This window comes from Mytilus californianus, unplaced genomic scaffold, assembly GCF_021869535.1.
Source record: "Mytilus californianus isolate M0D057914Y unplaced genomic scaffold, xbMytCali1.0.p SCAF_11, whole genome shotgun sequence".
In the NCBI taxonomy this organism is placed as follows: Eukaryota; Metazoa; Mollusca; class Bivalvia; order Mytilida; family Mytilidae; genus Mytilus; species Mytilus californianus.
This window is the reverse complement of record NW_026262593.1, coordinates 20,358,005-20,420,492: the sequence shown is the minus strand read 5'-3', so window position 1 is coordinate 20,420,492 and position 62,488 is coordinate 20,358,005. Positions and strand designations below refer to the sequence as shown.

The 62,488-nt window shown below is 31.9% G+C and overlaps 2 protein-coding genes and 1 long non-coding RNA gene across 6 annotated transcripts in view; 2 read left to right on the top strand and 1 right to left on the bottom strand.

Moving 5' to 3' along the window:
- Positions 1–9,457: 9,457 nt before the first annotated feature.
- LOC127719709 (uncharacterized) lies at positions 9,458–29,161 on the bottom strand. 3 transcript variants are annotated; one of them, XM_052225946.1, is made up of 6 exons: positions 29,025–29,161; positions 22,398–22,778; positions 20,964–21,064; positions 19,886–20,002; positions 15,939–16,070; positions 9,458–15,193 (listed from the first exon to the last, which is right to left on the bottom strand). In XM_052225946.1, the coding sequence occupies exons 2-6, from the start codon at positions 22,696–22,698 to the stop codon at positions 14,885–14,887; spliced, it is 960 nt and encodes a 319-aa protein (XP_052081906.1). In that variant the 5' UTR covers positions 22,699–22,778; positions 29,025–29,161; the 3' UTR covers positions 9,458–14,884. The 3 variants fall into 3 exon arrangements, with proteins under 3 accessions (XP_052081906.1, XP_052081904.1, XP_052081905.1); XM_052225944.1 differs by lacking the exon at positions 29,025–29,161 and adding an exon at positions 25,655–25,781; XM_052225945.1 differs by lacking the exons at positions 20,964–21,064; positions 29,025–29,161 and adding exons at positions 21,481–21,581; positions 25,655–25,780.
- A 3,822-nt stretch (positions 29,162–32,983) lies between these two features.
- On the top strand, positions 32,984–40,343 carry LOC127719712 (uncharacterized). Of its 2 annotated transcripts, none has more exons than XM_052225950.1 (5): positions 32,984–33,140; positions 35,524–35,676; positions 36,984–37,072; positions 37,453–37,530; positions 40,076–40,343. In XM_052225950.1, the coding sequence occupies exons 1-5, from the start codon at positions 33,098–33,100 to the stop codon at positions 40,178–40,180; spliced, it is 468 nt and encodes a 155-aa protein (XP_052081910.1). In that variant the 5' UTR covers positions 32,984–33,097; the 3' UTR covers positions 40,181–40,343. The 2 variants fall into 2 exon arrangements, 1 of the variants encoding a protein (XP_052081910.1); XR_007990461.1 differs by lacking the exon at positions 32,984–33,140 and adding an exon at positions 33,267–33,290.
- Positions 40,344–62,434: 22,091 nt separating this feature from the next.
- The window catches only part of LOC127719714 (uncharacterized), a 2,240-nt gene continuing 2,186 nt past the window's right edge, over positions 62,435–62,488 (top strand). Inside the window, exon 1 of the long non-coding RNA XR_007990462.1 lies at positions 62,435–62,488. This exon is cut by the window's right edge and continues 324 nt beyond it. This is a non-coding gene — a long non-coding RNA (uncharacterized LOC127719714).

Here is a 62,488-nt window from a genome sequence, read left to right as displayed (position 1 = left end):
TTAATGGTAACATTGAGATTTAAATAGTTCGGGATATAGACAACATTTTTAAAACAGAAATATGGCAATTAAGAATATCCTAAAACAGTAGTAAAATATTCGTAAAGTATGTAAAGTAGCTAGGATCTTTCTCAAGACCATTTGATTTATAGCCACTATCACGAGTATTCTTACATGAACACAAACTGGTTTTACTCTGTTTAAAACCATAAAAATAACATTATATATGTACAGTGAATGGTTCACAACTATTTGAACAGTCGTGCAGGTATTAAATAACGAAGTTTGAAAATAATAACCTCTTTATCGCGCTTTAAAATGGTCTTTTGTTTGATGCTGTTGTATAGGGTAGATCAACGAATGGCTCGTTTCGTCGATAACCATTTAACCGCTCATTTGATATGGGGGTCTTGACATCAATTTTATAATACGTTATACAATAATTATGTCCTCATTTAATAGTTTGGTAATGAAGGCATACAGCGAAAAGTTATGACATAGGTGGTTATATCGTTAATTAATTTTCAATATATGAGTAATGCTTTACCACCTGCAATACATATCTCACGATATAATATGGTAGTATGGTAGATACAATAACAAAAGTTCCTTTTTCTAAGATAGGTTTTGTAAATAGAGTTGTACTAAAAACTACTCCAACAGAATTATAATAAAGAACGACTGAAATCAGTACTCAAAATCTACACTCGCTTCTATGAACTGGTTGACGCGTTTCGATGTCTTGAGTATCTCAACTCACTACGGAAATGTTTTTTTTAATATTTAATGAGATTTTACAACCGCAGGGTCGATGCCATTGCTGATGGACGTTTCGATCGCGAGAATGTCAGCAGTCAGCACTTTTGTGTTGACCTGAAATATCATTGATATGTTCATTTTCTGTAAATCGACTTTTTATAAAATGTTGAATTATTCGAAACTATAAGGGGTCCTCACCCAGGCACAGATTGCCTTAGACGTATATGGCACAACTTTTGGATTTTGATGCTCTTCAACTTTGTATTTGATTTGGTTTCCAACTGTTTCCTTCAAAACTCATTGATGAGTCTTATGTAGACTAAACGCTCGTATGGCGTAACAAAGTTTAAGCCTATCAAACATGTTCATTTTAACCCATTTAGACAATATGTCACAAGAGTAAAACACAGTGAAAGCATTCACAGTCCAGTTACTATCAGAATGATGTAGGTGGTGGTCACCCTATCGATATACATGAGCTCACTCTGTTTGAATTTCAGGTTATTTTCTTCTGTTTCGGTCCCATATTTTCTATAGCTGCACATTCGGTATTAGAATCCAATCCCTTCAATTTACTCTATACGTTTGAAATAACAATACTGTAGTTTTAAACATATATAACAAGTCAATTATACCACCAATCAACTGAGGAATATATTGATACATGTGTAGACTGTACCAATGCTAGTTTGGCCACATGTTCCTATAATGTAATGTTTGATGGCTCGCTGTCCTACTGAAAATTTCAACATATTTCCAATATTGAATTAGTGGTAACGTAACATTAAAAAATGACCACCTTTCCATATACTTATCTTTGTTTGTTACAAATGATCAGTCTATTGGAAATACAATAATGCATAAGTATTTACAGAAGCAGTAATACTAAAACCAGGAAAATCCCTGGACATTAAACAGCTGATTACCACGCATATATTCACGAAGAAAAGGGAAATCAAATATAATAATTGTGAAAATAATGTCGTTACATTTGTAGGTATAATCTTGTTAATCTGCATGTTGCTGTTATAAATATTACAATTTGTTTACCAAAATTTAAATGTTGTCATCGTTTAGATTTTGAAACCAAAATAACACAAAATTATATAAACACGCTACAGATACATATGACGAATGAGTAAAACGTCTCTATTCAAGTTAAGACCCTCTTAGAACTGAAGGTTGGTATTTGACTTAATGTATAAATGTGAATGGCACATAAAAACTCATTTGAAATCATAAACGTTCATTTGTTTATCCATATCAATGAATAGTATGATTCAGATGTTAAAGTACATTTTAAGTTTTTCAATGAAACTAAACGTGAACGAATAGTTAAATCAACTGAAAATATATAAATGATATGTCATATGTATAAATTGTTCCTGTTCTGAATAACAGTACGACGAAAACAATTTCTGGTCCTCAGAAAGAATTTAATAACAAACACGTACATTAAGTTTTACAACGTGTATGTAGTATATCCAAAAAATCATTTATTATCAAATTACATCGGTTTTAATTCAACTGAAAGTACTTCCGGTTTAATTTTGATTTCAAAATTATTATAAACATGCAATATACATATAACATTAATACACTTTGTGACTTGGATGGAGAGTTGTCTCATTGACACTCATACCACATCTTCTTATTTATATTAAAAAAATAAATTGTTTATTTCGTTTTTCTCGTTTGAATTGTTCCACATTTTTTAATGCTTGGGCCTTATATAGCTGGTGTTGGTTTTGCTTATTGTTGAGGGTCATATGGTGATATGTTAAGATAGGCTAAACATAATGATATATAATATTTCCTATTTTCACGCTACAAAGGGAAAGAATGTAAAGCTAAGTAACATTAAAAATTGAAAACAACAAGCGTTCCCGATGAAGGTATAAATTCAGAAAAGCTCTTCGGACGGACAAAATTTATAAACTGTTTCATGTTTACTTGTGAATATGCATTTTTGGAGATATGTATCAAAACAGATGAAATTGTCCAATATAATAAAAGAAATGTTTGGAAAAGGTTTTAAAAAGAGACACAAGGAATAAACGTTAAATTAGTTTGTAAAAAAGATACTTTATTCGACCTCCGGGGATCAGGGCTCATCGAAGGTTTATGAACAAAAAGTGATTATGTATGCGTAAACATATGTCTTAAACAAATGTAATTACCACAACTAAAATGAAAAATTGACAAATGGGATATAACATTTTTCCTAAATACGCGACATAGCCATTAATGAACAAATAAACAATTAAAAATCCGTGTTTATTGCAAAAATATCAATAATGACACAAAATATGAAAAATGGAAAAGCAAAAGCAAAAGAAAAAATCCATTGCATCAAATGTAAACAACTATTTTCCCTCATTGAATTAAATTTCAACCAATTGATAGCCGACAGGTTTTGTTGATGTGCTTGATATCGTTACATTTATAGACTGAAGGAGATGGTTCGACTCTCAATAAATGAAAATTGCAAAAGTCAAAAGTTTTTAAACACCCTGTATTTGTGAGCAGAAATCAGTCAGAAATCAGTTAATATCTATTTAAACTTAATGACATTCAGCAAACAGAGGGACAATTGAAATGTATATTTTAAAATCGACTTAGGGAGCGTTGGTTTTAGGAAAAAAAACTATTGACACAGAGATATGTCTCGCGTTATATAATTTTGATGGTATAATGCAAAATTTGAAAATAAAATGGCAATATCTTAAAATATAAAATATGCAAATCATTCAAAGTCAATGAACCATAGATTAAGGTGCAGAGCCAACAAGCTCCATGGAAATGTGAAATGGCTAAGCTTATAAAACTACATACCAAATACCATTGACTTATCATAAGTGGTTTTCCTTTAAACTAACATAAACACAAACTTTAACTTGGCAACTATGCAAAAGTTTCAAAGTTCATGAACCATGATAAGGGGTGAGGCCATATAATCTCCATGGAAATTAGACTTGCAAATGTCAATACAACTGCATACCAAATATCATTAACTTAACTTCAAGTGTGTTTACTGTTTGGTCTTACATGATCTTGTCTTATATTACATTATTTCATTTTTATTTTCTATATGTATGTAAAAGTTAAGATAAAAAATCTTCTATTTCATTTTTATCAATTTAAGTTTAAAGCAACTATATGCACAGAATGTTTTTGTTTATACACCGTTTTGCTTTAGAAGAAAAACCGACAGGGTTAGAAAATACAAATAATTACACCATTACAAACACAATTCCATTTTTATATTCTTGTCATGGTTAGAAAATACATAGAATAAACACCATTTCAAACTCAAACCCAATTTAATATTCTTGTACGTGTAAATAAAACAAATCTATTTCATTTTTAGAAATTTACCTGTGATAATATTAACGTCACAAAAATACGTCACTTTTTGTGGTGTTGATCCATTCATGTGACGCGCAGTGTATACTTCGTTTGTGGTATCCTGGTGTGCTGCCGTAAATTCATGGGAGGTGTCCGTTGTTATTCTGCGGTTTACATGTTGTTATGTACTATTATTATCTATTTATGTATTTCTCTGAGCTGAGTGTTCTTGCGTTTGTTTGTACTGTATTTCTATCACGTACTGTTGTCATTTTAGCGGTATTTGTAACATTACCATATAAGTGGGAGGTTTGGCTAGCCATAAAACCAAGTTCAACCCACCATTTATTCTTAAAATGTTCTGTACCAAATCAGGAATATGACAGTTGTTATCAAATAGTCCGTTTCTATGTATGTTGGCGTTTGTTTATGTTGCAGTTCAGTGTTTCTGTTGTTCCATTGTTTTTCTCTCATAGTTGATGTGTTTCCCTCGGTTTTAGTTTGTAACCCGGATTTGTTTTCGCTTAACCGATTTATGACTATTGAACAGCGGTATACTACTGTTGCCTTCATTAAATGTAAGTTGTTCATCTTAAACTGGTCTAATCACAAACTTTAACATGTAAATAATGCAAAACATTCAAAGTCAACGAACCAATGATGGGGAGCCAAACAATCTCCATGGGAATGAGATTGGCCAATACTTATAATCTGCATACCAACAAAAATTGGCCTTCCACTAATAGTTCCCCTTAAACTGACCTTATAACAAACTAATACATGTAAACTAAGCAAAAGTTTCAAAGTCAATAGACCATGACCACGAAGGTGAAGTCAAATAATCGCCATAGAAATGAGATGTACTAATGCTAAAACAACTGCATACCTAATATCATTAACCTACCATTTGTGGTTCCCTATAAACTTGACCTAATCACAGATACATTTTTGACGCCGCCATCACCTCCGCTCGAAACAGCATTGCTTAGTCTCGCTTTTTCGACTTTGTCGATGAGAGACAAAAACGACGGTAAATAAATAAACTCATCACAGATACCACTCAGGCTTAAAATTTTGTACGACAAACGAGTTTTGTCTACAAAAGACCCACCAGTGACGCTCGAATAAAGCAAGTTAAAAAGGCCAATAGGATGACGTTAGTTTAAATGCATTTCGTTTTGATTCATTAACCAAACGAAAATTTGCAGTTTGCATTTAACATGTTTAATGAATAATTGTTTTTGTACATCTTTCATTCTAAATTTTATTTAATTTTATACAAATAAACATTAAGGTCCGTGATGCGTTTAATATAAACAATCCTTTTTTACAATCACAATACAGATCTTTTCTCTACGTGTCTTTTTGTTTTGAGTTTCAATGGTACACATCTTGTTTGTATGCAATTGTTTATTTCATGCATAAATAATGAAACTCTACAACGCCCAGCTTGACACACATGTCGCACTTTCTTTAATTTTATCAAACAACGTTGCAGTTTAATCCATTACACCAAAAAAGAGCATGTTTATATGTCAAAGAACAAAAAGTATAGTCCTTATTCCATAAAAAAGATTGGTATAAAAAGTTAATTTCAAACTAATTATTAACATTTTGAAATAAAACATTGTTTATGGAAGAAGAAACATGCGGTCGGTTGTCTTCATTAAGCCTCAACTACATTATAAATGAAAACACCTTTGATCATATCACTGGGGAAAGTGGTTTATGGTTTTTACATAATTGATCAAGACACTTACCCTTTGTAGAATTTTTAACGTAGCGTTCTCTGAACTTGTTTGTGTTTTCATCGTTTTTCTTTTCTGCCATACGGTTGTCAGTTTATCTCACTTCTTAGTTTTGATTGTCCCCTTGGTATCTTACGCCTTTTTTTTATTACCGATTCATAATATTTTAAATTAGGCAAGGCGTATACGACGTTAATTTGCTAGTATAGAATTGCAATGATTCCTAATATTGGTATTGTAGAGGGTTATATATGTCTGTTTTGTATGCCACCGCTAAAAAACCTCGGGAATATTGTCGCAGCGCTTTCCGATGCGGATCCAGGATTTTTAAAAAGGGGGAGCCCGCCCCTAAACTAAGGAACGTTTGAAGTGGGACATGTAAAAAGGTCTATGCATTAACCGGGCCCCCTCTACCCCCCCCCCCCCCTAATCCGCCTCTGCCTTTCTGTCTGTCCGTTCGCTAAAGGGCACATGGTTTGTTAAATCCAATTATCTTACATATTTGAAGGTTCGTAAAAAAGAAACATATACGCTGTTTGATACATATTTACAAATATAGATGTATTGTTTAGCAAGGAAAAGCAAGAGGGGCGAAAGATACCAGAGGGACATTCAAAATCATAAATCGAAAATAAACTGACAAGGCCATGGCTAAAAAAGAAAAAGACACACAGACAAACAACAGTACACAAAACACAAGATAGAAAACTAAAGAGTAAGCAACACGAACCCAACCAAAAACTGGGGGTGATATCAGGTGCTCCGGAAGAGTAAGCAGATCCTGCTCCACATGTGGCACCCGTCGTATTGCTCATGTTAGTACAAACCCGGTAAACAGTCTTATTCGGTAGGTCACATGGTTAGCAACCATTCAGTATCGTATGTGGGATCTGTTAACACTGGCTTATCATTAAAGCTAGTTAAGGATTATAGCTTCAAGAGATGAGATCTAATTGAACCAAGAACCATGTCAAATCTTATTTTAATTGAGAAATCACAGCAGATTGCAAACAGTTTAGATTGGCTAAAACAAAACATTATCACTAAAATAAAACATTGATTTCGCGCGAGAGGAATAGTTATCTTTTATAAACAAAAATTTTTGACTGATATGCATAATATTTTCAGGCATTAACCAACAGACAATGCATTTTTATCTCCAAGTTGATACGATATTCCAGAGCTTGCATTTCCTATCATGATTACCTTGATAGAAGGTTGCTTCTTACAAGGAAGGTTTTAAATAAAAAGTTCCAAATGGTGAAGTTAAAAACATCCCTTCAAATATTTTACGGACACCATCACGAGTTTATTGATCGTTACGGGATATCTGTTTCACAGATGACAATAGATATGTTCCAATTGTCGTAGCCACAATCCCGTCTTCTTTTCCTCGAATATAAACAACCGAATTAGACTTGTCACCAAGTTTGTACTTACATGAGCAACACGACGGACAGCACGTGTGAAGCAGGATCTGCTTACCCTTCCTGAGCACCTGAAATCACCTCCGGTCTTTGGTTAGGTTCATATTGCTCAGTATTTTGTCTTCTATGTTATGTTTTGTATAATGTTGTTTTTCTTTTGGTCGTTTTTCTTTTTTGCCATGTCGTTGTCAGTTCGTTTTCGACTTATGAAGTTGATTATCCCTTTGGTAAATTTCGTCTCTCTTTTTCTATACATAAAATAAATCATTAAGACTTTTTTTAATATCTTATAACACCAAACATTTTAGGTAATAATCTATAAAATATAAACAAGCAATTTATTTATCATTACAATTGAGACTTGTTCTACACTTTATTCATTTAATTTTGATTTAAAAGGGTAAACATTTTGTTAATATTAAAGAAATTGTTTATTTGATGCATATATAATCATATTAAACCAACCCTAGCAGGACATACAATCCGCACTTTCTTTCATTTAATTACAAATGTGCAGTTTAATCAATAATTCTACAATAGAGTATGTTTACGTGTGTAAAAGAGCAAACATTTATAGTCTTTCTTCATTAAAACAAAGATTGTTTTCTAAGTCAAATTCAAGCCTATATTTACCTTTGGAAATATATTATTGTTTAGGGTAATAAGGAACATGTTTTTAGTTAAACAAGAGGCTCTCAAGAGCCTGAATCGCTCACCTGTATTTCAGAGAAAAGATTTTTAAATGTTAGCAAACTTGATGAACAAATTGTGTAAAATTGTCTTTAAAGGACAATAACTCCTTAAGGGGTCAATTGACAATTTTGATCATATAAACTTTTTTGTAGATCTTACTTTGCTGAACATTATTGCTGCTTACAGTTTATATATATCTATAATAATATTCAAAAATAATAACAAAAAACTGCAAAATTTTGTTAAAACTACCAATTCGGTGGCAGCAACCCAACAATGGGTTGTTCGATTCGTCTGACAATTTCAGGGCCGATAGATTTTGACCAATTAAACAATTTTACCCGATGTCACATTTGCTCTAAAAGATTTAGTTTTTGAGATATAAGCCAAAAACTGCATTTGACCCTTATGTATTTTTAGCCATGGCGGCCATGTTTGTCGATGGATCAAAACTACGGATACAATTTATAAACAAGATACCCTAAGGAACATTTAGTTAAAGTTTGAAGGTATCTGGCCCAGTAGTTTCAGAGGAGAAGATTTTTGAAACAGTTTGCGAAATAGTTTTTTGGAGGGACACCAAAGACAAACTCTGTTAAGTGTAAGTGCACTAAAGATGAAAAATTTTGTCCTGCATTTTTTTTTTAGTTGTAATCTCTGTCCTGCCTTTTTATTTTTCACTTTATTCGGTCCTGCCTTTTTTTTTTGTTAGTTTATCCTGACTTTTTTTACATAAATTGTCATCCTGCTTTTTTTTTTTGCCAATACCAAGTTTTTCATCCTGCCCCCCCCCCCCCCCCCCCCTTTCCCCTATAAAGTAGCTCCCTTATGTCTTGGCTTTAAAGTCAACAAGGATATAAACTAATATTCAAATATAATCATTTAGCCTTAATGTTATCTCGAGTAAGATAATCTTGGGATAAACCCTCTATTTACAAAGATCACACCTTTGAACAGTAAATGTCAAATCTACCAAAACAAATTAACATTCAAAAAATGTGTGTGTGTAAATTTTGATCAGAAGTCAAATTGTGACCAACAAGTGTGACAGAACAACAAAAATTTAACGTTCCTCTCACCTCCCTGATCTAATATATATACCATATGGCTGGTGATGCATACATAGCAGGAGGCCTACCTATCCCAGTCAACTCACCCACTTTCCTAAATCATGAGATTCCCTCAGTTTTTGTTTGTTACCTTGATTTGTATCATCTTAATTGATTTATGAGATATAAACATTGGTAAACTACTGTTGCTTAAATTATAAGAAAGGAGTAAAAGAGAGGCGAAGGATACCAAACGGATATTCAAACTCGTAGTCAAAAATAAACAGACGACATGGCTTAAAAAAAGAAAATGACAAACAGACAAACAACAGTACACAAAACACAACATAGAAAACCAAAGACTGAGCAACACGAACCCCACCAAAAACTGGGGGTGATCTCAGGTGCATGAATAAAAAAAATTAACATAATGTTATTTTTCAAAATATTTATTTAACATTTCATTAACAAACTTTTTTACAAACATATAACATTATCTAAATATACAGATAACTGGTTAAATTATTATAAATGGAAAACCATTTATTTTTAAATGGAAAAACAATATAATTTATTTTATCAACATTAGACCAGAAGACAAGGTATGCTTTTGGGCCAAATTGTCCCTGAAATCAAATATATTTCAAACAATATCCAATTTTTTCAAATTAATGTTGCATATATGTACCTTGATAAAATCATCATAAAAAGAAGATGTGGTATGATTGCCAATGAGACAACTCTCCACAAGAGACCTTTGGTTAAAAAGTATACCCTTTTCATTTGTTATACAGCCATGACAGGAAATTCAGTAAAATGAGGAAAGTAGACAAAATCTCAACTATTTGACTAGTACATGTTTAGAAATAATACAGAGCACAACATTCTCTCCAAAAGATATTTAAACAGTAAGTGTATTTCATTTTTATCTTTTGACATGCAACAAGTTATATTGGACTACGCTTGGCTCTATGTTAATTTAGCCAAATATTTCTAACAACTACCCTATTTTGCAAAGAAACTGACAAATCTCCCTTATGACTTCACTATAAAGACATCACAATCAAATAGTGCCATCCAGGTTTGGCTAATATTTAAATTTTATGCTTAAAAACTGGGATTGGTGATGACATCAGGCAGCATTTTACTTTTAGTGAATTAACCAAACTAAGTAACTCTGTTAGAAAAATATTGCAAAATCATATATTGACTATTACATTAGTTATCACTAAATTAAGTGTGTGCAACTTACCAATTAATTATTTTAAAATGCTAATTGTCAGTTTGATTTCTTTGTACAGAACTGATTCTTAATAATTAAAAAAATGCATTGATGTTCTTCCTGCGAAGTTACATAAAACATATATCATTTAAAAAAATCATCATGTATCCTCACTAAAAAGTTTCTAGCTGGAATGCAGAATGGCAAAAATAAATATTATACAAAAATAATATTATATTTAACAACAAACAAATAAAACAGCAAAAAAGTATGGAATTTTAAAATTTTAATCTCAGGACATTAAGGCATCTAAAATTTGGTCCGTCTTCAAATGGTATTTTTTATGCACAAAAAAAAAACTGAAAGTCAACCAGTGAACTATGAAAATGAGATATTATGGAAAGTCAGAGAGCTTTGCCATAGTTGCATGTATATTTTATAACAGGTACACAAAAATATAATTGATAAATGAAAATGTAGATATTTAGTCAGCCATGGCAATGAGGTCCAGGTAAAAGAGTTCAGCAGTATGGATGAAGGTTTTAAGTAAAGCTTTGGTTGACTTAATATGAAGTTAAAGGTAACCCAGTTTTAATGAACTTAGTTGAATAAATTAATGATATATGATTAAGATTTATAAATTGTTGAGTGGTGAAGTCTTTAAGAAATTTTAAAGCAAAATATAAAACATAGCGATAATCTGGATCTTCCAACTTCAAAGGGCTATAATTCTATGAAAAGTATATCACCAGAAATGAAATGTGAACACCTTCTGTAACTTTCTATTTCACTTAAAATGGCCCAATATCTACAAACATAACAGACAAGAGTGCACACGCTGAAATGTCTCGCCTTCTTTACTAATCACTGATATTATGTTGATAGTCCTTAATATAAAGCTTTATTACAACTGTCACATAAACTAAACATTAACCAAGAAAACTAAACATTGACCAATGAACCATGAAAATAAGGTCAAGGTCAGATGAACCATGCCAGGCAGGCATGTACAGCTAACAATTCTTCCATACAACAAATATAGTTGACCTTTTGCTTATAGTTTAAGACAAGAGTGCACACGCTGAAATGTCTCGCCTTCTTTACTAATCATTGATATTATGTTGATAGTCCTAAATATAAAGCTTTATTACAACTGTCACATAAACTTAACATTAACCAAGTAAACTAAACATTGACCAATGAACCATGAAAATAAGGTCAAGGTCAGATGAACCATGCTAGGCAGGCATGTACAGCTAACAATTCTTCCATACAACAAATATAGTTGACCTATTGCTTATAGTTTAAGAAAAACAGACAAAAACACAAAAACTTAACACTGAGCAATGAACCTTGAAAATGAGGTCAAGGTCAAATAAAACCTGCGTGACTGACATATAGATCATAAAATATTTCCATACACCAAATATAGTTGAACTATTGCATATAGTATTAGAAAAAAAGACCAAAACTCAAAAACTTAACTTTGACCACTGAACCATGAAAATGAGGTCAAGGTAAGATGACACCTGCCAGCTAGACATGTACACCTTACAATCATTCCATACACCAAATATAGCTGACCTATTGCATGCAGTATTAGAAAGAAAGACCAAAACTCAAAAACTTAACTTTGACCACTGAACCATGAAAATGAGGTCAAGGTCAGATGACACCTGCCAGCTAGACATGTACACCTTACAATCATTCCATACACCAAATATAGTAGACCTATTGCATACAGTATAAGAAAAACAGACCAAAACACAAAAACTTAACTATAACCACTGAACCATGAAAATGAGGTCAAGGTCAGATGACACCTGCCAGTTGGACATGTACACCTTACAGTCCTTCCATACACCGAATATACTAGACCTATTGCTTATAGTATCTGAGATATGGACTTGACCACGAAAACTTAACCTTGTTCACTGATCCATGAAATGAGGTCGAGGTCAAGTGAAAACTGTCTGACGGGCATGAGGACCTTGCAAGGTACGCACATACCAAATATAGTTATCCTAGTACTTATAATAAGAGAGAATTTAAAATTACAAAAAAAAATTTTTTTCAAGTAGTCACTGAACCATGAAAATGAGGTCAAGGACATTGGACATGTGACTGACGGAAACTTCGTAACATGAGGCATCCAGCATCCAGGTCTTCCACCTTCTAAAATATAAAGCTTTTAAGAAGTTAACTAACGCCGCCACCGCCGGATCACTATCCCTATGTCGAGCTTTCTGCGACAAAAGTCGCAGGCTCGACAAAAATGGACATCTTCAGACTTGTGAAACATGAATCACTGTACAACTTTTTGACTGCAGTACATATTTGCCTTAAATGCCGTTCTTCAGAGACATTACATATAGAAATATATTTTGAGCAGCTACCTAAGAAGAACTTTCAAAGATAGAAGACTTCTTCAAGCCATCAAATGGCCTAAATTCTTTATGATCTGTGAGCACCAAGGCAATAAGGGTTGCTTTCAATTTCATTGTGATCTTAAATCAAACACTGCATTGTAATTAGCAAATAACATATTTACCGTAATCTGGCATGTATAGTTCTAACTGGTACATAGTCCGCACCCCCTTCTCCCCACGAAATTTCAGGTAAAAAAACTTTTAGTAACTGTCAGAAAAGGTCTAATGAAACTCCGGTAATTTCAAATCGTGTGTGGTCGCTTGCGGTATTTTCTCGGAAAAACCTGTTTTCCATCATCAAACAGAAGCTGAAACTGCTTGCAAATGATTCTAGAACACTTCACGATTGTTAAAATAAGTCTAAATCACAGAAAAAAAATTTAGAAACTTGTTTATGTTTAAACCGGAAGTTTGAAAAGCACGTGTAAAAGTAGAAAAAAAAACGGTGAGAGTCGAAATCTGTACATAATAGATATCACTGTAATACGACTTTGAAAGTAAAACAGTTCCATCCTTATGTAAAACAGTGTTCAATATATCTATTATATTAATGTTTGAAGGGTCTTAAGCTAATACAAAACATATTTGTCAGTATGAAACACCAAAATGGAACGAATAATACCCAATTACGATTCATAATTTACACTTCGGAAGCTGGTTTACTGTTGTCTTTTATACTTTTTTTGTACCGTTTCATTCAAGAAGATACCAGTTTATTTTAAGCAATGCATTAAAAGAAACGAGAAAATTGTGATGAAGCATTTAATTTTTTAATTTATCAGTATTAATATGATATTGAATAAAAATAACTTATTAATATGGATTAGGTAAAATTATTAGTTTGAAAAATGATAAGAGCGCCCTCTACAATATCAAACAAACATGGCGGAACGTAAACAAACCACCTAGTGAAATTTAATTTTTTCTCTTATTTCTTGCTTATTGTACTCTATAGTCCGCACCCCTGTCTGGCAGGTTCAGTTTTGGAGAATAAAACCGCGGACTATACAAGCCTTTTAACGGTAGGCATGATTTTGAATTATTATTTCCTTTTGTCCACAAAATGCAGCGCATTGAAAATAATAATATAACAATTGTAGCCTTCAGTTGATATACTTCTTTCAGGTCGATATATCCTTGTATAGACCTCATACAAAGGCTAAAATTGTATAATAGCCGGATGTAATATGGATAATAATTGCACTTTGTGCATTATATACCCCAAAAAGGACTAAATCCCACTCTAGATGATATCTTAAGGCACTGGAATCAAGTGTGAAAAATTTTCCAAATGAAATTATGAACACTATTAAAGCAAGAAACATAAAAAAAATCTGCAGAGTGACAGCATGGACTAATATTCCTCTCTTTTGACATATGGCCAAATAGTTACACATCAGCAATAACAGAGTAACAAACTCTTTTTTTTTAATTTTCTTACAAAAAAATTATCATATAAAAATATATAGTTTTCATCACAAACAAAAGCTAAATCCATATAAAACATGTATGGTACAAAAATATTTGTCATTATCAATTTGAGGTCAAATGTTAAGTTAAATATGATACATATAAAATTCACATATGCAATCAATCAACATCTAGTGCTGTACTATAGCTGAGAATCCTAATTCTGTAGTAGTGCCAGACATAACACATTTAGGCATGTTTAAGTTTAATTTACTATTAAACAACCAATTTTCGAGACCAATTTAGTTATGGGACTATTGCGAGACAAAAATAACACAAATATAAATAGTAGTGAATATGTCAATCTTGGATCTCTTTTTTCATTAAAAAAATCATGAAAATCTATTAACACAAATAATTTTTATTTTGATATTGTGCATTCTTATACATTTGTTAATTGGTGTCTTATTTCACACATGCAAGATAGATTCAAGGCCAAATAGCCCTGAATCAATTCTACACAACCTGACCCTTAAGACAGATAACACAGATTGGCCCAGGATCCAAGGCTACCCTACACATTTCACTGTTTTTCCAATATATGAACTAATCAACATAACTCTATGCATGATAAATAATCTTATCATTCATTTGTATTGCTTATTCACTCACATCTTTCTTTCTTTCACTAACAATGAAGCGAGTTCAAAACACTTTTTGATTTTGATTAAAAGACATAGAGAATAATGCATTAATAAACATATTTCTACATTCTGTTCTCTAAAAAATCTAAACATGATCAAAAATTTAAAAGACCATTCTTTTTGACAAGTTTATACTGGTCTGGAATTTCCATTAAAGCATGAAGAGCAAATGCAGCTTGAGGGTTTCTAGCTGTGGACATTATTTTGTGAAATTCAACAAACTGAAAATTGTCAAACTTTCGTGCAGGAATTCTGTCATCAAACTGTTCCATAGTATCCCAGGGTCCATCTCCAACACCAACCATTACAATTGACAATGGCCATCTTGAGGCTTCCACAATTGCATCAATTGTCTCCCTTTCGTTGGTCACTTGTCCATCTGCAACAATCACAAGTATGTGATACTGGAAAAAAATAAATATAAAAATATTAATATTTATTGATGAGTTTTATGTATATCTAAGATTAATTGCTCCAATAAAATCAGATTGTTTTTCAAATATATTTTGTACAGTGTAAGCATTTTTATTAATATTTTTCTTTATGAGTTTTATAAAGGAAGCAGTAGTGTAAACACTTGTAAATTCATGAAAACATTTATTGATTTGTACTTTTAATTTTGACAATGTTAATTTTTTTACATTTTGACATCCCAGTGCCTTTATATCTACACATTCCATACGGATTTTGCTCATTGTTGAAGGCTGTTTTGTAACCAATGTGCTAATGGGGAAATTGTGAACAGAACATATTCATATTTGTCCAGACTTGAGAACTTAGTCAGTTTTCAGACAAATTTTTAAATGACAGTACCACTTTGTTTAATCAATGTTTCCTGCAGTTTTTCAACCCAGATCCTTGAAATATTACTGAATGTTTTCAAACCTATTAAGGGTCTGTACATTTCTTTATTGAGTTTATGGAACATATTTTCCCAAATTTTACATTTCATATTTTCATATATTAAAATATTCCTTATAATAAACTACATGTATTCTCCTTTGTTTAACAAATATTTTTTTTTCACAATTTGGTCAGTTGATTCTTTGGGTCCACATTTTCTAATAGATGTTTTGGTATGATCACCTATCCAAAAACTTGTCATTTAAACCTATATACATTTGTATAATAATGTATAAAAAAACTTACAGATTTAGTTTTTTTCACAGTATCTATTGCCTGACGTATCAATGGAGCAAAACTTGTTGGTCCACTCATCCTCACATTTGGTGTTAGTTGGTTATAAGCATCTAATACATCATGGAAACCATTACAGTACCCCTGAAAAAAGTAAAATTGATTAGTAAATGTATAAATGATTATTATCATACACCAAATTGTCTTTTTTAATAGGAAACACCTTAATTGTAATTTTGTTTCTCTTATTCTTCGTTAATTTATCCCTTTCTGCACCCATTGTATAAAAAAAATTTAATCAACGTGTGGTTCTTTTGATCTCAGTTCTTCATTGGTTAAAATCCGATTATGACGTCGAATTTTCTTGCTTTCCTCTGAATTTCCTATTGTGACGGCATGAAAAAAGGCGACCATGCCTGATGACGTCACATAGAAAGAACACATCTTTTTGCAGATCATTCGAAAAAAAGGAATAAATTTGCCTGCGTATTGTTTGAAAATCATTAGAGAAACAGATTCCACCACCAAATCTTGTGTAATACGATATTTATCCACTCTCGACAGTTAAATTTTATATATTTAAAACGCTCGGCAAGCCTCGCGTTTTAAATTTGAAAATTTAACTGTCTTGAGTGGATAAATATCGTATCACACTCGATGCAGTGGTAGAATCTATATTTATTCTTTATGTATCATTCATAAAGAATAAATACTGTAACAGTATTTATGTCATTTATATTCCAAGTAATTATTTTTTTCCTTTCAAACCTGGAAAGAAAGTCGAGTGACATAATTTTCAAGTAAAAAATGCTTTATTGCCATTGTTGTAACATGTAACATGACGGGTGCCACAAGGGGAGCAGGACCTGCTAACCCAGGGAATCTGAGACCACCTCACGTTTTTGGTAAGGGTTTGTGTTGCACAGTCTTTAGTTTTCTATGCAGTGTTTTGTAGACTAGCTTATTTTTTGTTGTTTTTTTCCCCCTTTTTGTCATGGCCTTGCCAGTTTGTCTTCCTTTTTACAAGTTTTATCTTGGCATCTTCCACCTCTCTTTTTGTAATATATCAATACATATAATCAGGGGTTGCAACTTGTAAATAAAGGTACAAGGTCCTATTTTTCAGGCTGTCCCTCAAAGTGTGTTTGACCTTATTTTTTGGTAACTGACTTAACTTCTATTATAATTTTGGCAGAAGGTAGAAAACATTAAAAATACTGTCGATTCATTTAATTTTGTTGTTTCTAATTATAAATGATTGAGGAAAAACTGTAATTTGTGGATTCTCACATGTTGTTTTATTACAACCAAGTTACATGTACAAAAAAAATGTATTTTGTTGAATATTCAAATTCATGGGTCACCTGTACCCAAAAAATACAAGAAGTACCCAATGAATAATAATTAAACTTGAGTTTTGTTAAAATGGGGCTACCAACTGCTAACTGTAGTCTATATGTGCTGCCCTCTTTCTTATTATGTAGAGTGGTAGCTTGCCCCATTTAAGGAAATTTAAAAAAAATAAAATGCTCCGCTGGGGCGCAGCTTGATACGACCGCAGAGGTCGTACCCTGAACAGTTGGGGCAAGTATGGACACAACATTCAAGCTTGATACAGCACTGAATTTGGATTGTAATTAAATATTTGACACAGCATAGGTTTCTGACACAGAATGAAAGTGGTCTAAGAACTTAAAAATTTTCAATTTACCTATTCATACATGTGATGGACTGTGAAACTCAGATCAGGAGATTGGGAAATTTTGGTCAGGAGATTAGGACTCAGATCAGGAGGTTTTTAATCGACATTAATTTTGTTGTAAATGTAACCGTGTGCTGTAAAAATGGTCTTTTAAAGTGTGTTTTCTTCAACTTTCCAACCAATTTATTATGTTTATAGTACCCTTGTACTTATAAAGTTTCTCCATCTTTATATTCTACATGTTCAATCTAACATTGGTTTTTTCCAGTATGTTCTTTAAATTTTTTACTTCATATTCTGTAAAACAATCATTGCAACCAGAACATTTGTTTAGCTGTCTGCAAATAGTTTTTATTTTTTTTTTTTTCTCTTGCAAATAGTTTTTATTTGCAAACTCAGAAATTCATTCTATCTGTAAAGTTAGGGTCATAGTTATTATATAAATTTCAATTTAAGCCTTAAAAGGAAGTATAGAATCCTCAAATAATTTTCAAATTATTATTTTTTTATTTGTCCTAAGACATTTAAAATCATTTAATAACCATCCTTTTATGATTATTTGTTCAATTTATATTTTATTTATATTCTTTTAAAAATTTTCATTATTAAAAGGAAAGTAACTTAAAACAGGATAAATCAAGGGAAGTAACCCAATAAATACACAGTTTTTGTTACACAACGGCAGTTAGCCTGAGGTAAAAATCGTTGCTTACCAGTATGTTTGACACCCAAGCTGACAAGTGAAGCCATATAATTATGCATGTTAATTGATTTACAGGTAAAATATAACTTCAGGTAATGTCAGTTACACCAGATGCCTGAGATGTTATGTTGGGCAGAAATTTTTCATTCATGAAAAATTTCATACACGGGATTTTTTCAACGGGAGGGGGGGAGGAGACCCCTGAAAACAGGATTATTGTACTCCCGTCGGGAGGTTCACATGTATGCCTATTCAAACCATATCATTATTATTTGCTTTTATATATAAATCAGAAATAACCAATTTAAAATGGAAAATGTTAAAGAAAAAAAAGGAAAAAAAAAATCCCCCCCCCCCAATTTTTTGAACCCCCTTATGATTCATCGCCCCCAAACTCAATCCCAGCTTTCCCTTTGTGGTATGGTACCTTGCAGTACAATTTCAGAGAGATTCATACACTTGAACACAAGTTATTGTCTGGAAACTAGAAAAATGCTTGTTTTTTGGCCCCTTTTTGGCCCCAAATTCCTAAACGTTTAGGGCAATTACCCCCAAACTCAATTCCAGCTTTCCCTTTGTGATATGGAACCTTGCAGTACAATTTCATAAAGATCCATACACTTACACACAAGTTATTGTCCTGAAACTAGAAAAATGCATGTTTTTTTGCCCTTTTATGGCCCCTAATTACTAAAATTTTGAGGGAAAACCCCCAAAATCAATCCCAGCCTTCCCTTTGTGATATGGAACCTTGTAGTACAATTTCATAAAGATCCATACACTTACAAACAAGTTATTGTCATGAAACTAGAAAAATGCTTGTTTTTTGCCCCTTTTTGGCCCCTAATTCCTAATATTTGGAGGAAATTACCCCAAAAATCAATCCCAGTATTCCCTTTGTGATATGGAACCTTGTAGTACAATTTCATAAAAATCCATACACTTACAAACAAGTTATTGTCATGAAACTAGAAAAATGCTTGTTTTTTGCCCCTTTTTGGCCCCTAATTCCTAAAATTTGGAGACAATTACCCCCAAAATCAATCCCAGCATTCCCTTTGTGATATGGAACCTTGTGGTACAATGTCAGAGAGATCCGTACACTTACACACAAGTTATGTCTGGAAGTTACAAAAATGCTTATTTTTGGCCCCTTTTGGCCCCTAATTCCTTAACTGTTAGTACCATAACCCCCAAAATCAATCCCCACCTTCCTTTTGTGGTATTGAACCTTATGGTAAAATTTCAATGAGATCCATTCACTTAAACTAAAGTTAGAGTGCGAAAACTAATGTGTATTCGGACGACGACGCCGGACGACGACGACGACGACGACGACGCCAACGTCATACCAATATACGACCACAAAAATTTTTTTGCAGTCGTATAAAAATCTGAAACACAAAAGTGGGGAGTCACTGCCACAAGCAACTTGGGCAACAAGAGCTAAAGAATGTGTTGTTTAAAACAGATTAGGAATATGATATGACAAAATTTCATAAGATATTTCATATCTATTAACTTTGAAGTTAATAATTTAATGATTATGCATACCTGAGACCTGAATGAAAAGACTGATCTATCTTTTGTAGATGCATCCCCAAATCCAAAGGCTGGAATGATACCATCATCATCAAATGGTTCTAATGTTTCTCCAAGGATACAGATCACCTATAAATGTATGCCATTAATTATTTACTGGTGTAAAAATTGGGATCAAAGTTCTGACAAATACTTGATATTTTTCTTTTTAAAAGTTTATAGCATACATGTATTTCTTTCAATCAACATGTAAGAATAAAAGGAGACGATTAGTGTCTGTCAATAAGACAACAATGAAACAACACAACACAAAAAAGACAGCTGGAGGTTAATGTACATGATTGGTCTTCAACAATAGCTAAACCTCAAACTCTAAGTCATCCAAGTAGTGAATAAATTTAACATCTAAACTATACAAAAATCCTGTAATCAACATCAAATTCATAAAGACAAAGGCAATCAATTGTACACTAAAGAGATATTTATATCATGAATATTGTCAACCAATGTCACATGAGAACATCTGATTTGTAGCTCAAAAGATAATGTCTGGAAAACAAAATGTTGACTTAATGAAGAATATTATTAACCATAATACATGGACATTTACAGCTGAATAAGACAGAGTACCAACTTCACTAAATATTCATATTTTATTATAATTCAAGATGTAGAAAATATATAATATTACGTATATAATGGAAGTATTATACTGCAAGACTTGAAAGAATTATTATTTTTTTAAATCTTCAATTCAAGCCTTAAATCTTGTGCACTTGTAGATATAATGTAGGTATATTAGAGGTAAAAATAACATATTAAAAGTGACATCATAGGGTAAAATTCAATTAAAAGTCAGTGAATCGTAATGATCATGTTAATGAAAATTCCATCAACTTTTATTTTTACAGAATCTACCAATCCAATTTGTCTGAAAGAAAATTTAAGATTTGAAACTAATGAAATTTTAAATTGTTTTTCAAGTTTTGATTGGCAACTTTTATTTCGGTTTGTTATTAACTGTCTAACAAACTGCACCAAGTTTCTGGAACAACCATACATGCAATAATGAAATTAAAATTTTGTTTACCTGTTGATAAGGGTTCATAAATCTTGGTTCAATTGCATGTAGGCTGTTACCCCCAAAAGTGGAACGACCTTGATGTAAGTTGCTGACAGTATAGTCTATTCCTATGAAAATAGTAATAAGATTTGTTGTTAGTCCTTTATGCACAGTGTAAAATGCAATACAACAGATTCAGAGTTTATATGTTAAATTTTACAATCTAAGCTGATTGTGTAAACTTCATTTCTATTTATAGATTTATCAACGTGACTTTATACACTTTTTTACATATAAATTATATCTATATATTTTTTTATTTTTATACAAGAATATGTAGCCAAATAATCAAAATTATATTTATAAGAAGCTGCCACAACACATGCATTAATGTATACTACAATGATAGTCTAAATTAATGTATCCATCAAGTTTTTTATAAACATTTAAGCATGAAATGAAGTTTTCACAATCAATGTTGTCTAAATAGGATTATAGGTACATTTACATGCAATAAATATTTATATTTGTCATCTAAACATACTCTTTGATAAGGGTTCATTTCATAAGGAACAATTTGATGTAATGATCTGCCTCCAAATGATCTCATGCCCTGTTGAAGATTGCTTGCTGTATAATCCATTCCTATAATGCAATTATCATCTATAGTCTTACAAATTAAAATTACTGTAATCTGGTGTAAATTCAAAAACTATTGTGATGTTTTTACTAATGCCAAAAATGCCACAGTATCAGGTTCCCATTAATAAATACTTGCAGTCATAATTTCAGAAGTGACTTTTCTTCATAATTTGTTGCAATCACATTTATTAGGCCTCACATTCTTGGCAGTGGTCAATGGTTTGCAATTGTAAATGCACACATTAATTTTCAAAATTTACAATAAGTTTGTTTTGTAACAAAATAAATAAAAATCATTAACATGCTTGGTTTTACTTTAATAATTTCTTCTTAAACATATCAAACAGAGTAGCCAAATCTTGTTTGTAAATTTCTTTTCTTTTTAATATCATGCTTGTCAAACATGGTGCTTTAAATGTATACATGTACATTGTATGTACATTGTACAGCTCATAAACATGTACATGCATTTTGAAGATTAATAAAATAAATGTCATATACCAGTATATTTACATGTACATTGTACATGTTTCAAAAGTGAACTTTTGAAACATGTACATGTAAATATACTGGTATATGACATTTATTATAACTCAAAATTGACATAGCTTAAAATTACATTTGTTCAAAAATTACCATAAAAATCCTAGTTTGACTGATACACATTTAACAGTCTGATTGCTCAAACTTGTGTGTATACACTTGATACATGCAATATATTAATTTGGCCATTAATACAGATTATCAATGGTTTTTCTTAAATTTTCAAATCCTCTTAAACATGTTAAAGAATCTTTCCATGAAAAAATTTACACTTACCAAAAATCAAATTACACGATTCTAATCCTGCTTGTCTGATGGCATTTTGTACCTCCTCCAGAGAAGTAAACTTGTCCATAATGGCATTATAATCATATCCTCCACCACCAAATATGTTCCATATACTGTTGTGTTGCATATTTGCTTTGCTTTTCTGTAGACTTGACAAATCCGGATACAGTTTATTTGTGCTGCTATTGTTTTTGTCTGTTGCTCTTTTAGACTGGTTACTTGATCCACCACAGAAGTACCAGATTAGGAAAACAATCCCACAAAATATAACAATGCTGATGAATTCCATAACAGTGTGTTATAATTATTCTCTTACCTATATGAACCTCTTTTGTTATATTTCCTTATCAATCTGTGTGTGAACTGAAACTAAAACAAAAACCGAAAAAAATTAAGTCAAAATTTTCATCAACCTAGTGGTGAACCTACATGTGTACATGTACATGTGTATGTATGCTTAAATATTTTTCTTCCTCAGAATATACATTTGTTGTACCTTTAAAATTATCTTATCTAATTATATATATATAGGTTTTTCATTTTTAGTTTAACTGAGTAAATAGTCTTTTTCAATGACAATAACTCCTGTATGGAGCCAGTTTACAGTTTCAGCCATGTTGACTTAATTTGAGAATATTAATAAACATTTTTTATATTTAGTTTCTCTCTATCTAAATGTACATGTAAATTCCTCTGTTGTTCTAAGAGCACCCTTGGGTCTTAACCACTAGACCATGAACCCACACATGTATATTAAACAACTATGGCACTGGAAAATTTTCAACAACATGAAAAACATTTCTTGCCATTTATCATTCATGTTTAGTGTATTTTTCAGGATTTTTCATAAAATACCATGATGTCCTGCAAATTTTAAGCAAATAAAGGGAGCATACAATTACCTGTCAATTTGGTTATCCGATAACCAAAAGTATGATGACAATTAAGTTAAACAAACATGTAAAATCCCACATGTTATAATCTGAGACTACAAATTATGTTATAGTAGTGTCAGTTAAAAAATAGGCAGTGGCTATTTTGCTGGCACTGGCAAAATACATGAAATAGAAAATATGCTATTTTGCCAGCTTTAATTAAAATATCTTATTTGAAAGCTGGCAAAATAGCATATTTCTATAGCAATGGCTATTTTTCCGGCGCCAGCAATAAAATGAATTTGTTATTTTGCCTGTTCTTTGTAAAGAGAGATTTTGAATATTTACTATTGAAAAGTACTATGAAAATGTGCACTGCCAACATAAAAGAAAAACTTTATTAATCATATAGTTAAATAAGATAACCATGATAACAGTTACAATATTTGAGATACAAATAAGATAACAGTTACAATACTTGAGATACAAATAAGATAACAGTTACAATAGTTGAGATACATATAATCGTTTAAAAACAGTCTTCACAATAAACTTTTGAATCTCCAGACCTGGAGGTAAATATTTGGAAAATTTAAGTTAGATTCTGTTGGCCTGTAGAGATGATTTGTACAGGCCTGAAAGCAATTTCACAAACCTGGGCTGCTGGGACTGTGGTAAACCGTGAAGACTGAAAACATGTATGAGTCCAAGTGAAAATAAGAATTTGTATAAAGAAATAAAAATCTAAATATTGAGCATCCATTTGTAGCAATGAAATCATATCAAAACATGTAGTTGAAATTACTTTTAAAATCAGTCAGTCTAATGCTACATGTATGCATAAGAATAAAATATTTGTAATTTTAACTATGTTGTAAAATAAACTGTTATCACAGAGATATGTCTCGCCTTTTTGTAATTTTGATAATGCAAATGTTGAAAATAAAATAGCAATACTTTAACATGTAAGTTATGCAAATATTCAAAGTCAATGATCCATGACTGAAGATACATGGCTAAACAATCTCCATGGAATGAGATGTGCCAATGCTAATACAACTGCATACCAAATACCATTGACTTATTATAAGTCTTTCCCTTTAAACAAACCTAAACACAAACATTAACTTGTAAACTATGTAAAAGTTTCAAAGTCAATGAACCATGATCATGGGTGGGGCTATATATAATCTCCATGGAAACGATACTTGTAAATGCCAATAAATTTGCATACCAAATATCATTAACTTAACATTAGCAGTTCATCTTAAACTGATCTAATCACAAACTAATACATGTAAACTAAGCAAAAGTTTCAAAGTAAATAGACCATGACTGAGGGGGCGGGACCAAATATTCTTCATGGAAATGAGATGTGCTAATGTTTATACAACTGAACACCAATTAACATTGGCCTACCACTAATGGTTCCCCTTGAACTGACCTAATCACAAACTAATACATGTTATCTTAGCAAAATTTTCAAAGTCTATAGACCATGACTAAGGGGGCGGAGCCAAATAATCTCCATGGAAATGAGATATGCCAATGCTTATACAACTGCATACCAAATATCATTGACCTACCACTAGTGGTTCCCCATAAATTGACCTAATCACAAACTAATACATGTAAACTATGAAAAGTTTCAAAGTCAATAGACCTTGACTGAGGGGGCTGGGCCAAATAATCTCCATGGTAATGAGATGTGCCAATGCTTATACTACTGCATACCAAATATCATTGACCTACCACTAGTGGTTCACCATGAACTAGACCTAATCAAAAACTAATACATTGTTGACGCCGCTGCCACCGCCGTAAACAGCATACCTATGTCTCGCTTTTTGACTCCGTCAAGGCGAGACAAAAAACAAATTTCAAAATCTATATAAACTTAATAAAATATTATACAATCTAACAAAATCAATCACATTTTTTTTTTAAACAATAGACAGTTCTTTGAAATAGGTGAAATCTGTAAACATGGTAAACAAAATCGTTTTTTACTGGCTAAATTGGCTTACGCTTACCTAGAGCCAGCAAAATAGCATATTTTCTATTTTGCCGCTGCCGTCAAAATAGCCACTGCCTAAAAATATTTACCTTCAGGAGCTCAGTTGACTTAATTTTAAAGAAAGAATTTCATATTGAACTCTAGTCCAAATAAGTATATAAATGACGGCTTGAAAGGCTATTTTAATTTTTTTCTGTGATGCCTTCCTACGATGTCGTACGGAAGGCTTCACAGAAAAAATCAAAATAGCCTATCAAGACGTCATAATTATTTGGACTAATTGCTCTTACCAACTTTTTTTTTTCTTTAAGAGTGCTCTTTTGACACACTCCAAGTCGTTTTTATACACTCACCAGTCTGCTCACTGTTGGTAAAAAAAAATTGTGATTGTACCACAGGGGTTTGAGACTATTTGCCGGGATCAACTGAACTTGGCGACCACAATACTCGTATACTAGTATTGTCAACAATACTCGTATATAATTAATGTACCAGTATTGTAAAATAAAAAAAAAAAATCAATAGGGTTTGTTATTTTCATTGATGTGTTTTATTAACAACTTGTTGGTGTTTTTTCGACCAACAAAAGACACTACAGATGGCTATGGTTTCAGATGCATTAACGAAAAGTGTACCAAAAGACTCACAACTCGATCCATTAGGTCTGGCTCATTATACCCTTAGCTAAGTGATTGTACTTTATGTATCTTTTGTGTCAGGATACAATGGTGAAGAAGGCCGCCAAGACAATAGGCATTTCTGAAAAGACAACCATACAAGTGTACCAGTACCACGAGTACATCAGAGATATTTGAACCACCAAACTCCTAAATACGCCATGCCAGTTAGGTGGTCCAGGTATCGTGGTACAGATAGATGAGATAGATGATTGCCACAAAGCCAAATACAACAGAGGACGCCGGGCCAGTAAAGAGCAGTGGGTTTTTGGTATCACATCACATACATGCAGATAGTAGATAAACGGGATGTAGACACCCTACTTCCAATCATACAACGTTTTGTGAGACCAGGATCCATTGTCCACTCTGACCAATGGAAGGCATACCACCGCATCCAAGAATAAAATGCTCCGCAGGGCGCAGTTTGATACGACCGCAGAGGTCGAACCCTGAACAGTTGGGGCAAGTATGGACACAACATTCAAGCTTGATACAGCTTTGCATTTGGATTGTGATTAAATATTTGACACAGCATAGGTTTCTGACACAGAATGAATGTGGTCTAAGAACTTAAAAATTTTAAATTGGACATTCACCTATTATGGTCCAATATCCAAAATCTAAATACATGGTTAGATTCAGCATATCAAAGAACCCCAAGAATTCAATTTTTGATGAAATCAAACAAAGTTTAATTTTGGACCCTTTTGACCTCAATGTGGACAAAGTTGATAACGGGGCCCAAAAATCAAGAATCTAAATACATGGTAAGATTCAGCATATCAAAGAACCCATATATTCAATTTTTGTTGAAATCAAACAAAGTTTAATTTTGGACCCCGATTTGGACCAACTTGAAAACTGGGCCCATAATCAAAAATCTAAATACATGTTTAGATTCAGCATATCAAAGAACCCTAAGAATTCAATTTTTGTTAAAATCTAACTAAGTTTAATTTTGGACCCTTTGGACCTTAATGTAGACCAATTTGAAAACGGAACCAAAAATTAAGAATCTAAATACACGGTTAGATTCGGCATATCAAAGAACCCCAATAATTAAATTTTTGATGAAATCAAACAAAGTTTAATTTTGGACCCTTTGGACCTCAATGTGGACCAATTTAAAAACGGGGCCCAAAATCCAAAAACTAAATACACGGTTTAATACCGTTAGATTCAGCATATTAAAGAACCCCAAGAATTCAAGAATAAAACCCCATTGAAATAGGTCAAGAAATAAGCAATTTATACGAAGTATCTTCTTTTGCACAATACTGTGCAATTAAATATTTCTTGCTATTGCGCAATACTGTACAATTGCCAATTTCTTGCTATTGCGCAATATTGTGCAATTGAAGATTTCTTGCTATTGCGCAATACTGTGCAATTGAAGATTTCTTGCTATTGTGCAATACTGTACAATTGAAAATTTCTTGCTATTGCACAATACTTATTATATAATAATTTACACATCCTGTTTGGTGTGTATCTCCTACCATATCATTATTATTTGCTTTTAAATATAAATCAGAAATAACCAACTTAAAATGGAAAATTTTAAAAGAAAAAAAAAAGGAAAAAAAAAAAAAAATCCCCCCCCAAATTTTTTGAACCCCCTTATGATTCATCACCCCCAAACTCAATCCCAGCCTTCCCTTTGTGGTATGGTACCTTGCAGTACAATTTCAGAGAGATCCATACACTTGAACACAAGTTATTGTCTGGAAACTAGAAAAATGTGTTTTTTGGCCCCTTTTTGGCCCCAAATTCCTAAACGTTTAGGGCAATTACCCCCAAACTCAAACCCAGCTTTCCCTTTGTGATATGGAACCTTGTAGTACAATTTCAGAAAGATCCATACACTTACACACAAGTTATTCTCCTGAAACTAGAAAAATGCTTGTTTTTTGCCCCTTTTTGGCCCCTAATTCCTAAAATATTGAGGCAATTACCCCATCATCAATCCCAGCCTTCCCTTTGTGGTATGGTACCTTGCAGTACAATTTCAGAGAGATCCGTGCACTTGAACACAAGTTATTGTCTGGAAACTAGAAAAATGCTTATTTTTGGCCCCTTTTTGGCCCCCAATTCCTAAACGTTTCGGCAATTACCCCCAAACTCAATTCCAGCTTTCCCTTTGTGATATGGAACCTTGTAGTACAATTTCAGAAAGATCCATACACTTACACACAAGTTATTGTCATGAAACTAGAAAAATGCTTGTTTTTTGCCTCTTTTTTGGCCCCTAATTCCTAAAATTTTGAGGCAATTACCCCCAAAATCAATCCCAGCATTCCTTTTGTGATATGGAACCTTGTGATACAATGTCAGAGAGATCCATACACTAACACACAAGTTATGTCTGGAAGTTACAAAAATGCTTATTTTTGGCCCCTTTTTGGCCCCTTATTCCTTTACTGTTGGTACTATAACCCCCAAAATCAATCCCAACCTTCCTTTTGTGGTATTGAACCTTGTGATAAAATTTCATAGAGATCCATTCACTTAAACTAAAGTTAGAGTGCGAAAACCAATGTGTCTTCGGACGACAACGACGCCAACGTCATACCAATATACGACCACAAAAATTTTTTGCGGTCGTATAAAAACTGGAAAGTCCCAAAGTGGCCAACCAGTCCTTTTAAGGACTAACTAAATAGTACAAAAAGAGTCTGAAATTGTTGTGCATCAATTAAAAGTCCTTGGGTTATTTCCCTTGAATACACTTTATCATGAGATACAAAATGAATAAATGTTTCTAATATTTTCTATATAAAGAATACTAGGACAATACTCGTATACAATACTTATACATTTTATGTATACGAGTATTGTTGACAATACTGGTATACGAGTATTGTGGTCGCCAAGTTCAGTTGATCCATTTGCCGGGTTTACTATCCATGGGAACCCCAAAAAATTACCTGGATAATAAACCCGACAAAATAGTAACAAACCCCCGTGGCCGTGATTGTACATAAAACAAGGAAGAAAAATAAAAATCTAAAATTTACAGTGTAAGAAATGAAAGATAACTTACATTTAGACGATTTTGTTCTTTTATATATACGATATGAATTAACTATACGATTCTGTTCGACTTAAATAACAAAAATATCACACGTAAGCCTAATTTTCTGACTCACTGAACGTTCGTAATCTTTTGTTTACACTGAGTCATTTAGTACCTAAAATCATAAGTTAAAAATATCAAGGTAAAAAACGCACCAAAGATATTTATAAGAAATTCAAACCTACACTGGTTAATGATAAGTATGTTTTCCGGAAATGCCACGTAGTCATTAGGGTTATTGATGACGAAAATTTAATTATTGTTTCAAATCTTTAGTCACTTAAAACGTGGTATTCACTTAAAAAACGTCGATGTGAAAGCAAGATCTAATGTAAAAAAAACAGTAAAAAGACATCTTAAGGTAGATGGGGGTCTATATTAAAATCGATAGAATTTTTTAATTATTTGCAAAATGAGATATCAGCGAAACGGACCCATCGAAACAACATCTGATACAAAAATCTAATAATTCTTTTAGATATTTGGATGATATATTGGCTCTCAATAAGGATGACTTCAGTATGTACACCAAAGAGATTTATCCTGCTGAACAAATACAAATACAAATATTTTTATTGGCACAAACTCATTAACAATAAATGGTTAAGACCTATTGCATATGTATAATTATATTAATTGACATGGTAGAATGCAAAGTTACATGATAACATATCATGATAGAATGAAAAGTTACAAATTGATGTGAAGTTCCCTTGGCACCATCTTAAGGTGTTTATATATTTCAACTTGTTCGATTCGCTCGTGTATGTAACACCGTATTTGATTTTAACGAATAACTGAAAAATTATTACACCAGGATTTTAGTCGATATCACAAACTTGTCAAAACATTTACTAAATTCTATCATCAGTACAAGCTGAGGGTACAAGGACATCATTCGTAAATATAAATCAAGGTGCAGACATCTTATACGTTCAGTAATTTCACATCCCATCTTTTATGGTAATATTCTATACAATGCACAAAAAATTCGTCATTCACAAAACCTTTAAACAGACTTATACAGAAGGGATATACTCGTAGTTAAGATACTGTTGTCAGGTCAATAAAGGTGGCATTTTTTGGAATAAGTATTGATTCACTCATAGAGTCTATGCATCGGAAATAACACATTTATTCTAAAACCAGTCGTTGGCATGATACGGGTTATGTTCTTGTATCGTATATTTTATGATGGTATGATACTAAACCCCTAACGGGAGGGATTGTGCTTGATTTTCATATGATGAAGACATAATCTTTCAATCAGTTTAATTGAGGTCTGGAGCTGGCATGTCAGTAACTGCTATTAGTCCTTTGTTAATTTATGTTGATTATTGTCATTTTGCTTAGTTTGTGTCTTCTGTTACCCATTCTAACATCGGACTCGGACTTCTTTTAAACTGAATTTTACTGTGCGTATTGCTGTGTGTTTGTTTATTCCACAATGACTAGAGGTATAGGGGAGGGTTGAGATCTCACAAAACATTTTAACCCAGCCGCATTTTTGCGCCTGTCCCAAGTCAGGAACCTCTGGCCTTTGTTAGTCTTGTATGTTTTTTTCATTTTGGTTCCTTTATATATTTCGGAGTTTAATGTGACGTCCATTTTCGCCGAACTAGTATACATTATTTTGTTATTGGCCAGCTGAAGCCCGACTCCGGGTGCGGGATTTTCTCGCTGTGTTGTAGACCCATTGGTGGCCTTGGGTTGTTTTCTGCTCTTTGGTCGTGTTGTTGTCTCTTTGACGCGTTCCCCGTTTCCATTCTCTATTTTAAATCATGGCTTTCTCAAATATAAAATAAAAAGTATGAATCACGGGGCTTTTTTCAAGCTACAAATGTACAAGTTGTGCAAAATTGTCAGTTTTGTATAGATTATACATGGAAAACACAATTTTGTGTGATAGAAAGAAAACTAAACTATAGAATTGTAAGATAAAATATGAGAAGATAGCTCTTACAATGGGCTTTCAAAATATAAAAAGAAAAAAATTGGTCACTGGATTCGTCGGTATATTAATATTGGATTCATTAAGGATGAGTTAAGTTGGATACATTTCACTTGTTAATTTAAAAAAAAAATGTGGATAATTTAAAGAGAATATATAACGAACATTTACATGTGTATCTACAGAAAATGTAAAAAAAATATCTACCAAGTGGAGTTTAGCTGTATATATACCAGGGATTAAATCTGCAATAAGAGGGGCACTATAAATCGCTTGACAATAAACTTCTTCTTCAAAACGAACTTCAATGGAAGCCAAAAAATCACTGTAAAAATAAACTTAAGTATATAAGGGCAATCATATTTCGGTCTCTTCTTTAAAAACATCATAATCATGGTCATGTCGAGATCTTCTTTTGTAACATTTTCATTTACACCTTGCATTTTCACAGCCTCTCAAGAACTATACGATAATTGTTTTCAATATCAACATCGGTATTGGAGTTATGGATGTATAGTTGAAACATTTAAAACATTTAAGATTTGTAACATATTTAGTTTAAAACAAAGATGATGCCCCGCCACACGCATGGATATAGTTCTACCAACATTAGAGTAAGTACAGTGTTGTTGAGGTACACATTGAAATGGTTGTGTCTATAAGACACATTTGATGCCCGACCCTATGAGTGAATCAATATTAATTCCAAAAAATGCCATATTTAATGACTTGACAACAGTATCGTAACTTTATCTCTTGTGAATAAGTCTGTTTTAAGTTTTGGTTAGCTTTTGAGGTGAATGACGAATGTACTTTGTATAGAATATTACCATAAAAGATCGGATGTGAAATTGTAAAGCATAATGTCCTATATATATATATGAAATATTTCCCCCCATAAGACAATATTTCATGACGTTGTATCATGAAATTTTATCTGCATCTTTAAAATAATGTCCAGAAAAGGACAAATTTCCATATGATATTTTGTCCATATATAGACAATATTTCATAGATGGATAGTATGACATTTTGTCTTGTTATAGGGAGGCTATCCAAGGTTATATCTTGTGTATATTATTGAGACAATATTTCATAGGCGGATTGTCATGAAATTTTGTCCAATGAAAGGGAGGCTATAATCTTTTAGTATTTTGGATAATGGTATCATTAAAGTGGTGTTTTATTTGATTGATAATAACAAACAAACCTGCATAATTAAATCAGTATGCAGCAATTTATGGTTATATACATACTTTTCATGAATTTTTTTTTTTTAAGTCCAGAAATGCTCACAATTTCATTGCATAGGATTTCTCGGGGAAGTCATTATTAGATTAAGAAATATTTTCATGGACATAGAGAAAAATGATCTAAAAAATTAAAGAATACAGAAATGAAGGACCACCATCCAGACCCTCAGTATTTCACAGTGAAATATTATCACGGACAGAATTTCACAGCAGTTAAATATTGTCACGGACAGTATTTCACAGGGAATTATTATTCAGAAGGAGGTGACAAAATTTCATGGATAGGACACTATTTCATGGGGAGCAGTCTTTTTTGTTACCAGGCCCATAGCCAGAGGTCAGGGGTAAACATCAACAAAGCAAGCCCATATTTTCCCTATAAAGTTAGTGACAATTAAAGGCAGAATTTCGAAATAAGAAGCTTCTTCGTTCACTCCTACCAAGGGGGTTATATGAGTCTCATATAACCTCCTTGCTCCTACTAAGGAGTCAGGTCTGCCTGGTTATTATAAGCAATTTTTTAAAAACTTTTCATGTCATCTTCTTGTATTCTTTTAAAATAAGGTTAATATTTACATGTATATTAAGCTTTAGTTATCTAAATATATGATCCAAAAAATTGTAAATTGATTAGATTTCAAATTGATAACAAGATCACCCGGATGACTGAAGAACAACTAACTATACATCGATCAGGTTTTTCCCGATTTGTTTTATTTTTATACTCTATATCGATCTATTGATTTGTTTACAAACATTTAAGGATGTCGTGTGCATATTAAAATGATAGTATCGAAATATTTCTTTAAAAAAACAACAGAAAGAAAATATTCAATATGAAAATTCAACTGGAACCAAATTCAGTTATTCATATGTCCGGTAAGGATTTAATTTATCAATCTCATGTTTTTAAATTCAAGCTATTTATACAGTTGCTACGGTAAACAAGTTATTTATAGGAAATCTAAATGACCATATTAGACAAATTGAAGAAGTGTTTGAAACTTTCTAACGGAATAATTTAAAGAGGTGTGAATGGCCGTTAATATATGTATATTTCTGTCTGCTCAGCTATACATAATGTGAAGCCTTTTTGGAACTCGTTCGCTGCGCTCATTCGACAGAGAACTTTAAAGTTATCGTCAGTTGTCACATTGTAATTTTGAACTATCGTTAGCGTCAATTATGGTAAAATGTTTATCGCTCACTTTATCAATAAAGTATTTACCGTTAATCGTCATACAATCCCCATTTCCACCCCAATAAAAGGTTCTAGACTTATCATTTTAAGAACAAGTTTGCTATTTTGTGTACAATTAAGAAATAATTTTATATGCAAGAAGTATGCAATAGAAAAAGAAATAATCCATTTTATCTTACTTCTTTTCAAGCAAAAGGCCATTTTGATGAAAATATTTTTTTAACAAAATGAGTCATTTAAGGTTAACATGCCACGTTTAGCTGCGTCTATATATCTCTAAATAAAAGCCTAATGCATTCTCACATGTACTTACTAAGAATATATGGTAATAACTTGTAAATCTGTTGTTCTTCATCATGTGTTTTGCAAGTTGATTTTCTCGATAAAGATGTAATTATAACAATACTAACAATTCAAAGGAGGTACTATTGGAATTGTATACATGCTAGAAATATCATAGAGCATAATCGTCACCCCGAAAAAAAATGTTTCAACACTGGGTTTATCTAGTCACCAGCAAATATTATTAGGTCGATGTTCTGTGTTAATTTAAAAAACACAATTTTGAAAGTAGTCTATTTTCGCACGAGTATCACAGTTAAATTGTGTTATAAAGGTTTGGCTAATATTCATATATTCTGAAAGCCTTTCTTCTAATGCTTACATGTACATGTTAAATTGTATTAGTAATGTTTTATTGCTAGAAAATTAACGGTGCCAAATAAGTTCCAAAATGTATCTTCCTCTCAAACTGCTCTCTTTTTCATTAATTTTCGATCCTGCTTTTATCAAGTCTGGAATATTTAAATGAAAAATAATCGCCTTCTCACACAAAAACACTTAAGATATGGAAAAATATCCTCGGCATGCTTATTAATTGTTGTATTAAGAAAATGCAAACTCTTTATATAGCAGATTAAATAAGAGGAACACATAATTTATTTCGTTTGGGCATTATAATTTAAGCGCTTCAGCTTGTTTTGAGTTTAGGTATAATGGGTTATAATTGTTAGAAAATGGTAAATGTTCGATAAAAGAAGAATAAGTCCTATTTTACAAAATACTGTTGTTCCACAAAGATACAGACTAATCCTTGAAAATTTGTAGTTAGTCGCATGATTATTTTTACTGCAAAACCAGATGCTATCTCTGGGATTTCTGAAAGATTCAAAATGCCCAAAGTAAATGTATGGACAAAGTTTCATTAAAGGTAAGAAAATATAACGAAACTTTGTTAAGACATGTTATTAATAATATATAAACCCAGCGCCCAAGATTTTAACAACAATAATTGCCTGATCGCTTGGACTCAAATATCGTTAAATTTCATGTGTTAAAAAACCTAGGTCGATTAGAGAGAGAGACTGTAAATAGGAAAATCAAAATAGATAGACAAGCATAGTGTCAAATAGTTTTAGATGGCAATATTTAGATACAGTACATTTTGATTTTTAGAATAAAAAGGGTGGCGTGGGGGTTAAGGATTTTGTAAAAAAAATTCTCAGATTCTTATATGTGATCCCAGCATTGAAGAAAAAAAAACATATTAGTTTTGATTTCACACGAATGCATTCAAAAAGCTACACATTTAAAAAAAAATAGATATCAAGAGTGCATATTTTCTAGGTGAGCGATTGAGGTTCCAAGGAGACTTGTATTCACAATTATTTTTTGCAATTTTCTTTCCAGCACTCAATTAATATCTACTAGTACTAGTGTTTTCCTCAAATAGTATTTATCAAGATGACCGTCCTATGGCTTTGATATAACTGAGGAGGCGGTCATAGACAGTGATGATACTTACAATCTTCTGTTTAAAGCTGTTTGAGAGAGGAAAAAAACTCGAGATTGGTTTCCATAAACATGGTAACCCACTTAAAAACTTGCTGCTTTTATCTCTCCTATATCTATATGTTTTATGTTTATTTGCCGTTCAGATTTTTAACCATAAAAGTGTCTGAAGAAATTCAATACAGAAAAAAACATTGAAATCTTACAGTTAAACTGAAATCTTATACGTCAATCTTGTCTAATATGTCTTCCGTCATTTTGATGTTACAGGCAGTTATAAAGAAGACTGTGATGGCATCATTACCATTACCAATGACGAAGATTATGATGTGAAATATAAAGTGAGAACAACTCTGCCACATGGTGTTACTGTTAGGCCAATTTCTGAAGTTTTATCTGGAAAGAGTTCAAGGATGATCGATAGTAAGATATTGTTACATTAGAAATATACTTTCTAACGTCTTAAAGGTTACTTTAACATGATTATTATATCTATCAAATTTAAAATTAGATTTGAAAGAAACTAGGTATGAAACATTCAATACAAGTAGGTATAAATCATCAAAAAGTAAATTATACTTTGTATTATATCAATTTATAATGCAGATTACAATCTTCAACATAGTGAGGCATAATTTTCCGCATGTTTATTTTTAACTTAATTCTTTTGGTAAAACTTTTATGTTGTACCTGTAATAGCAAAAAAAATATTGTGTGTGTCTGGTTTAGAAATAGGTCTTTGACAGTTAACTTGATTTTTTCCACTTTCATAGCTGTCGAGGCGAGTTACAGCGTAACTTATTATAGTAAAAACACCTATATTTCTATTGTAGAAGTGTGTAATATGACATGTAGATGTCTTTTGGTTTTCGATTGTTTTTCTTATAAGAGTATACCCAACATCTCTTTTATGCTTTTTAAATCGATTTAAACCATGATTCCTTATTAATAAAATGTACAAGCAACAACGAACAACACTTGGTCCAAGCAGCCTTATTTGGTACAGGTAAAATGTGGCGGTTTCGAACCAGTTTTACTTGCATTCAAACTTCCCTCTTTACATATCTTAAAAGTAAAACACGCCATAAAAAAGCTTGCACAGTCCAGCTGCAAACATTAGAACTACTGACGAGAACTATAATTAAAAGACGGTGCATAGTTTGGAAAGCATGGTCAAAAAGTGCCCGTAAGTTTAGATGAGTAAAATCACAAACTGTTCTAGGATATAAGGTTTTGATACCAATACAGATGCATGATTCACATGTTATTACAGACATTTACATACAGTTTTTATTCAAAGTAGAAAAGGAAACGTAATTTCATTACAAAACAGACATTGATAAACAAATTTACCAATCATTTTGAATATTAGTTTATTAAAATTTTGTCTTTGGCAACTCATAATTTTATATGTCAAAGACAAAATTTTAATATAACACACTGTTCAAATACATTTATATATAAAAATATGAAGATGTGGTACAATTGACAATGCGACAACTCTCCACTAGAGAAAAATGAGATAGAAGTTACATGTAACAACTATAGGTCACTGTACGGCCTTCAACAATGAGCAAACCCCATACCACATAGTCAGCTATAAAAGGCCTCGAAATGACAAATATAAAACAATTCAAACGAGAAAACTAACGGCCTGATTTATGCAAAAAGAACAATGAAGTCAATATCTTTATGCATATATTTCTGAAATCTTGTATTTCAAATTGCAGTTCATTACCAAGGACAGAGAACTGATCAACACTTAAAGTTTATGGTCCTTCTACTTTCACTTGAAGACAAACAGGACAACGATAACGTGGTATGTTCTTAAAAAAACTATCTCTAAATTTCTCTTTCTTTGAAAACGTATTTTTTAAATATGGTAATGGCTATATAAATGCATATACTATGACAAAAAGTTGGAAAAAATCATTAAGTAAATATACAAAAGACTATTATATCATCTTGAATTTACTTGAACACTTTCAATTTTTTTTACCATAAAAGGTACCGGGACAACAAAATGTGAAACCATTCAATCGAGACCTCTAATGGCCTGATTTACCTTTTATTACGCCAATCGAAACAACAAATGGTTTAAGTTTAATCAAACCTCCTTGTAAACTTATTAGGTCCTTTTTTGTCTCATAATTAAAACTTTGTATACTAAGACGTGATGTAAGGTTGTTTTATTTTCAGTTTGTAGAATTTAAGTCGCAGGTAGATCAAAGAGTACTTAAAGCAGCTTTTATGACAAAACACAATATGGATGACGAGGTACGTGGATTAATTATTCTACTATGTTATTCCAATATCTCGCGTAGTGGTATTAACCATATGTGGATTCTAAAAAACTCCGAAGAACTTCTGGATAATTTTAAATCGCAATCTTTCTTTGAAATAAGTTCTATCAAATCTTTCGATTTTTCAACCCTGTATACCACCATTCCCCATGTGAAATTGAAAAATCGTCTAAAAGAAATAATCCACAATGATTAAATTTCAACATAAAAATGGTAGCATACGCTATAAGTTTATAACTTTAGGATACCATACGGCTTATTTTGTTAATAGTGAACAAAAAAGTAAAACATGCTACACAGAGGAACAAGTGATTAGTAGGCTGGAGTTATTGACAACATATTTGTTGAATTTGGAGGTAGACTGTTTTAACAAATTGTCGGCATTCCTATTGGAACGAACTGTGCGCCTCTCCTTGCCGACTCTTCTTATTTTCATATGAGTCGGAGTTCCTTCAGACACTTGTCAAAAACAAAAAGATCAAAGAAGCCATTTATTTAATTTCACATTCAGATATATTGATGATGTTCTTTCCAAACTTTTCTGATTGGGTTCCATTAATATATCCTGCAGAACTAGAAATTAAAGAAACAACAGGCACAGCTTCCTCTGCCTCATTTTTAGAATTATACCTCGAATTTGACATAAGCGGTCATCTCAGTACTGCAGAATCTATGATAAACGAGACGATTTTAATTTTGAAGTTATCAATTTCCCCCACCTTAGTAGCAATATACCAACATCACCTGCATATGGGATATACATTTCCCAACTCATTCGGTATTCAAGAGCTAACAGCTGCTACTAAGACTTTGTAAAATGTCACCAGTGTCTGAACAGAAAGGTTGATGAACCAGGGGTATGTCAAAGAACGTCTCGTCCTTTTTCTAAAAAAAAGTTCATCGGAAGATACCAAGACCTTGTTGATAATTATTCCGTATCAACTTCACAAATAATACACGATGGTCTTGAAGTAGAGATTCTAGGTACTGCCGTTGTTTATCATCTTTATAACGTGTTATAGCATTTTTTTATTTGTCTTTGTAAATTATTACTTTTACTGTTTAGTCTATTTTTTGGTAATATCCATTTGACGTGGCTAGGTACTTATACATCCCGTCATTGTGCTATGGTAAATTTTTGTATTCTTGCCTTTCGTTTTTGCTAATGTGCTTTGTCTATATGCCTTTTTGTTTTTCTTTGTTTGACATATTCTTTGTTTTTATAGTGATTAAGATTATAACACAATGGTGACAGCTGTACCCTTATTTTTAACATTTTTACCTATTAGGTCTGTTTGTTTAATGCACCCATCGTTGTCAATAAAATGGAATGTTATGCGACTGTCATACAAGTGAGAGGTTTAGCTAGCTATAAAACAAGGTTTAATCCACCATTTTCTACATAAGGAATATGAAAGTAGTAATCCATTCGTTTGATGTGTTTAAGCTTTTGATTTTGCCATTTGCTTAGGGAATTTCCGTTTATAATTCTCCTCGGAGTCTGGTATTTTTGTTATTTTACTTTTTAATTAGATATCAGTGAATGAAGAAGTATGTGCGAAATCTGTTTTTTTATAACAAAACATAACTTAGACGAAGACATAAAGCTAGAATAATGTGTACAAAAAGAGAGACACAAGATACCAAAGGGTTATTCAAACTCATAAGTCGAAAACAAACTGACAAGGCCATGACAAAAAAAAAAAGATCAAAAGGTATGATAAACACAACATAGAAAACTAAAGAGTGAGCAACACGAACCCCTACCGAAAACGGGGGTTAATCTACGGTGCTCCTCAAGAGTAAGCAGATCCTGATTAATTACAACACCTGACGGCTCTGATACTGCTATATAGCATGACATAGCTGCATCATCTTCTAAATTGGACACAGATCATCATTATTATTACTTTTGTTGCTGTGTACAGAAATTATGGCAATTTTACTGTGTAAATACTCATTTATTAACTGGTATATATTATGCCATATGCAAGTACAAAAAAAATTGATTAACATAGTTATTGCATGTTTTTATGAAAAAATTGTGAAATAGGTTTTCCAAGTTGATTCTCTTAAGTGTCCTGTTTAGCAGATATATTAGTATTTCAAAAGAAAAGTCAAGTGTAAAATTAAATACTTTTATCTGTTTAATTATATGAATGAAGGTTTCTGTTGAGTGTTGACACGTTGTTTGATCATGATCCAGTATAATTATGATATAAATTAGTAAAATACGGACACTTTCGTGATGTCTACACAGCTACTTTCGCATGTGTACATTTGTAGAACTACAAATTTGAAGTTATGAAAACGTATACTAGTGTACATGTAAATGATATTAATAGTTCAGTTCTTCAACTTGAAGTAACAGTTTTATACTCTTGATATGTAGTACATTTTTGGTTTTATATAACTAGGCCTTTTTCGTGCCAGTCCAGTATTGTTAATCTATCACACTTGCAGCCAAGCTGTTCTTCCTATAAAGAACACTTTTAATGATATGATTTATTTTGTTTTAGTTCCTTTCACCTATGGCTCGTAACCACCAATTATCAGATGAAGACGATAAAGACGATTTTGCTTGCAATATTAGAAAGAAAGTCCCTTGGCTAAAGAAAAAGTAAACGAAACATGTACGACCAATGATGAGATTATAGGTTTTATACATCCCCTGACTAGTACATAAAATTGTCAAGGATGTAAAACTTTGTGACAATAAATTAATGAGTAGTGCAATTTCTATATAACTAAACTATGGCGATAAAATATAAACATTTCAACAATTCATTTTGGATTTGTACACACGCTATAACAGGCTTATGTCGCTGTGATTTCCGCAGATTTACGATCTTTGTTCCCGATTGCCATTCAAAATGATTGGGTTTGCTATCGTGAGTTGCAGATATTTGTCTGGTGTTCCGATTGCCTTTGCACTACAATGGATTTTGATAGCGTGTACATGAGATTTTGATTTGTTTTCCAGATTGCCGTTCAAAACAAATGTTTTTGCTACCGTGTGCGGCAGATGTTTGTCTGCTTTCCGATTGCCATTGCTGTACAATGGTTTTTGTAATCGTGTATCCGCCGTACTGATAGCCAAATGGGTGTAAGGTAGATATCCTTGTTTTGTTGTTAAATTCCAACTGGTATATATACTTGGTAGTTTTATAATTCCAAGTGACTATCTGTATTTGACCATGTTAGATACAAAAGTAGTTCATAAATGCTCAAATATCCATAAGTCAAGGTATAAAACAGTCGAACTAAAAGAATAGATACAAATGAAATTGTAAGAGCTTAAAACGAAATGCGACTAGTTGTACCAATGTAGCATTGTAGCAATGACATGATTAAAATGTCCCTGTTAAATAATTTGAGAAATTGGCAACTACAGATGTCTGGCGTTTTTTGTTTTTTACTTTCTATTTTATCTCTTATCGTTTAGGATTGTGCCATTATATAATGAAACCGCATGTCATGCATTTAACATAGAGTTGGAATAATTTTACTTAGCATATTATCTTTACCTAGAATTGGCATAATTTAACTTAGAATTGGCATAATGATTTTCATTCTTTTAAACACAGCTAAAATATGATTTCTGCAAGTAATTTATTACTATTACCATAGAAAATTGCAAAACTCTTGTCACGATATTGTCTTTATGACTGTTGATAAGTCGACCTTTTCTGTCATGATTTTAAAGAAAAATGTATGACTGTTGAATATGTATGACTGTTGAATTAATATAATAATTTTAAGGTGTTTAAATGATTATTCTTTCTTTGCATATTATTAATTCAAAGAACAAGAAGGAACATTTGAAGATTATTTTTTTTTTATTTTGAGATCCATAATGTCCATGGCAAAATACAAACTTGTATATTAGATAACATATTCATATTTACCACAAGTCTGTGTGGCTGCATACGCTGCAAAATATAGTGGGTTTTTGTATAACGGAAAATAATATAGAAACAGAGATATTCGACACTGACAGATTTGGCTATAAGAAAACGAAAGGGTACATATTTTTGTTATATGAAAATAAGAAGATGTTGTGAAATTGTCAATAATTGTCGGAGTGTCTGCTGCTTGCTTAAAGTCCTCATTGCAAATATTATATGCATATTTTGGACAAAACAAAATAACCATGTATACAATAGGTATAGTTGGACCATAATTTAGAGTGGAAAATGGACTGCAACTAGAAAATAGGGGTATGATGGTTAGGACCAGAAATTTTGCCACCCAACATGCCATCCACGAACACTATAGTGAGTTGTTGCTAGTTTTTTTTACGTATAGAAAGCGTGTTACAAATCCTAGACGGTGCATCGATTTTTACGTCCCCATCCCGACTACACGTTAATTGCCAACGAGACATCTATGCACCAAAGACTAAAGAACAAGGATTTAACAGACAAAAGGTCATCATACAGCCCTCAACAATGAGCAAAACCCATGCAGTATAATAAGCTACAAAAAGGAGGTAAATATAATGTGAAAATATTCAAAGAGAAAAAAAAACAACTGCCTAATTTAAATTTTTACAATAAACGAAAATAAATAGAAACAACGACAACCATTGGACTACAGGATTATGGTAAAAATAGTGGCGGAATTTTAATATAGTGATGATCCCAACTCCTTTATCTGGGAGGGTGCTGTAACAGTACACGAACAAAATACCTTTTACCAATGTTGAGTACGATTCCTTTGATGAAGCAAACCAAAAATATGTTGCAAGCAAAAAATAAAATAAGCAACATTCAGAGGCAGATAAATCATCGGTCAGAGATTTACGTTGATGCGTACTGACATTTTGATAATCATTCATTGTTGCAAAGGATATATTTTTGTGGATTATAATAAAAACTGAGGAACTTGAATATATAAATCACGTCTGACTCAATACATGACCAAAAGTTTGAATGTCTTACTGTAAAAAATTAGACAGCAGCTAAACATGAAAATGTGAAACTAGAACAGTCAATTTTCTACGGTATTTTTTTATGAAAAAATAACAAACCCAGTTTTAACACGTGTACGAATCGTGAATAACCAGTAATGCAACTAGTCGAAGAAGGCACACCAGTCATTGCCTTCTGTGTTAAACTCTTCAAATTCAAAATACCAAAAACAGGTACTTTAGATCTGAGAAACCGGCAAAATGGACCCTCAGTTTTAAATTTCATGATTTTTTTCATTCAAAATAATCAGTAAAAAATTACTCTGCAATGATTACAAGTCTTTCAACTTTCATTTGATAAAAAAAATTACCAAAATATTCTTTATATTATGATGGTTACACCTATGAGTAGGAACTCATTTGTTTTAAATACGTGCTACTTTCTGGTATTTGTCTGTTTGTTTTGCTCACACATTGTTGTCAATAGAATGGCATTTTTGATTTTTTCTTGGCGTTGGTATTTTTGTTATTTACGTTTTCATTTGAAGAGCGAACTTGGAAATACTATCATAATCCTCGTCGATTGTTGTCCTGTCTCTTTATTTATCTACACTTTAGGAAGTAACCGTGATGTTTATAATCTTATGTTGTATGATCAATTCATTTAACAATTTTCCTTTTTATTTAACTATATCTATATGCAGTATCTAAAGTCTAGTAAGTAAAATAAAGAAATTACTAACTAAATTATTAAACTACATAACACAACTATTTGGCTGCTTCAATTACTAACTTAGTGGTCAAATGAGTATATGATTATATCTACATCAATTGCATCATGGTTACATCATTAAATATTAACATGCCGATAAATATGAAGTTATGAATAATGTGTTCAGTGTTTAAAATATGACCTCATAAAATAAACATACAAAAACTTGTTCCTATTAAAGATGTCTATAATAATAAAACCAAGGTTTTAAAATGAATATTTAACCATTTAATTTCTACTTATATATACACAAACATCCTCTTTCTTTCTGTTTGATATATTTTCCCCTCATTAAAATCTATTGTTTATGATTATTTAATATATTAATAATATATCAAGCTCTAACGACTTTAAAGCATGTTTTGGCTTTTAAATTGTATTTATCATTCATAAAGATCTTATTCACACTATAGATTTATTTCTCCATTCATTCATTCAATCTGACCTAATATTGCAGACTCTGTTAAAAAATATGATACTATGAAAATAGCGTGAAAAAAGTATACATATTAACTCAGTCAGGATTCTACTTCGTTAAAATTGTCTCCCCATTACGTCACCTAATTTTTATAATCGTAAAATTGGAGGCCATTGTAGTAATGACGCGCTGTCAATTTAGCTCTTGAAACCCGATAAATTTATCCACATAGTATCCTCACGATCCTTATATGCCTGTTGTAATTTATAAGACAAATGTACTACATATACTAGCTATTGAGCATCATTTAATGAACTTTTATACCATGTATACATTTGGTCAACTTTAAACAATTATCTAATCGGTTGTCGGGGGATTTTCGAAAAATATTTAAAAAACTTTTAATTAAATATTTCGTGGAATGCCCTTCCAAAAATTTTAGGGTTGAAGACTAATTACCCTAAATAAAAAAAAAAAAACACACAAACAATTTTTTGAAGTTATGACTTTAGTAAAAAAAATGATATTTGAACATACCTACTCTGTTGGAAAGGTATTTCACTTGACTCATATATTTCATTTTTAGTACTGTAAATTTTTAATGTTATTATATCAACATAGAGTTTAAATATATAAGAATAATAGAATTTGAGGCGAGATGATGTATCAAAGATTTTCTTTTAAACATACGTTTTCAAGAAAGAATAGCCAACTCAAATACACTTTCTCTTACCGATGAAATTATTGCCCATTTTGGGGATTTTTTTTTCCAAAGAACTGTTGCCGGGGGGGGGGGGGGCAGAGATGCAAATTAATGTTTTTAAAAGATCAATCTATTATCTTTCTTCCGATTTTTTTTCAGCGAAATTCTGCTTATGCACAAAAAAAAAATCAACATGTATTTGCATCTACCACAATCGACTGTTTTGTGAAAATATAAAAGTTTACAAATATTTCGAAGCTCCATTCTATATTTTAAGTAAAATCACATACATAAGACGCAAACAATCCTAAATTAGCCACATTCATTAAACTTTTAAAGCCCCTAGAAACAGATGTAAACAATTCAAATTTACCAACTTAGTCTTTTTTACCTTCTCTAACTAAGAGTTTCATTTCTTTTGTTTAATTTCAACTGAGTTTCAGCCTTGACTGATCTGTACAGTTTCCCCCAGATTCAGTTATATCTAAATAAATACAGCAATGCATTTCAGCAATTTATCATAAGAATGGAATGTGGCTGCTCAGAAAGTAAATTGAATATAATCACATCATAGATACCAGGATTAAAAGTTTGTGCGAAAGCGCATTTATAAAGGACTCATCATTGACGTTCGAATCAAAAATGTTAAGAGGCTATAAAAAGAGTGAACTGAAATAGAAATTTCCCTCCAAAGAGTAAATGTGACAAAAATAAATATCCGTAAAGATATACAGCCTTAATTACGAATCTAAATAATATATATATATATATATATATATATATATATATCAATTTCAATAAATTTATCAATACATACACATTTATGTTTAAAATATATATATATATATATATATAAGTACGTCTGAACCAGTGACAACTCTACAACAGATTTATCCATCGGATCACCAGCAGTGATGGTGATACATGGCTGTGTACATTCTGTATATATATAACTCGTCTAAACATCAGCCCAACAATGTTAGATCTGTAAATTTTCTTTCGCAAATTTTTTGTTTTTCCCTCGCCGGGATTCGAACTCATGCTACTGAGATATCGTGACACCAAGTCGCCTGCACTGTATCCGACGCGCTAGACCACACGCCCACCTAGGCTTCACATATATATACTGTATTCATATTTTACAGGTATGTTTTTAAACACAGCATATTCTAAAGTATATACACATATATACAAATGCAATGCATGGTCAAAAGAACAAAAATATGCTGCAGACGACTTTTGACGTAGATACAGACACCATCTCAAAATCATAGAATGCCATCGCATACCCTTTGGTGACAGCAGATTCATGCACTTCATTTGTTCAGTCCAGAACAATTGCTGATAAGAATTTTCATTGCAAGTTGCCATGGTATCTTTAATTTCTACTGAGTGGCTAAAGTCTAGTGTAACTCCTTTGCTTGCAATCTCCCGTTGAAACTGGTTTCTAGTGCGTATAATCTCATTCTGTAGATTGGTAATTTTGTCTTTTTGTTGGTGATTTTTTTTCTATCAGCTATTGCTTTGACATATTACTGTGCTGCATCTTACGGTGCAGGTAGTCTGTTGGTCCTGAGGTTTCCTGAGTTTTGCGTTGCTTTTCTTCTTGTCTGTACTTCCTGCCCTTCTAAAATACGTCTCAGTTGACTGCACTGGAAGCATCTGTGACCTTGCACAAGGAGTGCACATTGAAGATTGCGGACTGTCGACGAATATGATATAGTCCTCTTGATTGCACCAAAATCCCCCTCTCTGTAACCATCACAGTTTGTTGAAGCAGGTTTGGCATGTTGCACTGCGCTACCAATTGGTATCACATCTATTAAGTCATTATCATAGTTCCCTACACACACAGAGTAGCTCTCAAGTTTAGATAATCGAGACTGAATGTTAATAATTGAATCAAATGTTGTTGGTAAATCTTTCCATAATTGGTGCAGAGCAAAGTTCTATCCGATGAACAAATACTTTTGCTGCAAAGTTCTGGTCAATTCAATGGTCACATTCAGTTTTTCCGATGCAGTGCCTGTAGATGGGTACAACTGCATGATTTGAATGTAGTCACTGTTTTGATCAAGTGTATATGAAGAACTTAGGTATTGCTGTAGACTAGTATTCAAATCTTCAAAAGACATTGTTGAACTAATAGGGTTAGAATAAAGGCTCTCTTCTAGTTGTATATCTTCAACATCTACATGATCTAGCTGTGTCTGTATAGGTTCAATGTCTACGATTACTTCAGAATTTATTAATCCTATTTTTATTTTTTCTTGAAGGCATGCTGTCGGTAAGTCTACATGATCATGATTGGTGAACGAATGGTCAAGATTAAAACTGCTGTTGGCACACGACTGCTTAGGTTGTTTATTGGGCTTTCTTTGTGCCGAGACATTTCTTCTTTTCTTAAGTTTTGGCATTTTGATGAATACTGCATAAAAAAAAGTGTAATTTTGAGTTGGCAATAAAAAGATGTTATCATATGGCTTTTTCAATATCACAACTGTATCAACCATAGACACCAATATAACCCGAAGAGCTCTGCTTGTACAATAATATTGGTTAAGGGTATGGTACGGCGTGTGATAGCAAAGAAGCCATATCATATACAACTTATTATATACATGTACCAACAAATTCTCATCTAAGCATGTAGTATTAAGGAGTAAGAGCAAAGAGTGTTCGGATCGGAGTCAGAATAATGTGTCCAGGTAAGGTGACATTTCTTCCTGTAGATTACTGTTACCTTGCATCATCATCATCATCATCATCATCATCATCATCATCATCATCATCATCATCATCATCATCATCATCATCATCATCATCATCATCATCATCATCATCATCATCATCATCATCATCATCATCATCATCATCATCATCATCATCATCATCATCATCATCATCATCATCATCATCATCATCATCATCATCATCATCATCATCATCATCATCATCATCATCATCATCATCATCATCATCATCATCATCATCATCATCATCATCATCATCATCATCATCATCATCATCATCATCATCATCATCATCATCATCATCATCATCATCATCATCATCATCATCATCATCATCATCATCATCATCATCATCATCATCATCATCATCATCATCATCATCATCATCATCATCATCATCATCATCATCATCATCATCATCATCATCATCATCATCATCATCATCATCATCATCATCATCATCATCATCATCATCATCATCATCATCATCATCATCATCATCATCATCATCATCATCATCATCATCATCATCATCATCATCATCATCATCATCATCATCATCATCATCATCATCATCATTATTATTCAGGATACACGAGATATCCCTTCAACATAAAACTTCATATTTTTGTATTATCCCAAAATTACAACACTACTCTATTCATACATATCATAATAGGCATAATATCAACTGGATGAAGAATTTCAGGTTATTGATAGATGATATTGAGGATGGTGCCAGAAAATGGGTGAAGCGCGAGCTAGATGAACTAATACTAAATAGATCAAAGCTGATCGGGTCATGCATTCAAAAGTGCATTTAACATCTACGATGTACAATGAGCACATGGGTTTCTGACCCTTTCAAGAAGTCAGATGTTGTTAGTGCTTGATCCTCTTTTCACGACAAATGTATTGTTGTTCCAGCAGACAAATGTTTTGTTGTTCCAGCAGACAAATCTGTTATTGTTCCAGCAAACAAAAATATTGTTGTTCCAGCAGACAAAGTGTGAAATGCATGTTACTGAGTGACAGTATATCATCAATTCGGAGGCTCATATGATAGGATTAACTGGATACCTAAACTTCATAAAATCCTTTGAAGAACGATATATAGTCGGTCGTCAAGATTTTCGACTAAACATCGACTAAAGTTCTTACCAACATTCTTTCACAATTAATAGATGGCCTTCAGAAATATTGCGACGAGGTTACCAGCGATGTCAATCGAATGAGGATTCTTAAAATATCTACTCCTAAATCTTCAAAAACGATCTTTACAATTTTGCACTAATATCAAAATCTTTGATTCATTTTTCTTCGTTTTACACTACTATTCTCCATGCTCAATTGAAAGATCGACTACATCGTCTCATTAGATAAAACCTTTGTACAAAAATGGGAAACGTAGATAAAATTCCTAATGTTGGGTCATAAATAATCTTACTTTAGCATAAAAACCCACCGATTCACAGAACATATATCATCAAAATACTGCACATTTTGATCGACACCATATTTTATGAGTTAGTTAGACAGATATTTCAGCAGACAGCCGGTATTCCAATAGATTCTAATTGTACACCAATACTGGCCAATTTGTTTTTGTACTTATATGGAGCAGAACTCATACATTACATTCTTAAAAACTAGAAGAAAAGGCATATTACAAAGTTCTTTAATTTCACTTTCAGATATATTGATGATTTCCTGTCACTCAGTAAAACACATTTCAATGAATCTTTATATCTCATATATCCCAGTATCTTGATACATAAACTTTCAACTTCATTTTGCTCAGCAGTAACATACCCTCTGCTTAGTTTTAAAGCGTTTATGAATATCTTAGTTAATACGTTACGTCTGTGCTTGTTCACGCAATGCGAACTTCGTTAACAAGGGTGTGCTTCTTACACGAAAACGGCTCAAACAGAGTTAGGATGAGGAACGACCGAAATCAACATTGCATAAGTTTTACGGTTACCAACATTAATTGGTTGACCGGTACGCTGTGTCCGTTCCTCAACGAACTAGCGATATAATTTGTGCGGCTTTAGATCTGTACATAAAAATGTAGTCGTCTGATTTGAAAATTTATCGATTGTATCTTATTCCCGATTCTGACATTTTGAGTCATGCATGCAGTGCAGGCGACCTTTACACTGTCGATGAAACCCGTCTCGCTCCTTTTTGGAGTTCATGCGATTCCCTCGGTGTTTTGTCTATTACCTTGATTTGTCTCCCTTAATCGATTTGCAAGATTTGAACATCAGTAACCTACTGTCGCCATAATTTATAATATGATTAAAAGGAGACATGTTATAAACGTCAATGAAATAGCAACCAAACATCTATCTATTAATGACAAAATGTGAAAAACCTACTTTATAATCACCGCACGGCCATCCACGATGAGCACAAGCTATAAAAGCCACCGGGGCAACAATATGTAAAGCAATTCAAGAGAACAAACGGCCTATTGTGGGTTTTACTACGACGACCGAAACACCGAAAGGATTTAAGTTAAGCCAATCTTGATAAACATATATGTTCCATTTTTGTCTCAGACTTGAAGTTTTGTATATACTTATATGTGAAAAAAGGTTGTGTTATTTTCAGTTTCTAGATTATAGGTCAAAAGTAGAAAAAAGAAAATTTTCAGCAGCTTTCATGACAACGCATTAATCTGAAATGGTATGATGAGTAATTCTATCATGGTATTTCAATTATTTTAATGAAATATAGAAGTTTTGATTAAATATCATTGAGCGAAGGATTATGTGCACACTTTAAATGATTCTTATTTCATAGTAAATATTTGTTTTATTGATATATAAATATTGGTATTCTTCTTTTCTAATCTTTCTTTAAAAGTAAGCCATTTTCTTTTTTGTTATAGCAGAAATGTATACCTTCGCCAAGCATTCTTCCTAAGATACTATTTTAATATTGTACATTGTCTCATTGCAAGTTAATGGGTCACACTTTAATGAGAACCACTTTCTATTATCGCGTTTTCGTGTTATAAGAGAAATGAATACCTGAGTCAAGCTTTTCTTTCAAAGAAACTAACGTGAGGGTATCCAAATTGCACCTATTTTGACAGCTTTTTACCTACGTTTTTTTATTATCCAGACAAAAGTTTCCATTCTTTGTTTTTTTTGTAGACGTATCCTTATTTACTATATAGTTACACCAATTTAATTTTGAATCAATATTGAATCCACAGAAAAATGGGTTAGAACCGACCTCCTAATGGTCCATGATTCTGTAATGAGGAGTACCCAAATTGCACCCATGCTTGAATGCGCATCCTTAAAAATCGAATAACAGATGTTTTGTTTTATTTCTTCAAATACTTAAAACAATTTGACATTAGTCCATGCTTACTATATATTTTTTAAGAAATGGATGCTTGTTACATATTTTATTTGCTCATTTTTTAAAGATGACTTTTAGTGAACGTCGCATGGCGGCGTTTCCGTAGATTTTACTTTTATTAATGAATGCTTCGTATGTTGATATATACTTTGAACGTTTTGTGTATGTTTATATATACTTACCTTTGTTAAAAGACGTGTATAATGCCAAATTGTAAAAATACAAATTGTTTAGTCTCCCAAAAAAAAACTTGTAAGATTTCCGCAGCTATTTTTGTTGAACAGGTACAATTTGGGTACTCTGACGTTATTGTAATTGTATTATTTATTTCGTTTCAGTACTGTTCACCCATTATTCCTATCTACACGCTTCCAGATGACGACCACAAAGATGATTTTGTTGGCAATATGGTAAGAAGAGTCCCGTGGTTAAGGAGGAAGTAAACGTAACATGTAGGAGCAATGATGAGATTGTCGGTTTTATACATCCCTTGATTAGTATATAAATGATAAGGATGAAAAAAACTTGCAATGTTACTGTATATCATTGAATAGTGCACATTTTATATTATTAAAGTGTGGCAATAAAATATAAACTTTTTACACATCATTTTGGATTTGTCACAAACTTTTACCTGCTTATGCCGCTATGACTACAACAGACATATGATCAATTCCAAACAATTGCTTTTGCTATCGTGTATGACAGATATTTGTCTGTGTTCTGATTGCCATTGCAATACAATGGATTTTGTAATCTTGTACGACAGATTTTGATCTGTGTTACCGATTGCATCAGCAATTCTGATTGACAGTAATAGGATGTATGATAGTTATCATTTTTTGTTGTAATGTGTTTATTGGCAAAAATACATGTATCAATTTTATATGTAATAATTGCGGTAATTAGTCCATAGTTACATTGGCAAAATCAAGACAAATACATATATATTTATATAATTTGACAAATTTATAAATAAATGATCATGGTAACAAAAAATAAGGCTGTCTTGATTGGGAGTATTTTTTTAGAACTTAAAAGTTTACTTGTTTTAACTATGCTATTAGTTAGAGCCAGGGGTTCCAGCAGGAGTACGCTCTTAGCAATGTTTGATTTTGTTATAAAATATGATTTTTTTTTAATTAACTTTTTTTTAAAGATAATTGTTTAAGCTACACTGTTTACTTGTCCGCTTTTCATTTATGTTCTGTATATATAATACTTATTGTTCTGTATATATAATATTTATTATTCTGTATATATAATATTTATTGTTCTGTATATATAATATTTAGTTAACAATATTATGAGATTTCTATTTTTTTCAGTTTATTCAAACATCCCAAATACCACTATGTCTGGATTAAATGGTAGTTCAATTTGCACTTTTGTATATATCCATCTATTAACCTCTTCCCACACGTCAAATGCTTTTGGACAAGTCCAAAATATGTGTTCTATAGTTTCTTTTGAGTTAACACAGAAAGTACATTTATTGTTTTGTATATCTTTAATTCTGTAGATCAATTCATTTTTCTTCAATATTCTGAAAGTGATCCTGTATTGGAGCCACGGTAATTTTTAATTTTTAGTTATGTAAAATGACATTCTATACAAATTATTCCAGGTAATATTATGTCTACTTAAGACCGAGGACTACTTTTCCTGTGATGTAATATTTAGTCTTTTCGCAATTGGGAACATTGTACGTGTCTTTTGATCGTTTTGTGGATTTTTAGAATATTGTTATGGTAATTGGAATAATTGGCACATACAGCTTACTTATCTGTTTACATTTGATATCACTGAATTACATATGAAAGACTTTCTGTATAAAATTTCACTGCTGAAATTACACCCTGGTATATAGGAAAGTCGGTATCAACATAATAAGTTTTTTTTTTTAATTCTCGCCAGTTCATAAATGCCCATCATTGGTATTTAACCAGAGTTCTTTTTCAGACCATTTTTTTAACAGAGGGGTTTGATTGCCAACCTTGATTTGTTTATTATTCCAAATATTAGATGTGATAAAATCATATCAAATCGTAACGGCCATTTTAGTTTGGAGTTCTGTCCAAGCATTAAAAACTTCTTGACAAGAGGGATTTTTACACGAGTATTTAGACCTACATAGAGCAGTTTTTTTAAATTTCATTTTTTCGAAAATAAGTCAGTAACTTACAATAATAACTAGCTTGTTTAACGATTCTTCTTATCCATGTTCATGTTAATCCTTTTATATATTGCTTTAAGTTCAACATGTTAAGTCCACTCAATTTATATATTTGAGAAATTGTTTCCCTTTTGATTTTGTCAGATTTACTATTCCAAATAATTAAAGAAAATAAATTATTAACAAATTGGTTAAGTAACCCATCATTTGAATTTGGTTATGTTAATAATAAGTGTTTAAGCTTTGAAGTTATAAGACTTTTAAGTATAGCATTTTTTCCAATTGGAGATAATTATTTGTTTCCCCAACACTTTATTGTTCTAACAATCTTAAGTTTAGGTCCATAGTTTAATGTTTCTATTTCTTGTGAATCAAACAAATATGTGATACCCAGGAGCATTAATCTGCTTGAACCTACCTCCAAATCCCACTTTACACACAATGTATCTTGGCTATATTTCTTTTTCACAACCCATACTACTTTTTTTTCTTAATTCATCTTAAGACCAGACAATCAACATATAATTCTAGAATACAAAGAGATGCATCTAAAGATTCTGGTGAACCATTAAAAAAAGTGTGATGGGATATTAAAAATTCTGATGCTTCGATGGTAAAACTTTAATATTTTTGTTTTTCCTTAGAAGCATTCCTAAAATTTCAGCGGTAGGGAGATAAATGATCTCCTTGTCCGCAACCTCTATGGATTGTAAAATAATCTGAGAAAAATTTATTCTGTGTAAACGCTGATTTGGTATTTGTATAAAAAGTTTTGATCCAGTGTTTTGTAGAATTTCCAAAGTTGACAAAAATCAAGAATCTGAATTATGAAAATCCAGGAGATGGAATCGACAGCTTTTTCAAAATCTATGAGAAGGAGAATGCATAGAATATTATTTTCTTCAGTGTAGCGGAGTAAATCATATATCATTCTAGTATTTTCACCAATAAATCTATCAGGTATAAATCTTTTATTCTTTCTACAATGCAACTTGGTGCTCATTTATAGACAAAGACTGATTGAACGCCAAATATTAATTTATTGCTTTGTCTTGTCACCTTTAGATACACGTAATGAAACCTTGATTTTGTGTAATAAACATTTCATCTTGACCAAAACCATGATATGTGAGCAACACGACGGGTGCCATATGTGGAGCAGGATCTGCTTCCCCTTCCGGAGCACCTGAGATCACACAATGTTTCTGGTGGGGTTTGCGTTGCTCAGTCTTTAGTTTTCTATGTTGTGTTTTACTTACTATTGTTTGTATGTTGTTTTTTCTTCTTTTTTTTTTTTGGCTATGGCGTTGTCAGTTTATTTTCGACTTATGAGTTTGAATGTCCCTCTGGTGTCTTTCGTCTCTCTTTTATTGATCAATGAACAAATTTATCTTAATCAATTAAATAAAGTTCATTTGTTTATCTATCAGATCCATGGCTTTTTTTCATTTTTCATTCTTTTAATGGTATTTCCCCTTCTGTGGATTCTCTCATACTTTCTGAAAGTTTTGGGTATATCATTTTGGGGAATAGCATTATTAAAATTAATAGAATATATTATCTCTGTTTTGGAATACAGATTTTGTAGTAATTGTTTGCCTCAGATCTAATTTGTTTTTGATTTTCAATCATATTTCCTAATTCAACTTTTCATTCAGGGGTATCATTATTTGAATCATATAATGTAATTAAAGTAACATTCTTATCTTCAAATTTAATATTCAACCCTAAGAAGTTACCATTTTGATCCTTTTTACTTTGTAAAATATTATATTTGAAATTATTATTACATACAATGGCCACCCTCCTTTGGTTTGAGGAAAGGGAACTGTAGAAACATTATCAAACCCCATAGAGTAAATTGCTCGTCTTTTTCAGAAAAGTGTGTATCTTGAAGACAAAATAATTTGTAATGTTTTTGCTGTGACATAATATAAAACAACTCTTCGTTTTTCAATTGAAATAAGTCCTTGGAAGTTGTATGAGATCATCTGAATAAATATAAAAAAGATGTGGTATGATTGCCAATGAGACAACTCTTCACAAGAGACCAAATGACACAGAAATTAACAACTATAGGTAACCGTATGGCCTTCAACAATGAGCAAAGACCATACCATAAGTCAGCTATAAAAGGCCCCGAAATGACAAATGTAAAACAATTCAATCGAGAAAACTAACGGCCTAACTAATGTACAAAAAATTAACGAAAAACAAATATGTAACACAGCAACAAGCGACAACCACTGAATTACAGACTCCTGAGATTATTTTTCATTTTAAGGTTTATGACCCATTCTGTATACGTAGCACCGTGTATTAAGAAAAAAGGGAAATAATATCAAAACAGCAAAAATACTGAATCAAGAGACATAGTTTTTTTTACCATTTAGTACATATACCAAACGGAAACGTCGTTCACAAAAAATATATTTATTGTCTAATTGCATTAAGTAGAAAATATGGATTTTGTGTCAATTCAAGACAACATTTTTACAGATAGTCCACAGACTTTATAACAGAGACTTTGTTAAAACATTTGACACCTAGATTACTCACTAGTTTAACTATGGTGTGCTACCGTTTATTATTTACAAAAAGTCTTAAACAGCCTTTATAATCCAAAAAACCTCATACTGAGTCATTAAAGTCGAGCTCACCCTAGAAGGTGTACTTTAATTGATTCATATTTGTACTTTTTTTAACAAATATCTTTATTTCAAAACATTTTTTAGGGAAATCATTGCTAGCACTGCATACAGTAATCCCCTTGCTATGTACTTGTAGTACATAATTGTCAACTATAAGAGTGCACGGGGACAATTTTCAACGCAAATCGAATTTTCCTTGGTTGAAAAAAATTTCAAAGCGACATTATTTTCTTACAAGAAACACAAAGTGTTACAAGAAACACAGAGTATTGAATCCTATGAAACAATATGGAAACGGGAATGGGGTTGAGATATTTATTTTTCTAATTCTAGAGGTGTTGCTATTTTGTTTGACAGCTCAAAAGACTATAATTTAAAGGGAAAAATAGCAGATGAAAACGGAAGGTATCTCATTCTAACTGTTAAAATTGATAACACAGATTTTGTTTTTGTAAATAATTATGCTCCCACTACCAATTTGGTAAAAGAACAAACTGATCATATCGAAAAAATCAAGATTTTATTAAACGAAAAGTTAGATCAAAATCTTGTTTTAGGCGGAGATGTTAATACGATTAGACAAAATGGGTGGTTCAAAATATAATACACTGTCACATGTCAAATATACGAGTAAATCAGAAAATTTCATAGAAGAATTTTGACGTACTAGTATGTAATTTTTGGAGGACAAATCATGTTGATTCTAAATTATACATTTGGCGTCAAAGAAACCCTCTTATACAATGGCGCTTAGATTTTTGGTTGATCTCGAATTTCTTGCCAAGCAGTGTAAACAAAATATCCATTGTCCCATCTATAAAAACTGATCATAGTCTTATTAAATTGACACTGTCCGGCTAAAACTTTATTGAGAGAGGTCCCGGTTTCTTGAAATTCAACTTAGGTTTACTGACGGATAAAGAAATTTATGTGGAAATAGTTGAAAAAATGCTTTATCAGAATATGATAATAAATATCACAATTTAGAAAACCAAAATATGAAATGGGATACCATTAAAAGTGAAATAAGAGGCGTAACCGTCAAATATTCCAAGTATAAAAACATGAAATTACGGGAAGAGAGTCCAATTTAGAAAAACGACAAGACGAAGTTCAGAAAAATCTTTCTCGTACATATTTAGATAAAGATATTGATACACTTTTGATTAAATTAGATATTGTTAAAGAGGATTTAGAGCAAATAGTAAACAACCAAACAAGGGGGCTATTATTTGATCACATGCCGAGCACTGCGAAGCAATGAAAGAAATTCGAAATATGTCTTAATATCATTAGAAAAACGCAATTATAAAAATAATAGTATCAACAAATTAGTTAACGACATTGAAACTATGTCATAGGAAACAATACTAGAGGAAGAGAGAAATTTCTATGAAAAACTATACTCATCAAAAGAAAACCCTGATAAATATTCGGGTGATTCTAATTTTTGTTATTTGGATTTTATTCCTAAGCTTACAGATGTGGTAAGATATATGCGATGCAGATATTTCAGAATCTGAGTGCGTTAAAGTTTTGAAAACATTTAAAAATAATAAAAGCCCTGGTACAGATGGGCTATTGCGGAAAGAATGAAATGATTTGTTCCAAAACTTAGAGATCCGGATCAGACGGGATATTTGGCTGGTAGATACATTGGTGAAAATCTACGACTCATTGCTTATATTATATTGTTTACCACATCAAAGAATTATCCAGGTCTTATATTAATAGTCGATTTTGAGAAGGCGTTTGATACAATAGAATGGATATTTATTCAAAGAGCATTAGTTGGTTTCAAGTTCAGGAAATAGGTCGTAACTTTTCATTAAACATATCTAGTCTTGTCGATAATAATGAATTTATTTTTATTCCATTCAAAATTGAGATAGGTGTTCGACAAGGGTGACCTTTGCCTGCTTATTTATTCATTTTGGCCGTGGAACTGCTGGCAATAAGTATTCGTAAGAGCAATCAGATAGCTGGTATAAAAATTGGGGACACTGAAATATAAATTCACAGTTGGCTGATGGTACCGCATGTTTTCTGAAATTGAATTCCTTTAAAGATTTTGAGAAGTGTTCTGGGTTAAAAGTTTATTTTTCTAAAACTGAAGCAACATGGATCGGAAGAAATAAATTTAACAAAGAAGGTTTCCATCCCATAAAATGGACAGATGGTTTTAAAACCTTAGGTTTGAAATTTAATGCTTTTGAAGACATGGTTAGTTCTAATTTAGAAACATGCATAGAAAAAATGGAATCAATTATCAAATTGTGGAACATCAGAAACCTTTCCTTGATGGGTAAAATTGTTATTCTTAAATCACTTGCAATATCTAAGCTAATTTATGTCATTTCATCTACTCATGTACCAACATCTTCTGTAATTAAAATACAACGTGATATTAACAGTTTTCTATGGAAACATGTTTCCAAAGCATTCTTCCCTCTATTTTATTAAGAGGATTTATTTATTAGCAGATGTGAATTTGAGTTTTTAAATTTAAAAGTACCGCATTTTTTATAAAGATGTGTTATGTAGTAGAGAATTGATAAGAAGTAGGGGATTTTTAATCTGTTAGATGCATTTCATGTGTGAAAAAAATTTATTTGGTCCAATCCTTTTATCAAAGTTGACAGTACGAGTAATTTTACAGATCTTAGTACAAGAAAGGTATACGGTCCATCAATGATAATGGCGAGTTTTTGTCTCATGACGCTATTAACCAAAAAAATAAAATTGTGGAATTTATTTATTTTATTTTGAATATGATTGTATATTTGATGAACTCCAAAGTATTCTTAAGAAAGTATCATATACTGTATATTCACATCGTAGATTTGTAAATTTTTACTATTTCTTAGTCGCATAATAGTAATTATAACAATGTCATTACTTTTATTCACTTAGGTCTTGTAACAATGTATGTACGCACTATAGTTTGAACACCAAAAAGATTAATAAAAACATTTTTAAAAAGAGTACACGGGGAAACACTGTAGATTTTCTATAGAATGTCTATATATTCAGCATTGAAACATCAAAATGATACATAATCCCTAACATACATACATAACACATACAATTAATAATATTCATGGCCCTGTCACAAAATGGTCGGGGCCTAATAGTGTTACCCTTTAATCGCCTTCAAATAATGAGCTGATTTTTAGTATGTGAGTCTACTATGGTAAGTTACAGAAATAGATTACGTTTGGTTCTGCTCCGCTGATTTGTGCCGAAATGACGAAAGCCTTTGAGGGTAAAAAAAAAAAAAATTATCGCGTATATCTCGTAATTACGAGAAAACTATCGCGTAATTACGAGATACTTATCGCGTAATTACGAGATAACTATCACGTCATTACGAGATAATTATCTCGTAATTACGAGATCATCATCGCGTAATTACGAGAAAACTATCGCGTAATTACGAGATAATCATCGCGTAATTACGAGAAAACTATCGCGTAATTACGAGATAATCATTTTTCATCTCGTAATTACGAGATAATTATTTTTATACGCCCGTTTACGGGACGTATTATGGTATACCGTTGTCCGTCTGTCCGTCCGTCGTCAACATGTCGGACATTAACTCAAAAACGCTTTAACTAATTTGCATAAAACTTTGGTGAATTGTTTATGTCTATTGACGTGAGCTCCCTTTCGTTTTTTTTAAATTTTAGATTTAACGTTTCCGAGTTATGGGTTTTTTTGATAAAAAAAGGAGGATTTTCCAGTTTTCGGACAAAAAATAAAAAATGCTTTCAGCAGTTCTTATAAAACTTTGGTGAATTGTTTATATCTATTTATGTAAGCTCCCTTTACATTTTCATAAATTTCTAATATGACATTGAAAATTAATTGAACTTTATTTGTTTATAGTCTGACAACAGATTTACTAAGTATTGCGCAACAGCACAGTGTATTGCACAACGGCAAGAAATCTTTAATTGAATATAAATTCAATTCATATAACCAATTTCAAGTTCTTTGACTACATTTATTCAGAAACCTATAATATGTCAAATATTTAATTACAATCCAAATTCAGACCTGTATCAAGCTTGAATATTGTGTCCATTTTTGGCCAAACTGTTCAGGGTTGGATCTCTGCGGGCGTATCCAGTTGCGCTCAGCGAAGCAGTTTATTTTATCTCGTAATTACGCGATAGTTTTCTCGTAATTACGCGATGATTATCTCGTAATTACGAGATAAAAAAAATTGATTGTAATTACGCGATAATTATCTCGTAATTACGAGATAAAAAACTTCTTATCTCGTAATTACGCGATGATTATCCCGTAATTACGAGATAGTTTTATCGTAATTACGCGATAATTATCTCGTAATTACGCGATAGTTTTCTCGTAATTACGAGTTAAAAAATGATTATCTCGTAATTACGAGTAAAAAAATGATTATCTCGTAATTACGCGATAGTTTTCTCGTAATTACGAGATATTTATCTCGTAATTACGAGATAATTGGTTTTTTTTTGTGACCCTAATAGGCTTTCGTACTAAATTATGGGGTTTGGATTTTTAAAATTTTGTGATATTATTAGCAATCTTGCTGCTATGAGTTTATATTCCTGTATTTTCTAATAAGATAAAAAACAAAATAATAAAACATGAAAAAGATAAGAAATGAAAAAACAAATAATAAATAAGAGTTAAATAACAAATATAAGATATATACCTGCAAAAGCATAGAGTGTATGCTCTACTGGAGGGGGTGTCAGTGATACTTTAATACAAGATTAACATTGAGAAATGTTTTGAATGGAAGATATGAGTAAATAAACTGCACTCAGGATAATTTACTTCACATTTCAGTTTGTAGATAGTTTAAATATACTAGTTTTTGTTGTTATTGTTAAATTCCAATTGGAATATATATTTAGTATTCTTATATAATTCTAAGTGATTATCTGCATTTGACCTAAATAAATAAAAAGGTAGTTAAACAATGTCATGATATCCATAGGTCTAGGATTTTTCAGACGAACTAAAGATTCAAAACAATGGAAATTGCACGCGCTTAAAAGAGGGTAGGAATGCCCTTTACCGCTAGGCGTCAAACGGTCATTTTCGGCTACCGTTAGCGCCAAATTCGTTAAATTTTTATCTTGATTCGTCAAAATATCCTTATCGTGATTCGTCGAAGGTCTCAAATAATTAACCTTTACCGTTGGAAAGAATTTAACGTGATTCGTCAAAATCATTCGATTATTTATTCTTAAAGAAAGTGTACATTTTATCGTCATGCACCAAAAATTACCGTTTGGCAAGATTTTTTTACCGTTATTTGTCATGAAGGTACCCCCCCTTACGACCCTAATAAAACGTAAAGTGACTAGTTGTACCGAAAGAGTTAAGACACTTTCTTCTATGAATGTATCACCCGTCACTTTATTCCAAAGTTAGATACTGTAGTATGTGTCAAGGTCAGGAATATATTCAAAACTTGGAATAGCAGCTATTTGGAATTAGTGACCAGGTTGATCCATGACATAGTTAAAATGTCACTAGTAATTTAAGAAATAATTACTGCATGTATTTAATAGATGTCTTGACTTTTCTGCTTTCTGTTTTATGTTTTATTAGAAATTTTGCAATACTTTGAATTGTTCAAAAGCTAAGGATTTTCTACCACAGGAATTGTGGGTCCTCAATGCTCTTCAACTTTGTACTTTATTTGGTCTTTTATTTTATTTTATTTCAGGATTCGGATGAGTCTATAGTAGTAGAAACGCATGTCTGACGTACAAAATGATAGCCTTTTATCCTGCAATCAGGCCTCTATTGCACAAATAACAGGTACACAAATAAATTTTTGCCTGTTACCCGCTTCCTTGTTGAGCAAGCGGTAATATGAATATTTCTTTCTGGGTAACAGTTCATTTTGGGGTCCTCTTTGCGGTCCGCGTTTAAACTATGTCGATTTTTTTTTTGAAAAATCAGAGACAATGATTGGGAATTAAACAACTAAAGCTCAAGTGCCGGGTGTTGGTTGCAGGATAAAAACAATATATGTACATTGTCGGAAATATTACAAGCTTTCTATAAATTATACCTGAACAATAATTAATTTTCTGTTCTATCTGCAATGTTAGCGAAAATGCATCACTGAATAAACTTTTCCCGCCATATTATGACGCTTTCTAATACCGGACACAGTACTTGCATGCACTAGGGTATCTATGCTCTACTGGTCTTCTGGGTTTGCTGTTGGGTTTATATTTTATATGTACTTTGGTTGCAAGAGCATATTAGAAAAAAAATCTGAAATTTGTAACGCTTATCTGCATTTTTTCGTGAGTAACTTTTTTTGTTTAAAAAATTAATTATTTCATACATAATCTAGAAAATTAAGAACAACACAAAAAATGAGACAGCAGTCATGCGTTGCACGTGTTTTTTCTCGGGACAAACAATTTTTTTTTCTCGAATTTAAATAAAAATAGAACAAAGAGCACCAACAAGAATTTGTTTTCAAACTAAAATAACACACCCTCCCTAATTTTGAATTGAAACAAACTATTTTGTTCACTTCCCTTCTGAAATCTTCTTTTTTTCCTTTAATAATTTAATATAAAACAATCTTCTTAAAAAAACATGCCCCCCTCCCCAACAAAATATGAATGGTCGCAGCATATACTACATTAGATTATTTATGAATACAAAGCTTGGATTATATTGCGTTACTATTGTATGTCTGTGTTTGCTACAGCTTTATCATAGTGTTCTGTGTTTACTACCCTTATTCTGACTCTACTAGTATGTCATGTTTTGCTAAAGCTAATGTTTGCTTCTGCAATACAGTTTATCCATTCAACAGACGAATCTACGAAAGACAAACGAGTTTTATTTAGCACTGACAATATTACATAAACGATTGACAGAACAAAATTTGAAATCATTGAACCAGATAGTAGTTATATTTCTCAATTACTTAAAATGGCGCATTTCTATTTAAAATTAATGTTACGTAAAATTATATGTTAACCTTTTACGTACATAGAACATATCAGCTGAAATAAATGTATTGAACTTAAACTTTCTAATATCAATTGTTTAAAAAGAGAAATACTTATCAATTGTAAATATTTAAACTGTTTCAATATTTGTAGCCAAAAGTTATAGATTTCACCGTA

Coding starts and splice junctions, on each gene's coding strand:
- LOC127719709 (XM_052225946.1), bottom strand. CDS start 22,698: ATGGAATTCATCAGCATTGTTATATTTTGTGGGATTGTTTTCCTAATC. Junction 20,003..20,963: donor TTATGAACCCTTATCAACAG/GTAAACAAAATT, acceptor ATACATTTATAG/GTGATCTGTATCCTTGGAGA. Junction 16,071..19,885: donor TCTTTTCATTCAGGTCTCAG/GTATGCATAATC, acceptor TACTTTTTTCAG/GGGTACTGTAATGGTTTCCA.
- LOC127719712 (XM_052225950.1), top strand. CDS start 33,098: ATGAAAATTCAACTGGAACCAAATTCAGTTATTCATATGTCCG. Junction 37,073..37,452: donor AACAGGACAACGATAACGTG/GTATGTTCTTAA, acceptor TTTTATTTTCAG/TTTGTAGAATTTAAGTCGCA. Junction 37,531..40,075: donor AACACAATATGGATGACGAG/GTACGTGGATTA, acceptor ATTTTGTTTTAG/TTCCTTTCACCTATGGCTCG.